The sequence below is a fragment of the Coregonus lavaretus genome, assembly GCF_964263955.1.
Source record: "Coregonus lavaretus genome assembly, chromosome: 26".
Lineage (NCBI taxonomy): Eukaryota > Metazoa > Chordata > Actinopteri > Salmoniformes > Salmonidae > Coregonus > Coregonus lavaretus.
The window spans coordinates 35,908,746-35,980,834 of record NC_140013.1 but is presented as its reverse complement, the minus strand read 5'-3'; the positions used below and the strand labels follow the sequence as shown (position 1 = coordinate 35,980,834).

The following is a 72,089-nucleotide window of genomic DNA, read 5'->3' as shown; positions in this document are numbered from 1 at the left end:
CCCTCTTAGCAGTGAGTCCATAGGTATCAGCTCTCTTTCCCTCCCCATCACTCCCCCCTCCATCTCTCTCTTTCTCTCTTTCTACCTCTCCCTCCCATCTCTTTTCTCTCCCCAATCCATCACCGTCTACAATGAGAGAGAGAGAGAGAGAGAGAGAGAGAGAGAGAGAGAGAGAGAGAGAGAGAGAGAGAGAGAGAGATGGAGCGAGAGGGAGAGATGGCGAGAGAAAGAGATGGAGCGAGAGGGAGAGATGGTGAGAGAGAGATGGAGCGAGAGAGAGAGATGGTGAGAGAGAGATGGAGCGAGAGGGAGAGATGGTGAGAGAGAGATGGAGCGAGAGGGAGAGGGAGAGATGGTGAGAGAGAGATGGAGAGAGAGAGAGAGATGGTGCGAGAGAGATGGAGTGAGAGAGAGAGATGGTGCGAGAGAGATGGAGCGAGAGAGAGATGGTGAGAGAGAGATGGAGCGAGAGAGAGAGATGGTGAGAGAGAGATGGAGTGAGAAGGAGAGATGGTGAGAGAGAGATGGAGCGAGAGGGAGAGATTGTGAGCGAGAGATTGAGCGAGAGAGAGATGGTGAGAGAGAGATGGAGCGAGAGAGAAAGATGGTGAGAGAGAGATGGAGCGAGAGAGAGAGATGGTGAGAGAGAGATGGAGTGAGAGAGAGATGGTGAGAGAGAGATGGAGCGAGAGGGAGAGATGGTGAGAGAGAGCTGGAGCGAGAGGGAGAGATGGTGAGAGAGAGATGGAGCGAGAGAGAAAGATGGTGAGAGAGAGATGGAGCGAGAGGGAGAGATGGTGAGAGAGAGATGGAGCGAGAGGGAGAGATGGTGCGAGAGAGATGGAGCTAGAGAGAGAGAGAGAAAGAAAGAAGAGAGAGTGACAGGATATAATGGAACTTCAGACACTGCTGAACCTGTGTGCTACAAAGCAGGAACAGATCACAACTTTCTACACCACTTTCTCCCCTATCAAATCACAGGCCCTATTGATATAGACATGCGCATGCACAAACACACGCACAAGATCTGGGCTTTCTTCCTCCTCTCAGATCTTCTGAGGAGTATTAACCTATCAATGGAGCTGCTCAGCTGTGACCAAATCAATCCAGAACCAGACAGCTTTGTTACGCTTCAATACTCAGCAATTAATCATACACACACTCACCAATTGAATAGAAAGGCAGTTCAATGTTTACTGATTCATTACCATTGCTTGACGACTTCCTGTTAAATTACTGCTGCAGAGGAAAGAAAGACATCTTCAAGTAGGCCTAACCTATTTTACATTTACGTCATTTAGCAGACGCTCTTATCCAGAGCGACTTACAGTTAGTGAGTGCATACATTTTCATACTGGTCCCCCGTGGGAATCGAACCCACAACCCTGGCATTGCAAGCGCCACGCTCTACCAACTGAGCTACACTCCAGATAACCTCCTTTACTACAACGTCAGAAATATTAACACAGTAGAAGCCTACAACTAGCAGTTATAACTGCCTATTTATTTCTACTGAAGAAACAAAGACCCTCAAGACTGCCTACTGCTTCATTACAACTTACAAACATAGACGTCCCTCAAGACACTTCATCACAAAGACATATCACAAACGATATCAGTATCACAAATGATATCAGTATCACAAACGATATCAGTATCACAAACGATATCAGTATCACAGACGATCACTCAACACTACCTACTTCACCACAGCTTCAGAGACAAGGATATCTACAGTGTCTATTATATATAAAACAAACAGTGACACAATGCCCTGTCAGCATGTCGCAGTAAAAGCTGCCCCCTCCTGTCAACCAGTCATGTGCTGACAGTGTCTCCCGAGTAGCTGTGACAGGGAACAACGTCACACAGACATAAGGGACATTGGAACCTCTCTCTCTCTCCTTTTCCATTCCCTTATTTGTTTTTTCTACATCGGTCTTTGTATTTCTTTCATTAATTCACCATTAACCAAAAGAAACAGTCTTCAAAGAGACGCACCATCAACTCAGTCTATGAGACGGAACTCTCCAGGGTAGAGTTTGTGCGTGTGTGTACACGTGTGTGTGTCTCTTGTGGGATACTAAACATCATTGTGAAGGCCTCTCCAGCAGAGACAGGTCTTAAATATAACATACCCTCCCATTAGACTGAAAAACCTTCATACACAGACGTGCACGTGCAAACTCACACCTGCCTATCCTCAATCCTTTCAATTAGACTGCTACAGTAACACGTTCACAGAAACTCTGAAAAGCTGGTTCACTGCAGTGGTAGAGAGAGAGAGAGAGAGAGAGAGAGAGAGAGAGAGAGAGAGAGAGAGCGAGAGAGAGAGAGAGAGAGGAGAGCAAGAGGAGAGCGAGAGAGAGAGAGAGAGAGGGGAGAGAGACCGAGCACAAGAGACAGAGACAGAGAGGCAGAGACAGAGAGGCAGAGACAGAGGCAGAGACAGAGAGGCAGAGACAGAGAGGCAGAGACAGAGAGGCAGAGAGGCAGAGACAGAGAGACAGAGACAGAGAGGCAGAGACAGAGGCAGAGACAGAGAGGCAGAGACAGAGAGACAGAGACAGAGAGGCAGAGACAGAGAGACAGAGACAGAGAGACAGAGACAGAGAGGCAGAGACAGAGAGGCAGAGACAGAGAGACAGAGACAGAGAGGCAGAGACAGAGAGGCAGAGACAGAGAGACAGAGACAGAGAGACAGAGACAGAGAGACAGAGACAGAGAGGCAGAGACAGAGAGACAGAGACAGAGAGGCAGAGACAGAGAGACAGAGACAGAGAGGCAGGGAGACCAAGACAGAGAGACCAAGACAGGGAGACCGAGACAGGGAGACCGAGGTCTCCGTGACAGGGTGACCGAGACAGAGAGACCGAGACAGGGAGACCGAGACAGGGAGACCGAGACAGGGAGACCGAGGTCTCCGAGACAGGGAGACCGAGACAGAGAAAGGGGAAAGGGTGGGGAGAAGAGAGAGATGGTGAACAGAGTACAGACAATGTTCTGTGAGAAAAGAAAGCAGATCGAAGCCATTTACGTCACCATCATCTACCCTACCCTCACCACTGTAGATGTACCATAGCCCCCAGGCTTAGGGAGAGGATGAGGTCTTCAAAGGCAGAGTGAGTGTCCACATGAGGAGGATAACCTGACAACAAGAACACAAATAAACCATTGGCACTATTAACATGAGTTATCCAAACACCAACCAGTAAAAAGGTCTATAAATTACCTCTGAATAACTGCCATGAGGGTTGTGTTCATTTCCAATTCCACACACTACAGTCTGATTCTACAGCAGCGTTGATACTACCTTCATTGTCCTCTACCTTATGACTGCAGAGCTCTGCTGCCCCTATGTGGTCAAGGAGAGTACTACAGCTGCTGGATGAGATAAGATTACGCTCACCTACTGGTTCACAGTCAGCTGGTCTGGCATGACGTCTTTGTGTCTATCCCTCACACACCTCTCCAGCACAGGGACACACACCTGGGGAAGACCTGGGAACAAGACAACAAACATCAATGTTTAGCATGGGAATCACTGAGAGTATATTCCATACGCTGTAATCGTGATATTAGGGACTGACAGACATACACACCTCCAGGTAACGGTTTGTTTTTGTCCACATTGTTGTTGTCGTAGCGAAACTCGTAACCATAATGCTTCACTCTCCTGTACTTCAGGGCTTTCTGCACTGAAAGACAAACAAGTTAAACAACAACCATCAGCCAGTGACTGAAACCTGCACAGCCACTGACAGTTGGTTGATTGGTTGCCTGGGGACTAGATGGTGAATTTCTAATACACCATCTGGAACACTTTTAGTCATTTAGCAGATGCTCTTATCCAAAGCGACTTACATGAACAATTAGGGTTAAATGCCTTGCTCAAGGGCACGTCGACAGATTTTTCAATTAGTCGGCTCGGGGACTCCAACCAGCGACCTGTTGGTTACTGGCCCAATGGTCTTAACTGCTAGGCTACCAGTACCTGCCGTGTGACAGTGTTTGATTGTGGAAATGGTCCTCTACAAGCCGGAATGTTTAATAAAATTACATTTGAACTTTGCCAATTGTCCATGGTATTGGTCCCTCAGCTGCTCTAAATTTGAGACAAAATACGAAGACTTTTAATAACACTTCTAGCTTTTGGGGGGTTAACTATTTTTTAGCACAGATAGAACACATGGAAATGAATTTCCTTATGCATTAATCATGCAAACACATTTCTTATTTTATTGTGACACGGCATCAGTGAGAGTCGAACTTATAACCATCTGTTCTCTATCCATAGAATATTTTTTATGCAAGTTCATTAAATGTGCTGAGAATGTTCCAAAGCCAAGCAACTATCCTGCACCATTCTCAGAAAGTTGCGGGAAGGTTGTATGCAAAATAAGCATAGGACAACCACACTCTCACCAAGCTCTAAGAAACATATGGTTCTCAGAATGTTATGTGCTAGCAGGGAAGCTTCTGTTCTGTCCAATCACTATCTACAGAGTAATATGGGGAACAGGATATGGACGGATATTGCACTGTCCACACTCATCCATGGTGTGCATTCGGGAGCAGTGATGTGTCTCTCTCTCTCTCTCTCTCTCGTAAATTTATACAGATTCACTATTTGAATTCTCCTTCAGTTAGTGTGTGTCTGAGGTCCACTTGGCTCTGTGCTTCTGACAGCTGCATATGGCTCTAAGAGGAGCCCAAAATAGAGAAAACAGGATTATCCCCATATTGATGAGACATGGGGATGTCAACAGGCTCGACCACCATTCCATGATGAGACATGGGGATGTCAACAGGCCCCGACCACCATTCCAAAATGAGACATGGGGATGTCAACAGGCCCCGACCACCATTCCAGGCATTCTAAAGGGGTCATGGGTGTGTAGTGTGCATAAGTGTAAACACTATGAGATCAAAACTCCAGTTTAGTGTGTGGTTTGTTATTGCTACTGTTGCCCCTATTTGCTCTTTGGGGGATTAAGCCTGTGATGCTGTTGTTTGTGATAAATGCATTTGTAAAAGCTCTGAATAAAAACTGAATTGGTTTAATTTGATGAGATTTGGTAGGGCACCACATAGCCGCAGGAAGTAGTTTGGGGATGGAGGTGATGCAATCTTTATCTTCTACGGGGCGGGGGGGGGGGGGGGGGGGGGGGTTTGCAGGTCCGCTAATACAGGACTATTAAAGGCCCAGTGCACTACTTTGTGAGAAAAAAATACATATAAATAAAATATATATACACTGCTCAAAAAAATAAAGGGAACACTTAAACAACACAATGTAACTCCAAGTCTTCTGTGAAATCAAACTGTCCACTTAGGAAGCAACACTGATTGACAATACATTTCACATGCTGTTGTGCAAATGGAATAGACAACAGGTGGAAATTATAGGCAATTAGCAAGACACCCCCAATAAAGGACTGGTTTTGCAGGTGGTGACCACAGACCACTTCTCAGTTCCTATGCTTCCTGGCTGATGTTTTGGTCACTTTTGAATGCTAGCGGTGCTTTCACTCTAGTGGTAGCATAAGACGGAGTCTACAACCCACACAAGTGGCTCAGGTAGTGCAGCTCATCCAGGATGGCACATCAATGCGAGCTGTGGCAAGAAGGTTTGCTGTGTCTGTCAGTGTAGTGTCCAGAGCATGGAGGCGCTACCAGGAGACAGGCCAGTACATCAGGAGACGTGGAGGAGGCCGTAGGAGGGCAACAACCCAGCAGCAGGACTGCTACCTCCGCCTTTGTGCAAGGAGGAGCAGGAGGAGCACTGCCAGAGCCCTGCAAAATGACCTCCAGCAGGCCACAAATGTGCATGTGCATGTGTTTAGAACGTTCTGCTGCCTGCAACATCTTCCAGCATGACCGGTTTGGCGGTGGGTCAGTCATGGTGTGGGGTGGCATTTCTTTGGGGGGCCGCACAGCCCTCCATGTGCTCGCCAGAGGTAGCCTGACTGCCATTAGGTACCGAGATGAGATCCTCAGACCCCTTGTGAGACCATATGCTGGTGCGGTTGGCCCTGGGTTCCTCCTAATGCAAGACATGCTAGACCTCATGTGGCTGGAGTGTGTCAGCAGTTCCTGCAAGAGGAAGGCATTGATGCTATGGACTGGCCCGCCCGTTCCCCAGACCTGAATCCAATTGAGCACATCTGGGACATCATGTCTCACTCCATCCACCAACGCCACGTTGCACCACAGACTGTCCAGGAGTTGGCGGATGCTTTAGTCCAGGTCTGGGAGGAGATCCCTCAGGAGACCAACCACCTCATCAGGAGCATGCCCAGGCGTTGTAGGGAGGTCATACAGGCATGTGGAGGCCACACACACTACTGAGCCTCATTTTGACTTGTTTTAAGGACATTACATCAAAGTTGGATCAGCCTGTAGTGTGGTTTTCCACTTTAATTTTGAGGATGACTCCAAATCCAGACCTCCATGGGTTGATAAATTTGATTTCCATTGAACATTTTTGTGTGATTTTGTTGTCAGCACATTCAACTATGTAAAGAAAAAAGTATTTAATAAGATTATTTCATTCATTCAGATCTAGGATGTATTATTTTAGTGTTCCCTTTATTTTTTGAGCAGTGTATATAGTCCCAGTCAAAACTTTGGACACACCTACTCATTCAATTATTATTATTATTATTATTTATTTTATTTTTTTAAAACTATTTTCTACATCATAGAATAATAGTGAAGACATCAAAACTATGAAATAACACATACAGTGGGGAAAAAAGTATTTAGTCAGCCACCAATTGTGCAAGTTCTCCCACTTAAAAAGATGAGAGAGGCCTGTAATTTTCATCATGTGTACACGTCAACTATGACAGACAAAATGAGAAAAGAATATCCAGAAAATCACATTGTAGGATTTTTAATGAATTTATTTGCAAATTATGGTGGAAAATAAGTATTTGGTCAATAACAAAAGTTTCTCAATACTTTGTTATACACCCTTTGTTGGCAATGACACAGGGCAAACGTTTTCTGTAAGTCTTCACAAGGTTTTCACACACTGTTGCTGGTGTTTTGGCCCATTCCTCCATGCAGATCTCCTCTAGAGCAGTGATGTTTTGGGGCTGTCGCTGGGCAACACAGACTTTCAACTCCCTCCAAAGATTTTCTATGGGGTTGAGATCTGGAGACTGGCTAGGCCACTCCAGGACCTTGAAATGCTTCTTACGAAGCCACTCCTTCGTTGCCCGGGCGGTGTGTTTGGGATCATTGTCATGCTGAAAGACCCAGCCACGTTTCATCTTCAATGCCCTTGCTGATGGAAGGAGGTTTTCACTCAAAATCTCAAGATACATGGCCCCATTCATTCTTTCCTTTACACGGATCAGTCGTCCTGGTCCCTTTGCAGAAAAACAGCCCCAAAGCATGATGTTTCCACCCCCATGCTTCACAGTAGGTATGGTGTTCTTTGGATGCAACTCAGCATTCTTTGTCCTCCAAACACGACGAGTTGAGTTTTTACCAAAAAGTTATATTTTGGTTTCATTTGACCATATGACATTCTCCCAATCCTCTTCTGGATCATCCACATGCACTCTAGCAAACTTCAGACGGGCCTGGACATGTACTGGCTTAAGCAGGGGGACACGTCTGGCACTGCAGGATTTGAGTCCCTGGCGGCGTAGTGTGTTACTGATGGTAGGCTTTGTTACTTTGGTCCCAGCTCTCTGCAGGTCATTCACTAGGTCCCCCCGTGTGGTTCTGGGATTTTTTCTCACCGTTCTTGTGATCATTTTGACCCCACGGGGTGAGACCTTGCGTGGAGCCCCAGATCGAGGGAGATTATCAGTGGTTTTGTATGTCTTCCATTTCCTAATAATTGCTCCCACAGTTGATTTCTTCAAACCAAGCTGCTTACCTATTGCAGATTCAGTCTTCCCAGCCTGGTGCAGGTCTACAATTTTGTTTCTGGTGTCCTTTGACAGCTCTTTGGTCTTGGCCATAGTGGAGTTTGGAGTGTGACTGTTTGAGGTTGTGGACAGGTGTCTTTTATACTGATAACAAGTTCAAACAGGTGCCATTAATACAGGTAACGACTGGAGGACAGAGGAGCCGCTTAAAGAAGAAGTTACAGGTCTGTGAGAGCCAGAAATCTTGCTTGTTTGTAGGTGACCAAATACTTATTTTCCACCATAATTTGCAAATAAATTCATAAAAAATCCTACAATGTGATTTTCTGGAGAAAAAAATTCTCAATTTGTCTGTCATAGTTGACGTGTACCTATGATGAAAATTACAGGCCTCTCTCATCTTTTTAAGTGGGAGAACTTGTACAATTGGTGGCTGACTAAATACTTTTTTCCCCTTCCAAATAGCTAAATGATCCTTGCTATGACCATCTTAAAACAATTCCATATGTTAGCTTAGAACCTCCCCTCCCTCCCCTGGCTTAGACAGGGCTTAGACTCTAGATGGTTAAGTGCCAAATAAAGAACATTGTTGAACGTAACAGGGTTGACAACTTCATCTTAAAATCAGCCATAATCCCCTTGTGACAATGGGAATTTAAGCTTGTTATGTGCAACAGGGAGGGGCAATTGAATGAAAGCTTCACTAAAAATGTAAATCATTAAAACATTTCTAGCCTGTCTATCTATGAGTCACAGGGTAGACGTGTTATACTCAACCCGCTCAGTTTTCCACCACAAAACACCAGAAAATGGCCAAAAGGAATAGAACCAGCTCACCTGCTTTTACACTATGATTTGACTATTAGATGTTCAATGTTCCTTTTGATTTTTTTAAAGGAATCATTTTACCATAGTTAAACTAGAGTTCAGTTCATGTAAAAGGGTTAACCTTAAAATGAGGTACAGGATTTGAATCACTTATAACATGAAATAATTAATAATCTTCAGAAAATACTTTGTCAAAGCAAGTCTTTATACAGTGGGGAGAACAAGTATTTGATACACTGCCGATTTTGCAGGTTTTCCTACTTATAAAGCATGTAGAGGTCTGTAATTTTTATCATAGGTACACTTCAACTGTGAGAGACGGAATCTAAAACAAAAATCCAGAAAATCACATTGTATGATTTTTAAGTAGTTCATTTGCATTTTATTGCATGTACAATATGAAAGTATGCACTCACTAACTGTAAGTCGCTCTGGATAAGAGCGTCTGCTAAATTACTAAAATGTATATGTCTTTAGAAGTACTGTAATCCAGCTCAGACAATGGGCTTTTATAAATAACACTTGTGTCCCCCTTGCCCTGGATCCTGCCCTCATCAGCAGAGGAGATGTGTGTGAGGGTCTGCGTGTACGTGCATGTCAGGCTCCAGAGGGTTCAGCCCCACCCCACGGCCCAAACATCCAGAGGCTATATCTGAACCGTGGGCAGTCCATTGGCAGTGGGTTACTTTAAGGATGGACCCTGGCCCTCAGGACTGTAGAAGACAGACGGACAACTCGGAGACCCTGACCACAGGACCACAGAGGACCTCTGCCCGTCACACCCACCATCAGACCCAGGCAGGTAAATGCCCAACGGCTTACATTTTACACTGTAGAGATAGACACACTGTAGATTGATAAGGAAGTGTCTGTCAAGTTACTGGACATAATTTTTTTGGAGCATTTCTTATACCAATAGACTATTCGAAGATGGACGCAAGCTCTTTTTTTGCTGAATGTTAAATACAGCAAATTCGATCTCCAGCTGTCCCATAGTAATGAACGTGTTGGGAGTCAGGACGAGACAGACAGGCAGACAAACATATTTTTTCAGCTAGTCGAAATCATGAATAAGCTGGCATCATTTTTATGGATATATACAAAGAAATGTCAATAGAAAACAGGTAAAACGAAACAAAATGCGGCTAGTTTGCGGTCTTTCCAGTTTCAGTTTGAAGTGATTGTGTTAGCTGTGTTGTTGGCTAGCTCCTGTGAACAACAGTGTCCTGATGAGAGAGCACATTTTCTATGCCAGGCGAAATCGCGCATCATTAGCTCATTGTTATGGATGTATCCAAATAAATGTCACTAGAAAACAGCTGAAACAAACACAAATGCAGCTACTTTGCTGTTATTATGGCTGCACTGATTGACATGACTGTAAATTAGCCGTAGTTGGCTAACTAGCAAGCAAGGGATAAGAATGTTCCCAGCCAGTATTGCAATGGAACATTTAGTACTAACGACTGGGTCACATCCATAGATACAGAACAAAAAGACTGAATGACTGGGTCGCGTCTCTGGCAACCGAACCAATAGAACGAACGACCAGCCGGCTTGGGTAGCAACCTTAGACATGTGTCGGGACTATTTATTGTGGAAGGATGAAATAGTATGAATAAATTCATCAAAATAACATTTGTTATGAAAATATGTCAATCATTATTTAAATATGTTGCTAACCCAAGGCCGCCTCAAAACCCTTTCTACCTGCAGTGGTCAGCTGATCATCATTGCCCTCTATATTCTACCCAGGTTCTGTATTTATCTGTCCAGTAATATCGGCATTATATTCAGCACTGATTTACGTATTGTTATTATCATCATGTTGTAAAGCCTGCTCCCTCCCATGATCAATCCAATGATATACTGTTTCAAGACAAAATATATAAAACAGTGCATGCTAGCTTTGTTATAGAAGTATGATCACAGTAGCACTGTTCGATTGTGTTTGAGTCACAGTAAGGAAGAGGATAGGCCCGGATTACAATCATCAATGGACAGGCTTTCGCAACAACCCACGCAGTGACATTGAGTATATGAATAGTGGAGTTGTTGATAACCATTGGGTATCTGATTGACACATATCTGTCTAAAGCCATTATCAATAGGAGAAAGCTAGTTACGGATCCAAAATAGTGAACTAAGTACATTTGCAAAAACCAACCAAAGACGCGTACTGAGTATACGAAGAGGCAGGACGCAGACGCAGGAATTAACAAGGTCAAGGTTTACTAAACAATGAGCAAGAGAAATAACAAAGATAGAGTAAACGGCACGAAGCTAAACAATCACACACAACATCATCCAGAAAAGTCCAGGGCTAAATAAAGGTGGTGATGAGATGATGAGGTGCAGGTGCGCTGGAGGTGATTAGGGTGCGTTGGGTTTCCGCTCAGACCGGTGGCTCAGTAGGACGGCGAATCAGAGTGCCGGAGGGGAGCAATGGGAGGAGACGTGACAGTACCCCCCCTCCCAGTCCACCAGGTAATGGAGCCGTCCCCCACGGAACCTGGAGTCCAGCAGGTCCCTCACCGCATACGCCGGACTCCCGTCAATGTCCAGGGGCGGAGGAGACGTACCCCGGGGGACGGCATCCGCCAGAGGACCAGGAACCACCGGCCTGAGGAGAGACACATGAAAAGTGGGTGAGACACAGTAGTGAGGGTGAAGGAGCAGCCGGTATGATACCTCATTAATCCGCCGGAGGACCTTAAACGGCCCCACAAACCGGGGAACTGGAATACAGGGGCCTCACTGCGGTGGCAGTCGGCTTGGTCCTTCTGCCGACGAATGGCCCTCTGGAGATGGACATGGGCGGCGTCCCAGGCCTGTCCGGCCCTGTGGAACCACTCGTCAACAGCGGGCGCATCGGTCTGGCTGGGTTTCCAAGGGCCAGCGCCGGCTGGTACCCCAGGACGCACTGGAAGGGAGTGAGACCCGTGGAGGAGTGAACGAGGGAGTTCTGGGCACATTCTGCCCAGGGAAGAAACCTTGCCCACTCACCCTGCCGGTCCTGACAGTGGCAACGAAGAAATCTCCCCAGCTCCTGGTTCATGCGCTCCACCTGCCCATTTGACTGAGGCCTATATCCGGAAGTGAGGCTGGCCGTGGCCCCGATCTTCTCCAGGAAAGCCTTCCACACTCGGGAGGTGAATTGTGGGCCACGGTCCGGGACGATGTCCTCCGGAATTCCATAATGCCAGAAGACCTGTTGGAACAGGACCTCAGCGACCTGGAGAGCAGAAGGAAGACAAGTTAGTGGCAAAAAACGGCATGATTTGGAGAACCGATCTACGACCACCATGACTGTGGTGAAGCCGTCAGTACATGGAAGGTCGGTGACAAAGTCTATGGACAGGTGTGACCAAGGTCGCTGAGGCACTGGGAGAGGAACTAGTTTGCCTGCCGGTGCATTCCGAGGTGTCTTCGTTTGGGCACATACGGAACAGGAGTTGACGTAGCGGGAGACATCAGAAGCCAAGGTGGGCCACCAGTATTTTTGGGCTAGACAATGCAGGGTTCGCGTAATACCAGAGTGCCTTGCCGTAAGGGCGGTGTGCGCCCAGATCAGCAGGCGGTCACGGACATTGGTGGGTACATACACAGGCCCCGGAGGGGCGTTGGCAGGCGTTGGGTCCTCCTGAGCCGCCAGGCGGATGCTTTCGTCCACATCCCAAACGACAGGAGCAACAATGAGAGACGAGGGCAGGATAGGACCCCCCAGATCCTTCCTTTCTCCGGTATGGTGCATCCTTGAGAGTGCGTAGGCCTTCACATTCTGGGATCCTGGGCGGTAGGACAGAGTGAATTGGAAGCGAGTGAGAAATTGGGCCCACCTGGCTTGACGAGAGTTCATCCGTTTCGCTGCCCATATGTGCTCCAAATTCCGGTGGTCAGTAAGAATCCGGAATGGATGGACTGCGCCCTACAGCCAGTGTTTCCATTCCTCCAGAGCGAGGACCACCTCCAACAGCTCCCGGTCTCCAACTCCATAGTTCCTCTCTGCGGGAGTAATTCTTTAGAGAAAAAGGCACAGGGATATGTGGTCCTCTGTAGCTCAGCTGGTAGAGCACAGCGCTTGTAACGCCAAGGTAGTGGGTTCGATCCCCGGGACCACCCATACACAAAAATGTATGCACGCATGACTGTAAGTCGCTTTGGATAAAAGCGTCTGCTAAATGGCATATTATTATTATTATTATTATTATTATTATTATTATTATACATCTTCTCTGGCAAACTCTGCCGCTGGGAGAGGACCGCACCCATGCCCTCCTCCGATGCATCCACCTCCAGGATGAAAGGACGAAATGGATCTGGGTGTTTTAGGATGGACGCTGTGGTGGGCGCTGTGGTGAACCTCCCCTTAAGCCTTTTGAAGGCAGCGTCAGCCTCAGGGTTCCAGGCCAGCTTCTGAGGCCCACCCTTAAGGAGAGAGTTGAGCGGGGCGGCTATGGAGCTGAAGGACCTGTTGAAACGCCGGTAGAAATTAGCGAAGCCCAGGAAGCTCTGTAGCCCTTGATGGTGGTGGGAACTGGCCATGACCTGACGGGGTCCATCTTCACTCCTTCCATGAACACCCCCTGAGGACTGATCCGGTATCCCAGGAAGGAGATGGCCTGTGGGTGTAATTCACATTTCTCCCCCTTCACCAACAGGCTGTGTTCCCGGAGGCGGAGTAGGACAGCTTGGACGTCCCTGACGTGCTCCTCAAACGTAGCCGAGTAGATCAGGATATCGTCGATGTATACCACCACCTGTCTACTCAGCATGTCCCGGAACACGTCATTGACGAAGGACTGGAACACAGAAGGTCTCCCGAGTGGCGCAGTGGTCTAAGGCACTGCATTGCAGTGCTAGCTGTGCCACTAGAGATCCTGGTTCGAATCCAGGCACCTCCATGGGTGAGGACTCAGAAGCAGGGTGGCTTCCATAGCTCAAATGGGGTGAGCGTCGAGGCTCCGGGAGGTGTTGGGAACGCTGTCTCTCTGTCATCAAGACGGATGGACGTGGTGATGCGGGTATCAAGGTCCATCTTGTCGTCCCGACATGCGAGTTCCGTCTTGATGTCCTCATGTAAGCCTCTCCTGAAGATCGTGCGCAGAGCACGCTCATTCCAGCCGGAAGACACCGCCACTGTACAAAAGCTCAGAGTGTACTCAGACGGGTGCCCCTCTCTCTGTTGTAGATGGAGGAGACACTCACCCCCGTCCTTTCCCTCGGTGGGATGATTAAACACTGCCCTGAACCGAGAGAGGAAGGTGGGGTAGGGAAGCCCCACTGCCTCCTCTCCTTCCCAGACTGCCGTGGCCCAATCCAGCGTCTTTCATTTAAGAAGCAAAATCACCAGCGCTATCCTGGTTTGTTCAGATGGATGTGCGCCAGATAGTGAAACCTGTAGCAGGAAGCCGCTACATTTAGTAGTTTTACCGTCATAGCGCTCAGGTAGGGTGAGGGTTCCCGCAAGAGTGGGTGATAGCACGGGAACAGGTGGATTGGGGGCACTCACCACTCCCTGAGGTGGAACTGGAGCGCTGGGCAGATTATGCAGAGTTTGGAGCACTTCCTGCATGGCGGCGTTCAACTGGGCAAGCTGCTGCTGGTACTGGTCGAGGCACTGGGAAACTCCTGCTGCATCCATTTTCGTTTGGTGTGTGATTCTGTGACGCGTACTGAGTATACAAAGAGACAGGACGCCGACGCAGGAATTAACAAGGTCAAGGTTTACTTAACAATGATCAAGAGAACTAAGAAAGATAGCATCAACGAATATAATGTATAACCAGGACCTGGAAAGCTATACTAATCATGAACAACAGGCCTTATGCATGGATTTACTAAATGTAGTAGTAAACTAACAAAGCAATAATGTGTGTAAGCAGTTTAAAAGCAGACATTCAAATAGGGTGTTGGCAAATCAAATGAGAAACTAAGTACCATTATCACTGATCATCCATGTTATCACAGTTTGATACATCAAAAATCTAGTCAATGCTGTTAGAAAAATGTCCTTACCTAGATTACAATAAACTCAAATGTAAGTACGAAGACACTTCCTGAGAAGCTCTGTATGCTCACAATGTATCTATTTAGTGACCGAATCATTTATGATAACATTGACAAGTTCTGTAGAGGGCAAAGCCACAAGGGGAAAAACTACCCAGTGAGTTAACACAGTACTCTTTCTAAAACAATAAACTGTACATGCTGTGTCTGTGTCAATCTAACAACATGTGTTCCCTACTGAGCAGGTTACACAGAATCAGGGCCTTGTACAATGCCTTCAGAAGTATACATATCTCTTGACTTATTCCTCATTTATTTGTGTTACATCCTGAATTCAAAATGTATTAAATATTTTTTTTCTCACCCATCTACACACAATACCCCATAATGACAAAGTGAACAGAAGTTACATTTTTTAAAATTTGCATTAGAATTCACACCCGAGTCAATACTTTGTAGAAGCACCTTTGGCAGTGATTACAGCTGTGAGTCTTTCTGGGTAAATCTCTAAGAGCTTTCCACACCTGGATTGTGCAACATTTGCCCATTATTATTTTCAAAATTCTTCAAGCTCTGTCAAATTGATTGTTGATCAGAAACCAGGCTTCCATCCAACCTTTTTCTGCAAGTAAAGTACATGTCGGATAAAAAAATGTCATGACATATGACAGGCCTGGAAACGTAAATATTTTCGGTAAACTTTCCAAAATGCAACAAAACAAAATACGCTAGAAAAGGTGGGATCAGTAAAATGAATTATGCGAGAAATGTCTGTCTAAACGCTTTTATGCGCAAATATTGATATAATAACCATCATGTCTAAGTAAACTTGGAGTCACGCGATGACTTGTTGTTTGGACCTCACACTGCGACGAGTCGGGAAAGCATGCAGTTTATTAGGCTTCAGATTAAATCAATTATGATGAACTTCACAGGGTGGTGAAAGTGCAAGGTGATGAGCTTGATGCTCATTTCCAATAAATATCGTGGCTCTTATTCTGGTGACATGATTGATAATCGATGCTTGGCTGCCGTTTGACATAATCTTGCTCTTTTGTCCATAATAATAATCTCATCATGTAGGCTATACGTGCGCTCTAGCCAACAGCGTGCTGGCTACAGCGCACATGCCAATACCAGAGTGGGCACACTTGCTGTATAACAAAACAGTTTTGTGAGAAAATCATCTGTAGAGTTGAAAATGCCATGGAAACCCATTTAACTTCTATTTTTTTATTTGGTACATGGGAATTTAACTGCAAATTGTATTTTATGGGCACTATGCCATCATGCACAGTCTTTTATCTGCAACAAATGAATTTGATGGAAACATCTCTGTTGGGAAAATGTACATATTGTTTTCATGCTGATTTTAGAATATTCACATGCAACACATTCGCAAATTGGATGGAAACCTAGCTAGTGCGAGACAACCATTTTCAGGTCTTGCCATAGACTTTCAAGGAGTTTTAAGTAAAAACTGTAACACGGCCACTCAGGAACATTCTCTGTCTTCTTGGTAAGCAACTCCAGTGTAGATTTGGCCTTGTGTTTTAGGTTATTGTCCTGCTGAATGGTGAATTCATCGCCCAGTGTCTGGTAGAAAGCATATTGAACCAAGTTTTCCTCTAGGATTTTGCCTGTGCTTAGCACCATTCTGTTTCTTTTAACCTGAAAAACTCCCCAGTCCTTAACGATTACAAGCATACCCATGACATGATGCAGCCACCGTTATGCTTGAAAATATGGAGAGTGGTACTCCGTGGATTTGCCCCAAACATAACACTTTGTATTCAGGACAAAAAGTTAATTGCTTTGCCACAATCTTTTGCAGTATTACTTTAGTGCCTTGTTTCAAAAAGGATGAATGTTTTGGAATATTTGTATTATGTACATGCTTCCTTATTTTCACTCTGTCAATTAGGTTAGTATTGTGGAGTAACTACAATGTTGTTGATCCATCCTCAGTTTTCTCCTATCACAGCCACTAAACTCTGTAACTGTTTTAGTCACCATTGGCCTCATGGTGAAATCCCTGAGTGGTTTCCTTCCTCTCCGGCAACTGAGTTAGGAAGGTTGCCTGTATCTTTGTAGTGACTGGGAGTATTGATACACCATCCAACGTGTAATGAGTAACTTCACCATGCTCAAAGGGATATTTAATGTCAGCATTTTGTTTAACCCATCTACCAATAGGTGCCCTTCTTTGCGACACATTGGAAAACCTCCCTGGTCTTTGTGGTTTAATCTGTGTTTGAAATTCACTATCTGGACTGAGGGACCTTAAAGATAATTGTATGTGTGGGGTACAGAGATTAAGTAGTCATTCAAAAATCATGACAAACACTATTATTGCACACAGAGTGAGTCCATGCAACTTATTATGTAACTTGTTAAGCACATGTTTACTCCTGAACTTATTTAGGCCTGCCATAACAAAGGGTTTGAATACTTATTGAGTCAAGACATTTCAGCTTTTAATTTTTAATTGATTTGTACACATTTCGAAAAACATAAGTCCACTTTGACATTGTGGGGTATGGTGTAGGCCAGTGAAAAAAAATATATTTATCAATATTTAATCATTTTTAAATTCAGGCTGTAACACAACAAAGTGTGGAAAAAGTCAAGGGATGTGGATACTTTAAAAAGGTACTGAATGTCAGTTTTCGATTTCAAGGTAGGATTTGGTAATCAGTTGATATTGTTGTAGGGACTTCTGAACATAATGAAAGAAACAGATTCAAAACAAATTTAATCATTGGCTATAACTGGCAATAATCTTGGGTAATGTGGTGATACTAAAGAGAATATCAGAAACAACTAGATTTGAAATAACTAAATATATAATACTCTTTGTCCAACAATAAACACTACATGCTCCATCTGTGCCAATCTAACAAGGGGATATCTACTGCTACACAGAGTCAGGGCCTTATATGTCAATTTTGGATTTCCATTTAGGATATGGTACTCAGTTGCTATTCTTGTAGGGAAAAGTATTCCTAAACATAATAACAGAACTCAAACTCTGATTAAAAAATCATTTTAAGCATTGGCTTACAGCAAAGACATTCTCCTTTTATGGAGCAGTTGACTTCTTGAATATTTTCATCAAGCTCTGTTTTATATCTTTTGTCTTGAAACAGTATATCAGTGGATTGATCATGGGAGGGAGCAGGCTATACAACATGATAATAACAATACGTAAATCAGTGCTGAATATAATGCCGATATTACTGGACAGATAAATAAAACACCTGGGAAGATAATACAGGGCAATGATGATCAGCTGACCGCTGCAGGTAGAAAGGGTTTTGAGGCGGCCTTGGGTGCTCGCAATCTTAAGCACTGCCACAATAATAGAGCAATATGAGAATATAATAAAGACAAGCGGTCCCAGTAATACCACCATTGCTGAAACAAAAGCAGGAAAACCATAAGGGGCCCTATCAGTGCATGCTAGCTTTGTTATAGAAGTATGATCACAGTAGCACTGTTCGATTGTGTTTGAGTCACAGTAAGGAAGAGGATAGGCCCGGATTACAATCATCAATGGACAGGCTTTCGCAACAACCCACGCAGTGACATTGAGTATATGAATAGTGGAGTTGTTGATAACCATTGGGTATCTGAGCGGGTAACATATTGCTACATATCTGTCTAAAGCCATTATCAATAGGAGAAAGCTAGTTACGGATCCAAAATAGTGCACTAAGTACATTTGCAAAAAACAACTAAAGAAAGAAATTGCCCCTGCCTGAAACCAATACCTGGCAATAATCTTTGGTAAAGTGGTGGTGCTGAATAGTACGTCAGACACAACCAGATTCAAAATGATAAAATACATGGGTTTATGGAGAACGTTATGAGTTGCAAACAAGACAAGAACAACACCATTTCCTATTAAAGTGCAACAATAAACGAGGAATAATACAGCTGAGGCAAGGCCGTAGAACTTTGGGTGAAGTCCAGGGAAACCAACGATGACAAACTCTGTCACAAAGCTGTGATTCCCCTCAGACATGATGATGTGGAGTTCTCTTAGAACCAACACTGGAAAGTAATGGATTAAATACTTTGTTTAAATCCAAATGAAAATGTTATCTGTTTCATCATGAAACATACACGTTTAGCTAATGACTTAAAATGTTATGTTGTATGAAGTTGTAACACATTTTATTTTACCCAGTTTTGTCATCTCAATTAGATTTTCCATAACTTAAGTTACTCTGCTATCTTGCATTTTTAAAACACAGTATATCAACTCAGGAAATCAAGTTGAGTTAACAATACTAGGTAAAAAGTAAGTAAAGAAATTGGTTGCATTATCACAAGTTTATACAACTTCATACATTTTACATCAACGGAGTAAAATCTTTTTCTTGTTTTACAGGGAAAAGTAGTAGGACATCAATGCAATATGTATCATTATAGGTTAATGTACACATCTCTTCTAACGTACCGGTATGTTTTAACATCACATTATCTTATTGATATTACAAGTGACACCAAATTATTATGTCCCACTATATATTAATGTCAAGATATAAAGACATTTAAATAATAATTAAAAAATAACGAATTACTGTTATTCAGCAATCGCACAGAGAACAATCTATTTTCGCCCAATGTGTGGCATGTCAATACAAAAGCTTCACCTCACAATAAGCCTTTCAATGGAGTCTTGTATCATGGACTAAAGTTATCCAATGTTGTATTCTAAAGATTAGAGAACATATTCCATCACATTCAGATAAAAAATATATTCAGAAAACACATTAAGAAGATGCATAAAGTGAGCTATTAAAGACATGCCATGTAAGTCCAGAGCTGATAGTAAATCAGGGCTTACCAAAGTCTGATGTCTGACACGGACACTTGCAGTGCCCAATTTATAGTAACTGCTGACGTAAATATACACCTGACCTTTACTCCCTAAGGAAACGATCCGCACATGTTTTTATTTCATTATACTTAGCAACGAAAAAAGCTAGGTAGTTGGCCATCTTAATATGTTCATCTGTCTTGTAAAGCTAGCTGGCTGCTATGGGAGACCATCGACATGGTGATGACCTCTTTGGCTTTAATTTAATTTTGTCTGCTGAATGTCTCATAGTTTGTTGTCTAAAATAGTGGTTTTACCATAACTTTAGACTACATTTGACATATTACACTTTCCTTTGAGGTTGTTGTCTTTTTACACTACAGAAAATAGACATGAGGCAGAATCTGAGCCCAGTTCGTTTCTCACCCTGCTTCTTGACGTGTGCACTCATTTACTCCCCCCAAGGATTTAAAAGCAGGGGGTTAATAACTACATGGAGTGTCAAATTAAATGAAATAAAATTGTATTGGTCGCGTACATGTCAGTATAAACAATGTAACTAAAATGCAATGTAGAGTAGTAGAAATATTAGAATGAGCAATGTCGAGAATACAGTATTTACATTCACAGTACAACACTACATGACAAAATTGATAGAATTACAGGAAATTTGCTTCCGGAACAGTCCGGAATATAAATATATATTTATGTGAACGGTGTGTATAAATCGTATGAACAGTATGTGAATAGAAAATGTGTGTACTGCAGTAGTTATATAGGATTAGCCATGACTAGAATACAGTATATACATATAAAAGTGGGTAGAACAGTATGTCAACATTATTAAAGTGACCAGTGTTCAATGATGTACATAGGGCAGCAGTCTCTAAGGTGCAGGGTAGAGTACCGGGTAGTAGCCTGCTAGTGACAGTGTCTAAGGTTCAAGGCAGGGTACTGGGAGCAGGCCAGCTAGTGATGACTGTTTAACAGTCTGATGGCCTGGAGATAAACAGATTCTATCAGTCTCTCGGTCCCAGCTTTTATACACCTGTACTGTCTCCGCCTTCTACATTGAACAAAAATATGCAACAATTTCAACGTTTTTACTGAGTTACAGTTCATATACTGAAATCAGTCAATTGAAATAAATAAATTAGGCCTTAATCTATGGATTTCACATGACTGGGAATACAGATATGCATCTGTTGGTCACAGATACCTTTAAAAAAAAGTAGGGGCGTGGATTAGAAAACCAGTCAATATCTGGTGTGACCACCATTTGCCTCATGCAGCGCGACACATCTCCTTCGCATAGAGTTGATCAGGCTGTTGATTGTGGCCTGTGGAATGGTGTCCCACTCTTCAAAGGCTGTGCGAAGTTGCTATGAACACGCTGCCGTACACGTCGATCCAGATCATCCCAAACATGCCGAATGAGTGACATATCAGATGAGTATGCAGGCCATGGAAGAAGTGGGACATTTTCAGCTTCCAGGAATTGTGTACAGATCCTTGCGACATGGGGCCGTACATTATCATGCTGAAACACGAGGTGATGGCGGCGGATGAATGGCACAACAATGGGCCTCAGAATCTCGTCACGGTATCTCTGTGCATTCAATTTGCCATTGATAAAATACAAGTGTGTTCCTTGACCGTAGCTTATGCCTGCCCATACAATAACCCCACCTCCACCATGGGGCACTCTGTTCACAATGTTGACATTAGCAAACCACTCGCCCACACGACGCCACACACGCTGTCTGCCATCTGCCCGGTACAGTTGAAACTGAGATTCATCCATGAAGAGCACACTTCTCCAGCATGCCAGTAGCCATTGAAAGTGAGCATTTGCCCACTGAAGTCTGTTACGACGCCGAACTGCTGTCAGGTCATGACGCTGGTGAGGACAACGAGCATGCAGATGAGCTTCCCTGAGATGGTTTCTGACAGTTTGTGAAGAAATTATTTGGTTGTGCAAACCCACAGATTAATCAGCTGTCCGGGTGGCTGGTCACAGACGATCCTGCAGGTGAAGAAGCCGGATGTGGGCTGGGCTGGCATGGTTACACGTGGTCTGTGGTTGTGAGGCCGGTTGGACGTACTGTCAAATTCTCTCAAATGACGTTGGAGGAGGCGGCTTATGGTAGAAAAATTGACATTTAATTATCTGGCAACAGCTCTGGTGGACATTCCTGCCGTCAGCATGCCAATTGCATGCTCCCTCAAAACTTGAGACATCTGTGGCATTGTGTTGTGTGACAAAACTGCACATTTTAGAGTGGCCTTTTATCGTCCCCAGCACAAGGTGCACCTGTAATGATCATGCTGTTTAATCAGCTTCTTGATATGCCACACCTATCAGGTGGCTGGATTATCTTGGCAAAAGAGAAATGCTCACTAACAGATGGATGTAAACACATTTGTGCACAAAATTTGAGAGAAATACGCTTTTTGTGCGTATGGAACATTTCGGAGATATTTTATTTCAGCTCATTAAACATGGGACCAAAACTTTACATGTTGTGTTTATATTTTTGTTCAGTGTAGATGGTAGCGGGGTGAACAAGCCGTGGCTTGGGTGGCTGAGGTCCTTGATGATCTTCTTCGCCTTCCTGTGAGACTGGGTGCTGTAGATGTCCAGGAGGGCAGGCAGTGTGCCCCTGATGATGCTTTGGGTGGTCCGCACCTGCGGTTGTGGGCGGGGCATTTGCAGTACCAGGCCGTGATACAGCCCGACAGAATGCTCTCTATGGTGCATCTGTAGAAGTTTGTGATGGTCTTAGGGGTCAAGACAAATTTCTTCAGCCTCCTGAGGTTGAAGAGGCACTGTTACGCCTTTTTCACCACTCTGTCGGTGTGAAGGGACCATTTCAGGTCCTCAGTGACATGCACGCTGAAGAACTTTAAGCTTTTGACCCTCTCCACTACGGCCCGTCGATGTGGATGGGGGCATGCTCTCTCTGCTGTCTTCTGTATTCCACGATGAGCTCCTTCGTTTTGTTGACGTTGAGCGAGAGGTACTGTTCCTGGCACCACTCCACCAGGGCACTCACCTCCTCCCTGTAGACTGTCTCGGCATTGTTGTGTCTTCAGCAAACTTGATGATTGAGTTGGAGACATGCGTGGCCACGCATTCATGGGTGAACAGGGAGTACAGGCAGGGGCTGAGCACGCACCTCTGTGGGGCCCCTGTGTTGAGGGTCAGCATGGCAGTGTCAGTACGACGTGTATGCGGTGGGTGAAGTCAAGAGCAGGACACCGAGCTACTGGCACGTACATTACTGTACACAGTAAATACAAAGTAACAAAACAAACCTCCAAACAAAGAGGAACAACTAACCCGCACACAAAATAGCAACAGCCGAAAATGACGAAAAACAATCACACACAATACACAATGAGAGACAGAGGGTTATAAAGGGAATACAATACAACATAATTGGAAACAGGTGTAAACAATAAAGACCAGACAAGACAACCACCGAAACATAGATCGGTAGCAGCTAGTTCTCCAGGGACAACGAACGCCGAAGCCTGCCCGAGCAAGGAAGATGAGCAGCCTCGGCTGAATCCGTGACAGTACCCCCCCCTCGACGTGCGGCTCCAGCCGTGCGCCGACCCCGGCCTCGGGGACGGCCAGGAGGACGCGGAGCAGGGCGAGTCGGATGACTCCGGTGGAAATCCCTCAACATGGAGGGATCTAGGTTGTCCCTCCTAGGGACCCAGCACCGTTCCTCCGGACCGTACCCCTCCCACTCCACGAGATACTGCAGGCCCCCCATCCGACGCCTTTAATCCAAGATGGAACGGACTGAGTACGCCGGAGCCCCCTCGATGTCCAGTGGGGGCGGAGGAGCCTCTCGTACCTCACTCTCCTGGAGTGGACAAGCTACTACCGGCCTGAGGAGACACACATGGAACGAGGGGTTAATGCGGTAATTAATGGGCAGTTGTAACCTATAGCATACCTCGTTCAATCTCCTCAGGACTTTAAATGGCCCCACAAACCGCCGACCCAGCTTCCGGCAGGGCAGGCGAAGGGGCAGGTTTCGGGTCGAGAGCCAGACCCGATCTCCCGGTGCATACACCGGAGCCTCACTGCGGTGGCGATCGGCGCTCGACTTTTGCCGCCTGATAGCCCGCTGCAGATGGACATGCGCAGCGTTCCAGGTTTCTTCCGAGCGCCGAAACCACTCGTCCACCGCAAGGGCTTCGATCTGGCTCTGATGCCAAGGTGCCAGGACCGGCTGATAACCTAGCACACACTGGAAAGGCGTAAGGTTAGTTGAGGAGTGGCGGAGTGAGTTTTGGGCTATCTCTGACCACTCCCCCTGCCGGTCCTGGCAATAGGACTTCAGAAACCTACCCACATCATGGTTCACTCTCTCCACCTGCCCATTACTCTCAGGGTGAAAGCCTGAGGTAAGGCTAATCGAGATCCCCAGACGTTCCATAAACGCCCTCCAGACTCTAGAGGTGAACTGGGGACCCCGATCAGACACTATATCCTCAGGTACCCCGTAGTGCCGGAAGACGTGTGTAAACAGGGTGTCAGCAGTTTGTAGGGCTGTAGGGAGACCAGGCACATGAATGAGACGGCAGGCCTTCGAAAACCGATCCACAACGACCAAGATCGTCATGTTCCCCTGGGAGGGGGGAAGGTCCGTGACAAAATCCACCGATAGGTGAGACACGGCCGTTGTGGTACGGGTAGGGGTTATAATTTCCCTCTGGGCAGGTGTCTAGGCGCCTTACACTGGGCTCACACCGAGCAGGAGGAAACATAAACCCTCACGTCCTTAGCTAAAGTGGGCCACCAGTACTTCCCACTAAGGCAGTGCACTGTCCGACCAATCCCAGGATGACCAGAGGAGGGTGACGTGTGAGCCCAATATATCAATCGATCACGAACCTCGAGCGGCACGTACATACGACCCTCTGGACACTGTGGGGGAGTAGGATCGGTACGTAACGCCCGCTCGATGTCCGCATCAACCTCCCATACCACCGGTGCCACCAGACAAGACTCCGGAAGTATGGGAGTGGGCTCAATGGACCTCTCCTCTGTGTCATATAGTCGGAACAGGGCGTCTGCCTTAGCGCTCTGTGACCCTGGTCTATAGGTGAGCGTAAATACAAATCGGGTAAAAAACATAGCCCACCTTGCCTGGCGAGGGTTCAGCCTCCTCGCCGCCCAGATGTACTCCAGGTTACGATGGTCAGTCAAAATGAGAAAAGTGTGTTTAGCCCCCTCAAGCCAATGTCTCCACACCTTCAGGGTTTGAACCACAGCTAACAGCTCCCTGTCCCCCACATCATAATTGCGCTCCGCCGGACTGAGCTTCTTAGAAAATAAAGCACAGGGTCGGAGTTTAGGTGGCGTACCCGAGCGCTGAGACAGTACTGCACCGATCCCAGCCTCGGACGCATCCACTTCGACTTGGAACGCCAAAGAGGGATCCGGATGTGCCAGCACTGGAGTCGAGGTAAACAGGTCCTTCAGATGCCTAAAAGCTCTGTCCGCCTCAGCCGACCACTGCAGATGCACCGGACCCCCCTTTAGCAGGGAGGTAATGGGAGCTGCTACCTGCCCAAAGCCCCAGATGAACCTCCGGTAGCCAATTGCGCACGGCTGAAACACGGTCAATTTCCATCTCCACCCCTGACGCTGACAACCGGTGTCCCAGGAAGGAGATGGACTTCTGGAAGAACAGACATTTCTCCGCCTTCACATCTAGGTCATGTTCCAACAGTCTACCAAGGACCCGACGAACCAGGGACACATGCTCAGCTCGTGTACCGGAGTATATTAGAATGTCATCAATATACACCACTACACCCTGTCCATGCAAGTCCCGGAAAATCTCATCCACAAACGATTGGAAGACTGAAGGAGCATTCATTAACCCATATAGCATGATGAGGTACTCATAGTGACCCGAGGTGGTTCTGAATGCTGTCTTCCACTCATCTCCCTCCCTAATGCGAACCAGGTTGTACGCGCTCCTGAGATCCAATTTTGTGAAGAATCGCGCCCCGTGTAATGACTCCGTCATACTAGCAATCAGAGGGAGAGGATAGCTGTATTTGATTGTGATCTGGTTGAGACCACGGTAGTCAATACATGGGCGTAAACCCCCATCCTTCTTCTTCACAAAAAAAGAAACGTGATGACGCAGGGGAAGTGGACGGCCGTATGTATCCCTGTCTCAAGAGATTCGGCGACATATGTCTCCATAGCCGCCGTCTCCTCCTGAGACATGACTTCGGGGAAGCGCAGCGCCTACTTGGAGGTTTATCGCACAATCCCCCTGTCAATGGGGTGGTAATTGAGTCGCCTTCTTTTTACAGAAGGCGAGAGCCAAATCGGCATATTCAGGTGGAATGTGCATGGTGGGAACTTGGTTCGGACTTTCCACCGTCGTTGCCCCTACAGAAACACCTACACACCTCCCAAACACTGATTAGACCATCCCTTGAGAGCCCTCTGTTGCCATGAAATGTTGGGGTCATGAGAAGTTAACCAGGGAAGCCCCAACACCAAGGGAAACGCAGGAGAATCAATCATGGCCCTCCTGCGTTTTCATCCTGAGAGGCGCCGTGACCTCCCTAATCAACCCAGACCCCAAAAGGCGGCTATCTAGGTCATGGATAGGGAAGGGCACATCAACTGGAACAATAGGAATCCCTAACTTATAGGTGAAGTGGCGATCGATAAAATTCCCAGCTGCGCCTGAATCTACTAGCGCCTTATGCTGGGAATGAGGAGAAACCTCGGGAAACACAACTTTAATACACATATGCGCAACAGGGAGCTCTGGGTGAGTTGGGTGCCTACTCACCTGGAATGATTCATCAGTGCGCTACCTACTGCCTCGATTCCTAGGAGACCCTCCCCAGTACCGACCAGCAGTGTGTCCTCTGAGGCCACAGTTGTTGCAGGGGATGGCCTCTCTCCTGGTCTCCCTTGTGCCAGCAACTCCGAGCTCCATAGGGGTCAGCTTGGAGGTACTGGGGGATGGAATGGACGGCCCCGAGTCCGGACGTCCGCGGGTAGCCAACAGGGTATCCAGGAGAATCGACATATCCAACAGTTGGTCGAAGCTTAGGTTGGTGTCCCTGCAGGCCAATTCCCGACGCACGTCCTCCCTCAGGCTACATCTGTAGTGGTCGATGAGGACCCTCTCATTCCATCCCGCGTTGGCAGCCAGCGTCCGGAAGTCCAGTGCGAACTCCTGTTTGCTCCTCCTCCCCTGTCTGAGGTGGAATAGACGCTCACCCGCCGCTTTACCCTCTGGTGGATGATCGAATACTGCCCTGAAGCGGCGGGTGAATTCCGCATAGTTCAATCAATTCAATCAATTTTATTTTATATAGCCCTTCTTACATCAGCTAATATCTCGAAGTGCTGTACAGAAACCCAGCCTAAAACCCCAAACAGCTAGTAATGCAGGTGTAGAAGCACCGCCTGGTATAGTTGACAGTAGCGGCGTCTATTCCCCCCCACTCGGCGTTGGCCCACTCCAGCGCCTTGCCGGACAGACAGGAGATGAGGGCGGACACGCTCTCGTATCCCGAGGGCACCAGGTGGATGGTTGCCAGGTAGAGTTCGACCTGGAGCAGGAAACCCTGACACCCGGCAGCTGTGCCATCATAAGCCCTCGGGAGCGAGAGCCGAATCCCACTGGACCCCGGAGGTGAAGCGATGGGCATCGCTGATGGTGGTGGTATCGTCGGAGGAGGTGAAGGCAAACCTCCTCTTTCCCATCGCTCCATGGTGCTCACCACCCATTCCATGGCGGTGCCGAGAGCCTGGATCATGGCCGCTTGTTGTTCTACGCGTTCTTCCATTGATCCAGCTGGCACCGCCGCTCCTGCTGACTCCATGTCTTGGTGTGTGATTCTGTCAGTGCGACGTGTATGCGGTGGGTGAAGTCAAGAGCAGGACACCGAGCTACTGGCACGTACTTTACTGTACAAAGTAAATACAAAGTAACAAAACAAACCTCCAAACAGAGAGGAACAACTAACCCGCACACAAAATAGCAACAGCCGAAAATGACGAAAAACAATCACACACAATACACAATGAGAGACAGAGGGTTATAAAGGGAATACAATACAACATAATTGGAAACAGGTGTAAACAATAAAGACCAGACAAATCAAATCAAATCAAATTTTATTGGTCACATGCGCCGAATACAACAGGTGCAGACATTACAGTGAAATGCTTACTTACAGCCCTTAACCAACAGTGCATTTATTTTAAACAAAAAAAGTAAGAATAAAACAACAACAAAAAAAGTGTTGAGAAAAAAAGAGCAGAAGTAAAATAAAGTGACAGTAGGGAGGCTATATATACAGTAAAATAAAGTGACAGTAGAGAGGCTATATATACAGGGGGGTACCGTTGCAGAGTCAATGTGCGGGGGCACCGGCTAGTTGAGGTAATATGTACATGTGGGTAGAGTTAAAGTGACTATGCATAAATACTTAACAGAGTAGCAGCAGCGTAAAAAGGATGGGGTGGGGGGGCAGTGCAAATAGTCCGGGTAGCCATGATTAGCTATTCAGGAGTCTTATGGCTTGGGGGTAGAAGCTGTTGAGAAGTCTTTTGGACCTAGACTTGGCACTCCGGTACCGCTTGCCGTGCGGTAGCAGAGAGAACAGTCTATGACTAGGGTGGCTGGAGTCTTTGACAATTTTGAGGGCCTTCCTCTGACACCGCCTGGTATAGAGGTCCTGGATGGCAGGGAGCTTTGCCCCAGTGATGTACTGGGCCGTACGCACTACCCTCTGTAGTGCCTTGCGGTCAGAGGCCAAGCAGTTGCCATACCAGGCGGTGATGCAACCAGTCAGGATGCTCTCGATGGTGCAGCTGTAGAATTTTTTGAGGATCTGAGGACCCATGCCAAATCTTTTTAGTCTCCTGAGGGGGAATAGGCTTTGTCGTGCCCTCTTCACGACTGTCTTGGTGTGTTTGGACCATGATAGTTCGTTGGTGATGTGGACACCAAGGAACTTGAAGCTCTCAACCTGTTCCACTACAGCCCCGTCGATGAGAATGGGGGCGTGCTCAGTCCTCTTTTTTTTCCTGTAGTCCACAATCATCTCCTTTGTCTTGGTCACGTTGAGGGAGAGGTTGTTGTCCTGGCACCACACGGCCAGATCTCTGACATCCTCCCTATAGGTTGTCTCATCGTTGTCGGTGATCAGGCCTACCACTGTTGTGTCGTCGGCAAACTTAATGATGGTGTTGGAGTCGTGCCTGGCCATGCAGTCATGGGTGAACAGAGAGTACAGGAGGGGACTGAGCACGCACCCCTGAGGGGCCCCCGTGTTGAGGATCAGTGTGGCAGATGTGTTGTTACCTACCCTTACCACCTGGGGGCGGCCCGTCAGGAAGTCCAGGATCCAGTTGCAGAGGGAGGTGTTTAGTCCCAGGATCCTTAGCTTAGTGATGAGCTTAGAGGGCACTATGGTGTTGAATGCTGAGCTGTAGTCAATGAATAGCATTCTCACGTAGGTGTTCCTCTTGTCCAGGTGGGAAAGGGCAGTGTGGAGTGCGATAGAGATTGCATCATCTGTGGATCTGTTGGGGCGGTATGCAAATTGGAGTGGGTCTAGGGTTTCTGGGATTATGCTGTTGATGTGAGCCATGACCAGTCTTTCAAAGCACTTCATGGCTACAGACGTCAGTGCTACGGGTCGGTAGTCATTTAGGCAGGTTATCTTAGAGTTCTTGGGCACGGGGACTATGGTGGTCTGCTTGAAACATGTTGGTATTACAGACTCAGTCAGGGATATGTTGAAAATGTCAGTGAAGACACTTGCCAGTTGGTCAGCACATGCTCGGAGTACACGTCCTGGTAATCCGTCTGGCCCTGCGGCCTTGTGAATGTTGACCTGCTTAAAAGTCTTACTCACATCGGCTACGGAGAGCGTGATCACATAGTCATCCGGAACAGCTGGTGCTCTCATGCATGCTTCAGTGTTGCTTGCCTCGAAGCGAGCATAGAAGTGGTTTAGCTCGTCTGGTAGGCTTGTGTCACTGGGCAGCTCGCGGCTGTGCTTCCCTTTGTAGTCTGTAATAGTTTTCAAGTCCTGCCACATCCGACGAGCGTCAGAGCCAGTGTAGTATGATTCAATCTTAGACCTGTATTGACTCTTTGCCTGTTTGATGGTTCGTCGGAGGTCATAGCGGGATTTCTTATAAGCGTCCGGGTTAGAGTCCCGTTCCTTGAAAGCGGCAGCTCTACCCTTTAGCTCAGTGCGGATATTTCCTGTAATCCATGGCTTCTGGTTGGGGTATGTACGTACGGTCACTGTGGGGACGACATCATCGATGCACTTATTGATGAAGCCAGTGACTGATGTGGTGTACTCCTCAATGCTGTCTGAAGAATCCCGGAACATGTTCCAGTCTGTGCTAGCAAAACAGTCCTGTAGCTTAGCATCTGCGTCATCTGACCACTTTTTTATTAACCGAATTACTGGTGCTTCCTGCTTCAGTTTTTGCTTATAAGCAGGAATCAGGAGGATAGAGTTATGGTCAGATTTGCCAAATGGAGGGCGAGGGAGAGCTTTGTATGCGTCTCTGTGTGTGGAGTAAAGGTGGTCTAGAGTTTTTTTCCCTCTGGTTGCACATTTAACATGCTGGTAGAAATTAGGTAGAACGGATTTAAGTTTCCCTGCATTAAAGTCCCCGGCCACTAGGAGCGCTGCATCTGGATGAGCGTTTTCCTGTTGATTAATGGCCTTGTACAACTCATTCAGTGCAATCTTAATGCAGTGTAGTTCCTTGTGAGCCGTCGCTGTGTCGGTGTGGCGATGAAGGAGTCAGGCGCAGGAGGGTAAATCACAGAATAACAGGTTTATTCCGTTGACACAGCGGTACGCAGCAACGCGTCAAACCCTCGAGTGCGGAAATATACAGCGTACTGGAAATAACAAGGCACACGGGTGAATATCCCGGCGATACAAAATACACCGAGCTAAACTAACCTCCACAATAAGCAATCACACACAAAGACAAGGGGGCAGAGGGAACACTTATACAGGTACTGATGAGGGGAATTGAAAACCATGTGTGTGTAATAAACAAGACAAAACAAATGGAATGATGAGATGAGTAGCGGCAGTGGCTAGAGGATCGGTGAAGACGAACACCGAAGCCTGCCCGAACAAGGAGAGGAGGCAGCTTCGGAGGAAGTCGTGACAGTCGGCTCGGAGGGAAATATACACGGCAGTGACAATAACCAAATAACATTTTCTCGGGAGGTAATGCTGTCGGCATTTGATGGTGAAGTATTCCAGATTGGAAGAACAAAATGAATTGAGTTCCTGTACGTTACCACAATCACAACATGAGTTGTTAATCATGAGACATACCCCTCCATCTCTGTTTTTCCCAGAGAGTTCTTTCTTCCTGTCCGTGCGAAGAACGGAGACCACCGCTGGCTGTATGGACGGGGACAATATATCCGGAGAGAGCCATGATTTCGGAAAACAGAGCATGTTACAGTCCCTTATGTCTCTCTGAAAGGAGATCCTCTACCATATTACCCAAACCAGTCCTTTCTTTGAAGGTCCATGAGGGAGTGAACAAGTGCACACTTTGGGAAGGATTTAGTGGGAGAAATGGAATTGGCCTCATGTTGCTTGCATGTTTGCTTGCAAGGCCGGAATTCAATCACAGTGTGCATACAACCTTTGTTTCAGATACAATTATGGCACTGCTGCAACAATAAAGAGTATTCTGGGAACCTTATAACAAGACACCTTATAGCTAGAATCCTTAGTAGAAACAAAATCAAAGCGGACACCCTGCCTCTGTTTTGGTAAAAAGCTGAGGGATAGGCCTGGATAAATGTAACCACTCTCAAATTCATAGCCATGGATGCCAGGAATCCATGATATAACATTTTTTGTTGTAACCATGTTTTAAGGCTAAACAGTGTTTGCTTACAATTACATTGTTTACAAATATGGAGTCAAACAAGCTTATATTTTGGGTTATGATGGGGTACGACAGTTGAACTAAGCTCATGAGGCATGTATAAGTTATATTCTTGAAGAAACAATGGGTATATATCAGGGGTATTCAAATCTTACCCTATGAGGTCCGGCGCCTGCTGGTTTTCTGTTCTACCTGATCACTAATATCCCAGGTCAAAATTAGTCCTTGATTAGAGGGGAATATTTTTTTTTAAAGCAGTGGAACTGGCTTCAAGGTCCAGCTTTGAATTTGAGGGGTATATATAATTAATTTATGAGTCCAAAAATTGATGTAGCAACTGCAGATTCTAGCTTTGAAAATTATAATGGCATTGGGTAGTGATGAATGATGTGTTCACCCACTTTCAAAGTAAAACATTTACTAAGCCATTCAATGCTAAATAACAATACATTAGATAGAAATAGATGCTAAATACATTTTTGTTTTGATGCGTTTTTTTATAAACAATACTCATTATTAAGCATCTGTACAACATCATGTATTGCATGATATCAGACAATTGCAAAACTATTTGTGTAGTAGAGTAGCTAAATCATTAAGATACAGCAGAGACACTCTCTTTCTGTGGATCAGTTGATCTTCAGAAATCTTTTCATCAAGCTCTGTTTTATATATTTTGTGTTGAAACAGTATATCAGTGGATTGATCATAGGAGGGAGCAGGCTTTACAACACGATAATAACAATACGTAAATCAGTGCTGAATCTAATGCCGATGTTACTGGACAGATAAATACAGAACCTGGGTAGAATATAGAGGGCAATGATGATCAGCTGACCACTGCAGGTAGAAAAGGTTTTGAGGCGGCCTTGGGTGCTCGCAATCTTAAGAACTGCAACAATAATGCAGTAAGCAGTCGAGGGTGTAGATCAGATCGTATTTGACAGGTAATACTGCAATAATCCAATTGTGATCCGTTACTATATATGCTTTACGCTAACACTTGACATTTTATTAAAAGTGCATTTAACAGTAGATAACATTTCATACGGTTCGAATGGGCTAAAATGTCAGATCAAAAATCAAATTTTGACTGACATTTAATTGAGTTGTCAACAAACATCAAAATAATCTAAATCAGGAATGTCAGTGTCTACTGATTTTTGATATTTCCTTACAATTTGTGTCCTATTAAGACCTAGAGTATCAGGTGAGGGGAGTTCCTAACTAACCAGTGACCTTAAGTGATCAGTCAGGTACAAGGCAGGAGTGAAAACCCGCAGACACTTTGCTCTCCATGGAATGAGTTTGACACCTGTGATCTAAATCAACCAAACCTTGACACTCTATTGATGATTCACAGTTGAAACCTGATGTGTTAAATTGAGATGAAACCGCTGATGACTTTTAGCAAATTCAATCAAAACTCAACATTGATGCAACGTGATTACATTGATGATGAAAAACATGGAAACAATGTTGACTAAACCACTTTTGCTTGGAACAAACAAGAGACAAGAAATGGCTTTGGTAACCCTAACCGTTACATATTTGGAGTAATTTCAGTTCTCTTGAAAATATTTTTCAGGCGCCCTCGGATCTCCTTGGTTTTGAGACAATACACAAATGGGTTCACAAGAGAGGGCCCCAGAGTAGAGCCAATAATTAGGCCATTTCTTTGAGAAAGCGTGAGAACCAAACCAAACCTGGTGATCAATATTAACACCACCTTGGGGATAAAGAAGCAAGCCACCACTATAATGTGAGACACACAGGTGTTAAATGTTTTCCCTCTGTCTTTCGATGAAGACATTTTCATCACTTCATAAACTATCTTCATGTATGAGAAGAATATCAGGGCTAAATTAACCAATAACATAGCAGTCGCCACAGTAGAAGCTACGGTGAAATAATATGTAGGATTAACACATGCTGCTCTTACTAAGGCTGCATATTCACAAAAGCTGTATGGGAGTTTATTTGAGCCACAGAAGGGCAGATTGTTCACCATGCCAGTCCACAAACCGGCAAATAAGCAGCCTACTGCCCAAGTGGCTATTATAAGTAAGCATACACTTGTCTTAGTTAAGATAGTCTGATATCGAAGAGGATGTGAAATTGCAATAAGGCGATCATAAGCCATCAGCGCAATAGTAAAGGGTTCCATAGTGCTTCCTAAATGAAATAGGAAGCACTGTATCATGCAGGGTGCATAGCGGACTCTTCTCTCCTCACCAAGAAGAACGTTAAGCATTGTAACACTAATACCGCTGGTGTAGACTATGTCTACCATTGCCAGCGTGCAAATAAAAAGGTACATGGGGGTGTGCAGAGGCTTGTTGAATGCTACAATACAAATGTTGGTGATGCATCCGATCAGAATGAGAAAGAGGATGAACAGAATGGCTGCTCCAACCAGCTTTGGGTGAGGCACATCATCCATTCCTGTGATGATGAATTCTGTTACCGTATATGTTGTTCTGTTGTTTGGCTCCATGTTCCTGTAAAATAATTACAAAAAAAAGAGGCAAAAGATTGTAAATTGATCTACAGTGAAATGCAGAATCTCTAATGGAGAGTGTGCCAGACATGTTTTAAATGTAGGCCAACATCACCAACTCCCAGCACATGCTTGAATATCCCAGCCATGTACCACTATCAGGACAGTATAACTCTGTGATCACTGATACGATCTGTGAAAATAATTGCACAAAAACAGTCTGCATTGTCAAACTGGTGTATTGATTGTAACATAAATTACATAATGAGAATCATATAATTTAGAAAACATACTTTTGGTTACAAGGTCAAGTTTTGTTAATGGATTGTTTAGTTCTATACTTACCAGTCCAGCCTTGTACGCCAGGCTTCTATGCTCTTTTTAAGTGTCAGACACACAGCTGATAGACAACACTCTGACCAGACTGGCATTGGATGTCTCTGAATGTATTCAATTTCTGACTTTCTTATAGTGAGCCACCTTCTCTCAGCCACTTGAGGAATCCCACGTCATGATTCTCATTAGGCAACTATATACTGACTGGTATCCAAAAACAGGTGTAAAAACTGCACACTAGAACATGCATACATGCTGATTGGCTCAAAGGCCTATAAGACACATAAAGACGGACATATTTTGAGTTTTCCTTTTTTCTGTAATTGGTTGAATTGGGCCCTGCGTCCTTTCATGAGTGAACTGTAATCATTGAGGGCCAAATCCCTAATAAGACAACCCAATCTTTCTCATAAATCTTGCGTTGATGACAATGCTGAATTACATGCACAGATCTCAGGATAGGACCTAGTTCTGTGAGGACGTTCCTTCCTCCTCCACATAATTCAGTCACAACACAAATTATCGGCACCCTTGATAAAGATGAGCAAAACATACTATAAAATAAATAATACAAATACTGAGCTATAATGTATGTAATTTTTTTTAAATTAGATTATTTTATAATAACACAATTGCTCAAAGAAAAATATTTTCTTTAATAAGTAATACAAAAAATCTAAAAAAAAGATAGGGTGTCAAAATTCGTATAAATGTGTTCTTCAATCTAATAAAACATTATTAAAAAAAGGCAACGTGCCGTTATCCCCGCAAGGGGAGGGTGCAAAAAGTATTAAAAACAGGGGTGCCAATAATTTTGACACCTATATATTTTATTTTATTTTGATTTTTTGACTTGTTAAACAACATATTTTTCTCTGAGCTATTGTATTAGTATAAAATAATATATATATATATATTTTTTTTTTTTTTTCAGCATAAAATATACAGTAGCTCAGTATTTATGTGATTTATTTTAGACAGTATTTTCTGCTCATCTTTATCAAGGGTGCCAATAATTTAGGTCGTGACTGTATTATTTTTGATGATGACTTTGGCTGCTACCTTTTAAAAATTGTATTCCCTTGAGCTCCCCTCTCTCTCAACCTTTCATTCTTTGGACAAGGTCATTTTATTCAATAGTGTAGTCACCCTTTCACAGACAGTGCAGTGCCAGGGGATCGCTAAGGGTCAATGGGAAAATATATTGTAATCCCAATGCCCAGCTTGTCTAATGATATTAGTAAACATTTATAAATTCCCTAGGAACAGCAGGCAGCAGCAGTCTGTTAAACCACCCCAGAGGGTTCCAGCATTAATAATTTGTTAAAGTAGGTGACAGCCCCAGAGACTGTTCTGAGGTGTAATGTTCTGAGGTGTAATGTTCTGAGGTGTAATGTTCTGAGGTGTAGTGTTCTGAGGTGTAATGTTCTGAGGTGTAATGTTCTGAGGTGTAGTGTTCTGAGGTGTAATGTTCTGAGGTGTAGTGTTCTGAGGTGTAGTGTTCTGAGGTGTAATGTTCTGAGGTGTAGTGTTCTGAGGTGTAATGTTCTGAGGTGTAATGTTCTGAGGTGTAATGTTCTGAGGTGTAATGTTCTGAGGTGTAGTGTTCTGAGGTGTAATGTTCTGAGGTGTAATGTTCTGAGGTGTAGTGTTCTGAGGTGTAATGTTCTGAGGTGTAATGTTCTGAGGTGTAGTGTTCTGAGGTGTAATGTTCTGAGGTGTAGTGTTCTGAGGTGTAGTGTTCTGAGGTGTAATGTTCTGAGGTGTAATGTTCTGAGGTGTAATGTTCTGAGGTGTAGTGTTCTGAGGTGTAACGTTCTGAGGTGTAATGTTCTGAGGTGTAATGTTCTGAGGTGTAATGTTCTGAGGTGTAGTGTTCTGAGGTGTAATGTTCTGAGGTGTAGTGTTCTGAGGTGTAATGTTCTGAGGTGTAATGTTCTGAGGTGTAATGTTCTGAGGTGTAGTGTTCTGAGGTGTAATGTTCTGAGGTGTAACGTTCTGGGGTGTAACGTTCTGAGGTGTAGTGTTCTGAGGTGTAATGTTCTGAGGTGTAGTGTTCTGAGGTGTAATGTTCTGAGGTGTAACGTTCTGGGGTGTAACGTTCTGAGGTGTAATGTTCTGACGTGTAGTGTTCTGAGGTGTAGTGTTCTGAGGTGTAATGTTCTGAGGTGTAATGTTCTGAGGTGTAATGTTCTGAGATGTAATGTTCTGAGGTGTGAACAGACCAAGAGAACAATGTGTGTGTGGATAAGCTATCATAATTAGCTTTCATTGCCCATTCAGAACCATAATAGTAGCAACCATACAGTGGGGAAAAAAAGTATTTAGTCAGCCACCAATTGTGCAAGTTCACCCACTTAAAAAGATGAGAGAGGCCTGTAATTTTCATCATAGGTACACGTCAACTATGACAGACAAAATGAGATTTTTTTTCTCCAGAAAATCACATTGTAGAATTGTTAATGAATTTATTTGCAAATTATGGTGGAAAATAAGTATTTGGTCAATAACAAAAGTTTCTCAATACTTTGTTATATACCCTTTGTTGGCAATGACACAGGTCAAACGTTTTCTGTAAGTCTTCACAAGGTTTTCACACACTGTTGCTGGTATTTTGGCCCATTCCTCCATGCAGATTTCCTCTAGAGCAGTGATGTTTTGGGGCTGTCGCTGGGCAACACGGACTTTCAACTCCCTCCAAAGATTTTCTATGGGGTTGAGATCTGTAGACTGGCTAGGCCACTCCAGGACCTTGAAATGCTTCTTACGAAGCCACTCCTTCGTTGCCCGGGCGGTGTGTTTGGGATCATTGTCATGCTGAAAGACCCAGCCACGTTTCATCTTCAATGCCCTTGCTGATGGAAGGAGGTTTTCACTCAAAATCTCACGATACATGGCCCCATTCATTCTTTCCTTTACACGGATCAGTCGTCCTGGTCCCTTTGCAGAAAAACAGCCCCAAAGCATGATGTTTCCACCCCCATGCTTCACAGTAGGTATGGTGTTCTTTGGATGCAACTCAGCATTCTTTGTCTCCCAACACGATGAGTTGAGTTTTTACCAAAAAGTTATATTTTGGTTTCATCTGACCATATGACATTCTCCCAATCCTCTTCTGGATCATCCAAATGCACTCTAGCAAACTTCAGACGGGCCTGGACATGTACTGGGGACATGTCTGGCACTGCAGGATTTGAGTCCCTGGCGGCGTAGTGTGTTACTGATGGTAGGCTTTGTTACTTTGGTCCCAGCTCTCTGCAGGTCATTCACTAGGTCCCCCCGTGTGGTTCTGGGATTTTTGCTCAAAAGTGGTTGAAAGTCTGTGGTGTGATTTCAATGAAGACACACACCATTAGAAATACATTTTAGCTAAACAAAAATGGACAACATGCAGAAGAAAAAATAGCTTAGTTATTATGATATGTACATTATATAAATATAATTTGTTGAGAGAAGGCCCAAGACCATTGTTTCTTGCATGCATAGTGAAATCATAACAACAAAACAGAAACACAGACACACACACATGCGCACACACACACACACACTCGCAAACACACAGACACACACACACACACACACACTCGCAAACACACAGACACACACACACACAATCCTCACTAATCACACACAAGGGAACTTAGTGTATGAAAAATACACTAATTAGACAGTAATCCTTCAAGACTTCATTTGTTGTATGTTGTTGAAAGACAGGGGTTCCCTCTGAGAATCATATACACTTCTAACAAACTTCTAAGTCTTGCAAGAACATGAAACAACATGTCAGTCACATCTACCCTTATACAAAGTAGCAACTTAGGTTTTATATACAGTATTTTTACTTGAAATTTATTTTTGTTTGGATAAATCATCAGAGGAAGTTTTAAGGGTTAAGTGACTACTTTTCAACCAGTAGGCCTATAGGTGCCTGACGATCACAAAAACACTAACCTCTTCTGAACAGTAGAGACATACCTCTCAAAGCTGTAGGTTATCCACAATGTGCTCCTTTTGTAGCTTGGTTGGTGCTTGTAATGCCAGGGTAGTGGGTTCAATTCCCAGGACCACCTATATATAAAATGTATGCATGCATGACTGTAAGTTGCTTTGGATAAAAGTGTCTGCTAAATGGCATATATTTCTTTTATTTATGTTCACATGATCAACCTAGTGTCCACGCAAAATTCATGAAATGTGACATGAGAGTACTGACTGGATTGACCTCCTGCCCCCAGAGTGACTGCATTTGGTCACCCCATTCAGTCAGATGCAGAGCCATGTATTAAAAGTTGGGCCAACTTTTCAAATTCAGAAAATGGTTCTAATTCTAGACAAAGTGGAACTGACAGCATTTTAGCAACATTAAATCGTATTAAAATCTGTTCATGTACACCCCCAGGAAGAATGACACTTTTTTTTTTTTTTTTAATTTTCTGACAAGCGAGCACTTAGATATGGCCATTTTCACGTTTTCTTAAATTCATAGAATGTTTGGGAATGACGTATAGTAAGGCAATTGTGAAAATGATATCACATTATAGAGTGGGAAAGCGGCCGTGCGTTTGGACCATTAATAGACACTGCAGTAAATAAAACCGAATAACAGCACAACTTTATATCTTTAGAATGCAGTCGCCAAAAGCCTCAAAATACACTGCAAATGTAAGTCTGCTTACATCTGGAAACTTCTCTCCCTCAGTTGCCTGTGCACATCAACAACAACAAGATCAACAACTACTGCTAGCCAGAGCGAGATAAGCTAACATCTAACCAGGGAACATTAGATAAACCCTCTCAAACTTTTTCAGCTAGTTGGCCATCAAAATAGCAATGATAAATGATGGGGAATAGTCGCCTGCTCGTCCTTCTGCAGCTTGCCTGCCAACGCATGCTTGTCCCAACCCACGTTTTGACAACTGAATGGGAACTTGCCTGCATGCCCACCCATTTGATCGATGCCAAATACATTTGATTGACAACTAAGAGATATGCCAACTGTGGATAACAGTCGTTCAAGTTCAGCATAATTAGCTAGCTAGCAAAGCGATTCACATTACTTGCGAGCTAACCAAATTACACCTGCAGCATCTCTAGCTGTAGCCAACAAAAAACGATATGAGGGGAAAAAGTTGGTCACTCACCCACTCCTTCAATGATATGACATCCTCGCAGCAACTAGCTAGCTAACGTTAGGCTCCGTGTTTTTTAGCTTGCTAAATAAACAGCTAGTTACATAAATAGATACGCTAACCCAAGGCTGTCAAACTCAATCAGTGCACGGGCCATATTGAAAAAAACGCAGGCCAGACATAGCCTATTTGTTTTTACAAAAAAACATGCAACTGTGACCCAAACTGGCCATTGTTTTATTAGAAAAGATATGGCCCTTTATAATGTCCACTTATGTACATATACTGTATATAGCATTTAAACAAAATCGATAAGTAATTTGTCCATCTTTTGCTGCTGTGCTTGTAGATGTGCATAATATGCTGCGACCCTAATCAAAAAGTTTTTAATAACTCCAAATAACAAAAACGTAGCTATACGTTGTTGTAACATTTAAACTTAAAACATGTTTTTCATTGAATGAAATAATCACTTTATGGGGTAAACCCCCTATTCATGGGGTGCATGTTTTGTCACAATATTGTTTTTAACGTTCGTTTTGGACTGAGCATTCTACTCAATGCATCGTCAATGAGCGCTGATTTCATCAAAGGTGCATTACAGTGGATTGGAAATACAATCACTTTCAAAAGGAGGCAAATAATTAGTAGGAAAACCTTTCGTCATCATTATTAATATCACCAGATTGACTTTAGATGCAGTATAAAGTTAGCTAGCTAGCTAAAATTAAGGGGAGGCCACCGGATTTTAGCTAGCTAAAGTTAGCATTGCTAGCTATTTTTGACGAATTTTGCTAGCTAATGATAAAATTGCCATTTGTCTAAAGTACATTTGATGACATGATAATGCTGGCAAAGTTGTTTCCTACTAAATAGTTGACTACTTTAGCAATGTCATCGTATTTCGAGGCACTATAGTGTAATTTAGACTAAACAGTAATTAGCCTCCGTCCAGACTGACTGTGCTTATCACCACTTTAGGGCACCACTATGGCGCTGCCGATAGAGGGCGGCTTGAGAAAGCTCATTACAATAGCATGACGCGACTGAGTGACGGAGGTGGAACCTATGAATAGTTTGTATTGATATTCCCAGCCTTAGTTACAGTCATCTGTTTTTGTTCAAAATATTGTCATTGAAACTGAAACGGTGCATCCCGAATGGGTGGTGGCAGCAAACAATATACTAGACCAGCTGTGATTTACAACCTGATTGCAATATTTTTTTGGACTACCAAGAAATGTGTTGGTGAATTATATTAATCATGCATTGAACTGCATCCATATATGCTGCCAACAATGCCTCACTGTACGTCATGGTATTTTGAGTCAAATAGAACCTATTTTTAAAACCTCTTATGAAGTTGGTTTTGAAGCATAAACTGCGAATTTGATATTGTTTTTAACTGATATTATGATTGTCTGTTTGTTTGATATCTGCAAAGTAGTTAAAACACTGTCAGTTCCACTTGAAGTTACATAGTATTATTTAAATATAAATTGTGTTGCCATATTGTTGCCATATTGGCTCTAATCCTGGTCATTTGACTGGTACGGTACATTCGCAATGGCTGCCTGGTATTGTGATTTGCCAATAATTTCCATGGTATTTTGGAATGATCTGTCAACTGAAGCTGGATTGCCAACGTAATGAAGAATGTTCATTTAAATCATGCTAACTGATGTGGCTTATGCAATGGAATGTATTTTTTGTAATGTCAATTGAGTTGACTCAACAAATCAAAGCACAAATTGAAAGGGACACTTCCTGCTTTTACTTCCTTGCATGGGTCTAGGTCGAAAATATACAGGTTAAGACTACATTGTCACGAAGCTGGGAATGTGCTGTTGCTAGCTAGCATAGCTGTTGTCCCATTGTTGCAAAGAGTTATGGGATATGTCTTAACCTTTGTCATCTTCAATCTAGGCATGGGTACAATCAAAATGTCTGTCAATCCACCCATTATGCCATCATGACTGGAGACACTTTCTATTCATTCTATTTCTATGGGTTGACCAACTCCCTTACCAAAATGGCTGACCTTTATACCGCCAGACGATGGGTCAAGTCCATTCTAGTTTTCTAATTCCTAATTATTTGGCTGAGACCCTTCTCTCTTCGACAGGGACAAGGGGATGAAGATTCCAAAGCTGTGTTTTTCCCGCAATTGCATTTTGAAATGTAATTTCTCTCGAATGCTTGGGGGGAGAGGAGAGTGGCTCGCTCATCACAGCAGCAGGCCCCATCGAGGGCACAGGCACAGGGGCTGGACATACATGTTCATTACAGGAATCATGAGGATAATGCACTTTACTGTTTGACCGTATCATGGTTTTAGCTGCCCCAAAAATAGGAAGTTTTGAGTGAGGTGACCAATGTAGAATGTGCTCTTTCTAAATTTATAGGCACCCTTTCCGTTTTTTACGGTCCATGATCTTGGCTGTCTAATTGATGACAGAGTCGGAGCAGGTCTCTTTGCTGATGCCGCGTTTTACTATAAATATGAGTGTGCGTGAGCTCATTTCAGCCTATCAGAAAAATGGGCCGGCCCAGTATAATCCTTTTATGATAGGGGATTTTGAGCGGTTCTGGTCTGGTTCCGACTGACATTTTTGGTGTACAAAGTGCTCTGTGAATGTCACAGGGTCCAGTGTCTTATTGTGCCAGAAAGCCCCATCTGTCTGCTTCCCGCTACCACTCTGTCAGTGGAGCTGACTTGAAGTGTCAGGTTCCACACCCCACATTTGCATAGGGAGCGACGTGTCACATTTTCTGGCCTATCCAAACAAATAATCAATTTGTTCTACCTCTGATCAATGGAGCCCAGTCGGGGGGATGGCATATGAAAGGGGAGTGTCAAGCGATTTCAGCGATCATGGTCTCATCTCGCTGTGATATTCTCAGCCGGATTTAGTCAGAAAATAATTAGGTAGAATTGAAACACGACCACTTTCTCTTCGTCACTTTGTGCGTAAAGATGAGGTTGTAACGAGTATGAAGTCATTCGAATGGTGTCTCTGAGTTGCTCAGAGTAGGCTTGGCAGAAAATGATCTGTCGTCAGTTACAGTGGGGAAAAAAGTATTTAGTCAGCCACCAATTGTGCAAGTTCTCCCACTTAAAAAGATGAGAGAGGCCTGTAATTTTCATCATAGGTACACGTCAACAATGACAGACAAATTGAGTAAAAAAAATCCAGAAAATAACATTGTAAGATTTTTAATGAATTTATTTGCAAATTATGGTGGAAAATTTGGTCACCTACAAACAAGCAAGATTTATGGCTCTCACAGACCTGTAACTTCTTCTTTAACAGGCTCCTCTGTCCTCCACTCGTTACCTGTATTAATGGCACCTGTTTGAACTTGTTATCAGTAAAAAAGACACCTGTCCACAACCTCAAACAGTCACACTCCAAACTCCACTATGGCCAAGACCAAAGAGCTGTCGAAGGACACCAGAAACAAAATTGTAGACCTGCACCAGGCTGGGAAGACTGAATCTGCAACAGGTGAGCAGCTTGGTTTGAAGAAATCAACTGTGGGAGCAATTATTAGGAAATGGAAGACATACAAGACCACTGATAATCTCCCTCGATCTGGGGCTCCACGCAAGATCTCACCCCGTGGGGTCAAAATGATCACAAGAACGGTGAGCAAAAATCCCAGAACCACACGGGGGGACCTAGTGAATGACCTGCAGAGAGCTGGGACCAAAGTAACAAAGCCTACCATCAGTAACACACTACGCCGCCAGGGACTCAAATCCTGCAGTGCAAGATGTGTCCCCCTGCTTAAGCCAGTACATGTCCAGGCCCGTCTGAAGTTTGCTAGAGTGCATTTGGATGTTCCAGAAGAGGATTGGGAGAATGTCATATGGTCAGATGAAACCAAAATATAACTTTTTGGTAAAAACTCAACTCGTCGTGTTTGGAGGACAAAGAATGCTGAGTTGCATCCAAAGAACACCATACCTACTGTGAAACATGGGGGTGGAAACATCATGCTTTGGGGCTGTTTTTCTGCAAAGGGACCAGGACGACTGATCCGTGTAAAGGAAAGAATGAATGGGGCCATGTATCGTGAGATTTTGAGTGAAAACCTCCTTCCATCAGCAAGGGCATTGAAGATGAAACGTGGCTGGGTCTTTCAGCATGACAATGATCCCAAACACACCGCCCGGGCAACGAAGGAGTGGCTTCGTAAGAAGCATTTCAAGGTCCTGGAGTGGCCTAGCCAGTCTCCAGATCTCAACCCCATAGAAAATCTTTGGAGGGAGTTGAAAGTCCGTGTTGCCCAGCGACAGCCCCAAAACATCACTGCTCTAGAGGAGATCTGCATGGAGGAATGGGCCAAAATACCAGCAACAGTGTGTGAAAACCTTGTGAAGACTTACAGAAAACGTTTGACCTGTGTCATTGCCAACAAAGGGTATATAACAAAGTATTGAGAAACTTTTGTTATTGACCAAATACTTATTTTCCACCATAATTTGCAAATAAATTCATTAAAAATCCTACAATGTGATTTTCTGGATTTTTTTCTCCTCATTTTGTCTGTCATAGTTGAAGTATACCTATGATGAAAATTCGAGGCCTCTCTCATCTTTTTAAGTGGGAGAACTTGCACAATTGGTGGCTGACTAAATACTTTTTTCCCCCACTGTATATGGAATGAGGCCAAGTTTGTACTGTCACTAAATATGATAATATTTATTTTACAGTCACAAGAAAGGTTCAATCTTAAAGTAAGTTGTTTATAATTTTATTCTTACTATATTTAGAAACTTGGCAACCACCCCTTAACTAGACCAGAACTGTGACTTGGAGAAAAAGAAAATCTCTGCTTCAATGGCCCAACTCTCTAAATGCATGGCTCTGGTCAAATGTAACATGTGTAAAAGATTTAGTGACATCATATTCCAATCATTCAGAATAGTTTGATTTAGCAACCACTGAATGCCTAGTATTTTCCTTCTTCATTAGGGACAATATCCATCCATTTTCCTGCTTTGGACGTTAGGGAAATGATTATTATGTAGATGTATTATAATCTCAGTTTGAGATCAAGGATATGGTTGGTTGTTGGGTCTCTACCCAGAAGGTTCTCAGGTGAACCAACCATGTATAAATATCCCATGCCATCATAGAGAGGATAGCCATAGGATCTCCAGATAAGCTCATCCAAAGGAATTATGTAGGTGTCTTAGAGGTCCAGATATATAACTGTATCATCTCACTATGTGCCTATACATGCAGTATCCAAATAGCGTCAGGATTGTTGATATGAAAACATTCAATGAGTAGTATATTAGAACAGGATGATGGTACTTTATGTACATAATTACAAATCATGATTCTGTTTGAAGAGATTAACAGGATTCAATATAATCAATCTTAGTATTATTGTTTGTTTGGTGTACATTGTTTTCTCATTGTTTTGACTATATTTAATTAATGACCACTTTTTCTGATTTGAAAATGAAGAAACATAAGAGAATGAGAATTGAGAATGTGCTTAGTTTTTTGTGCTTAAATGTTGTAAGATTTATTTATAACAGTTATTCGGTAATGCAGCACTCTTAATCACGTAAGAAGTGCCTGTTCAGAAGTCCCATTGAATGACACCTGTTTATTCCCTTGTAGCTGTTTGGACGTTCGAGGGACAGTGGAATATGTCCTTGGGAAATGTCTCTGGCAAAATAATACAACAATTTGTCATAGGTGGTTTTGACACAATTGACAAATCTCTGACAGTAGGGATTGTAATTCTGTGTATCTATGTCCTAGTCATGCTTGCTAATGTGGCAAATATATGTTTTATCCTTCATGATAAGCGTTTGCACAAGCCATTGTACCTTCTGATTTGAAACCTTGCTTTAGTTGATATGCTGTACAGCTCCAGTGTCAGTCCAACTATGATTGGTGTGCTGGTAGCTGGTGCTAAACCATAGCTTATGTGCCCTGCTTCATTCAGAAGTTTGTTTTCCACCTGGGGGGCGTAAAGGAGATGTTTGCTATCTCTGTCATGGCTTTTAATCGTTTGATTGCTATCCATAGTCCACTGAGGTATCAAAGTATCCTCACCAATGTTCGTACTCTGGTTCTGACGGGTGCTCTGTGGGTGGTTGCCTGTGCTTTTGTGGCTGTTATGCCTGTCACCACTGATTCCTCTCCCTTACTGCCACTCAACCCTCAAATACACCTTCTGTGATTATGCTGCTTTAGTGAGAGCCACTTGTGTCAATCCTAGCTACTATTTCAATATGATAACCATCGTCACCTTTCTCCTGTTTGGCACGTTCTGTTTTGTTTGCCTGTCCTACGTATGGATCATATTTGCTATGGTTAAAATGTCCTCCAAGAACGACAAGAGGAAGATGTAGTACTTGCTTTAGTCACTTGATAGTGATAGTGTGCAATTACGTTCCTTTATTTGTACGTATAGTCTTGACCAGGTTAGGTGTGGTACTGACCTTGGAAGAGCGTCATGGCTTGATGATCCAAGATATTCTCGGGCCCTCTCTTGTAAATCCCTTTGTATACTGTTTTAGAACCAAAGAGATCAAAAACTAAATGTTGAAGATGTTTAACAAAGTTGAACCCACTGAATAAAAAAAAAGAAGGTTTTAATTAAGTCATCTCTTTGTTGTGTAGCCTATTGTATGAGTCAATGTGTAAAACCATTTCTGTTACCGTGCTCTGCAGAAGCATGCTAGCCTATGTTTTAGTTTCACGTTCATTATGTTCTCTATTGGCAATGGTAGACGTGAGGTATAAATCAATACAAATCAGGTGTCAATCCCCTGTTAATATATTAAAATGTAAGAAATATATAGATATTATATATAGATGGGATGTGTTAGAGAAACAATACACAGTGTATTGAGTATGGTTTAACCCGTAGGAGACGCATCCCTACAAATCTGGGCACTAGAAACCTATGGACACTGTGCTCTAAGAACAATAGGAACACAACCAAAAGGAGACCAGTCACTTACAACCCAAAGCCACTATTTCACCCACATTATCAGTAGTGGGAGAATAATACTGCATATTAACTCCACATGAAAACTAGGAGCATGTATCCTCTTGACCGGTACAGTATCAGCCCCTTCACTTGCTTTCATGTTTGCGTCAGCCTTCTGTCAGGTGGCCTAACTCGGATGCATGGTATTGCGACATCTGTCTCTTCAGATTACACTCGAAACCGTCAACACTTCATTAACGTAGCTCAATTAGCTGTGGAACACCTGAGCAGTGCGACAGTGCTAGCCATCACTCCTGCCGTATCTGTGCTTTCATTTCAGACTAACTCTCACAAATGAATGATGGATGCAACAGTGCACAATTATTTTGTAGTATACTTTACAACGAGTAAATAAATTGCACATAAGGTTTAATTTATTCAACCTAGGCAATACAAGTAGATTGTGTGATATCTTAGATTTTTCCTGAAAATGTTTTTTTGCAATATAATTTAAGAATGGTGTTATTTTTCTTACAATAAATTACCAGTTTGATTTTGTTTTTATACATCACATTACATCTAAGTCATTTAGCAGACACATCATCCTGAATGACTGGCTAAAATGTAAATCCTCCCTGTCTAGGTCTAGTCCCTGCCCCTGGAGTGATTCAAGGAGTCATTAGTGAGTTAATATTCCATTATCTCATGTGTAATTGAAATCTCAGGATACTTTAATGACATGGGGCTGCTTTTAAGCCTGGCAGCATTAGTTAGTCTAATTATTTATTTTGGGAGGTATTGATGCATATAGTGTCAGCATCAGTGGCGGCTCCTGAAAAAATTCTCAGGGGGGGCAATTTTTCTGATGATTTAGGTGACCTACACACATTTTTAAAAAGATATGTCCAGCAACAACATGAAGACAGGGGCAGCATATAAGTCAATACCAGAAGCATTTATTGACTGATCTCAAAAGTGTTGGCTTACAAAATCAAAATAAGTCATCACAGTAAAAATAATCAAGGGTGTTCTTTCACATTCCTCAACACTGCATAAACAATATGCATTTCCATAAACAAATGAAATATCAGCTGAAAATACAGCATCTTGGTATTTGTTCAGATTGCAGGATCAACAAGAGCTTTTACCACATTTTTTGCCTCATGGTTGAATTGGAAATATGTGCACCTGAGCATAATTCACAACAAGCAAGCAGGAGCTTTTGATAGAGGCTACTGAAAACATTGATGCAAGTTATTGGTAATAAGACATTTTTATAGACTTCCATATTCTGCCCTCTTGTATAGATTTGTGAAAATGAACAGTGATAGACATTTTGCCTGAAAACAGAATTTGAAAGTAATTTCTAGAAAAGGTAAACACAGCTATCTGTATGGCTTTGTAAAAATGAACAACCATATTCTGGCCAATTGTATAGATTTGTAAATATGAACAACCATATTCTGGCCAATTGTATAGATTTGTAAAAATGAACATTGAGAAAGATCGAATGATATTGTTTAATCTTACCTTATGGCCTGCACACTGCTTGTGAAGCTGTCGAGGGCACGTTTGATAAAGACAGCATCGATGTCCTTCTTCTGTAGCTTCTGGTACAGAATGTCGACGTGGGGCATGATTTTGTGAAAAAGCCGCAGGAAAAAAATTAAATCTTCATCATGTAGCATCCTCACGTAGCCAGATGCCTCTCTCACGGTGGGCTGGTCAAATGAACCCAATGAACCCGTCCGAATGGCTTCAAAACATTCTATGAGGTCGTCTCGATTCTCGTAGACAGTTTTCACGACTCTGTTTAGTAGAAACCTGTTGAATTATTAAATTTGGTCTGGGAGGTCCTAATTGTTTCGTTGCCAATTTATCTTGATTTGTTCGCCGACAAAAAGGAACTTCTTTCAAAGAGACAATCGAGTTGCACTGAAGGCTAGCCATTTTGACAGTAATAGTGAATTGATTGATGAGGCTACCCGCTCTTTTCTTAGTTACGTTCATGGTTATGTTACGTATGACGAAAGCGCGTAAGTGCAAGCCCTCAGAAACCCATAGAGATTGTATTGAAAGCTCTGATATTTGAAAAAAATTGATTTTACATTAGAGGCTATGAGAGACTTCTGGGCGATTTTCAACCTGACTGAAATCGCCCCAAAACGGGCGGGGACATTTGAAGCACGACTTTAGCCTGATTGGACATTTAGTGGCAGATCAGACGTCTAGATTAGAACACTGATAACTACTGTTGCCGTGATATAATTGATTAGAAAAAAAATCCCTTCCTTTTCCCGTTTGGCAGTGCGTCGCCCATATCGCCCTAATGAACACACCGCCCCTGGTCAGCATCATATAATGTATTTTGAGAAATACATTTAAAAAAAAGCAGGACTGTTCTTTCTGACCTGCAAACGACTTTATGGTCATGATCCTAACCCCCATATGACATGCACAGTAAAAAAAAATCTTAATCTGGTTGTAATTTGGTTACCTGAAGTCACATTACATTTTTTAAAATCAGAAAATAATGTTATTGTAATGTTGCATACCTTTGTTTCCATGGCAGCTGACTGCAGTGCCACTTTTTGTCCTGGGTTTCACACTCATATAGTTGTACATTAGCTGTCAATGTAAAATGATTAAGATTGGTTCTCTTTCAATTATTTGTTTCGATATCTCACATGGGGGCTCGCTAGGACCGCCTACTCTCGTGGAAGTACCTATCAAAAGCGTCTGTTGGAAACAGACAGTTAGAGTGGCGAATGAGGTGAGACCCTCACTTCCATAAAACGAACCACTCTCCTGCCCTCTGCTTATTCTCGCTTCTCTCCCTCACGAAGAGTGTCACTACTCTAGCTTTCCTCATATCGACTGGATACCTGTTTGCCTGCTAAACTGCTCACAAGGGAACCATGAAGGATATCGCTGCCGAGCGTAGGTGTTCAGACCCTGTTGAGAGGTTGAGAACTAACTGGAAGGTTTTTGTTTTCGTGTAGAAATTCCTTTTCTACTTCTCAGTCTCCATTGGTAGCTAGCATCACCTCTAGCAGTTGAGACTCGGTAAGCCCACACTGCAAGGCTTAAGCTAACTTGGCTAGCTTTCTGACAGGCAAACTAACCTCACTAGCAGTGGTATAAAGTACTTAAGTAAAAATACTTTAAAGTACTACTTAAGTCGTTTCTTGGAGTATCTGTACTTTACTATTTATATTTTGACATCTTTTACTTTTACTTCACTACATTCCAAACAAAATAATGTACTTTTTACACCATACATTTTCCCTGAAACCCAAAAGTACTCGTTACATTTTGAATGCTTAGCAGGACAGAAAAATTGTCCAATTCATGCACATATCAAGAGAACATGCCTGGTCATCCCTACTGCCTCTGATCTGGCGGACTCACTAAACACAAATGCTTAGTTTGTAAATTATGTGTGAGTGTTAGAGTGTGCTCCTGGCTACAGAATCTGTAAATTTAAAAAACACGAAAATCGTGCCATCTGGTTTGTTTAATATAAGGAAATTGAAATGATTAATACTCAAGTAGTATTTTACTAGGTGACTTTCACTTTTACTTGAGTCATATTTTATTAAGGTATCTTTACTTTTACTCAAGTATGGCAATTGGGTACTTTTTCCACCACTGCTCACTAGCATACCCTACCTGCAACAGGGTAACATTGATAGCTCCCTTCTCTCATGCTGTCGGTCGGGGGAGCATCATGGTGCCGTTGGTCGCAGGAGAACTCTTTCTGAAGGCGAACTCGGTCACATGGTATCCTTCAGCCAGCACTGAGCTAGCCATAGCATACCTTCACCACGAGGTCGCTTTCACCACGAGGTCGCTGCTAGCTAGCTAACAACCCACAAGCCTCGCTGTAGTGTTATGGCTATAGTGTTATATGGTGCTCAATATTGCTAGCTGTTAGCCACAAGACTCCTAACTAGCTAGCTTGGTACACCGTTTACACAAGCTGATATTTGCTAGAGACTCTCGTCCCATACAGCCCCGATAAAATAACTACTCCCCGCAGTACCAGCTTTCCTCAGGGAAGCTAAGAGCTCATGGGAAAAAACCCTCACTAGCAGGATTCTTGCTAAGTGTACCCCAAACCTGGACTTATACAATATGGAGGAATCCAGGTTTGGCAACCCTCCCATGGTCGAGCCGTCACTGGCTCACCACCTCAGCCCCTTGCTCCGTGTCACTAACAACACCAGCACCTCACTCCCTGGGAAGGCGGAACGCTTTACTGCCTCTGCTTTTCAAAGAAGACGTACAAGGCCTCAGCCCAAGCAATTAGAGCTCTCAAAGTGACATTTTTATTGTTGTCATATCAGGCTGAGTTACTGGAGGAAGTGGGGAAGCAAGTGGACTTGGACACCCTAGACCCAGATGCTTGGTAGATTACAGACCTGAGCTGCCGTGCCTCCAGTAGTGCCATCCAAGGCTGTGGTCTAGCCTTGAGCCTAGCAGTAGTGGGAGAAAGGGCTGAGCTTATGCAGCTGAACAGACAAAGAAAAAGTGGACCTCCTGGATGCCCCAGTGACACCAAAGGAGTTGATCGGGCCCACTGTCGCCGCCATGCGGCAGAAGTGTGACATGCGCAGGGAAGTAGTCTTACGATGCAGCCGCAGCAAGGATCCGCCCCTCTGTCCCTCCTAAAGGAGGTAAGAAGGGTCGACCATCCTAGGGCGCAGCCCTGGCAGCTGAGGAGGATAGTGTGCAGGGCCTACGGCTCTCTGCCCTACCCTCTCTCTGCGGGTTTAACAGTTGCTACTCCTTTCCCTCTCCGAGTTTCACAGCAGTGGGTAGGCAGGGCTGTTTTAAGACAAAACCCTATTCTCTCTGCAGCAGCTCACTTTTGTGACCGTGCTCATATGAGGAAATGGAGGAGACACACTTTTTGTTCCCCCCCAAGTGCCTCCCTCAGGCTCCCCCCCCCGGGGCTTTCACAGTCAAGCCAGTTATGGTGTGCGCCACTCCGGTTTTCCCACCATATGGCACTGCTACTCTGTATGACAGGCAGGGGAACCCTAACCATTACGCTCCCCCGTTCTACAGGAGGACAGGTTTCCAGGTTTCACTGGTAAACTCTCTCAGCCCTTTTTAGGATTCTGAGGGTGTCACACCCTGATCTGTTTCACCTCTCTTTGTGATTGTCTCCACCCCCCTCCAGGTGTTGCCCATCTTCCCCATTATCCCCAGTGTATTTATACCTGTGTTCTCTGTTTGTCTGTTGCCAGTTCGTTTTGTTTCGTCAAGCCTACCAGCGGTTTACCTCTGCCTGCCCTGACCCTGACCCTGACCCTGAGACTGCCTGCCGTTCTGTTCCTTTTGGACGCTGATCTGGATTACTGACCTCTGCCTGCCCTTGACCTGTCATTTGCCTGCCCCCTGTTTTTGTAATAAACTTTTGTTACTTCAACACTGTCTGCATCTGGGACTTCTCCTGAAACGTGATAGATGGGCATTTCTTTCTCTACTTGGCAAAGACAACTTGTCTCTGTAATGGAGGACACTCTCATATCAAACAGTATAGTTATTCCTTAGTTTACTTTCTGGATCTTAGGGAAAGGGGCGGCACCCTCACAGGCGTCAGAGCCTCAGACAGCTATCTGGTACTCCCGAGTCCACAAAGCTTTGGCTTTACCTCATCCCGTTATTTACTACGATTGGTTCACGCAACAGGGCCACTTCCTGCTCTACCTCCCCATCTTACGGGAGCGAGTGGCTGAGGAACCGTCGTTGCTCTTGACAACCCTCCTCCATGGAGCAGGGCCAAGTCTTACCAGTGATGTAGCTGTCCTACTGCCCACGATTAGGAATACTGTGCTGCAGGTGTTTCCTTCTTCCTTCAAGCTACATTGCCTGATGTCTTACATCATGGTGCTGGCTGCTCTGTCCCGAGAGAGCCCGCTTCCCACATCTATCCAGACTGAATTACTGCAGCCTGGTAGAAGTGACAACCCTATAGGGCCCTGGGTGACCTGATCCCAAAACCCGGTGACCACACCGTTCGGGGTGGAAGAGCTGACACTCCCAGGAGAAGTGGGTGATGCCGTATGCTTTCCCTCCTCATGTTTGAGCGCCTCGATGACCAGTGATTTTCCGGTCGGCAGTTACGACCCTGCTTACGACCAGTCTTGGCAGCTATCTTCATGCAGGGCCTATACCCTTTTGTGACCGTGCAAATGAAGCAATTCTCCATCCTCACCCGGATGCTTTAGCCTTTGGGGCATAGCCGGTAAAGAACAAAACAAGGTAAAGAGAGACCTGCGACTCTTGGAAAAGAGCGCCAGACCCTTATACACGCTCTCTGCTTTCACAGTTGGTGCATTTTTGTCGTGGAGAAGTGGTGTGACTACACAGACCGTTCCTCCCTACACTCCATTGTCCATGGACCTATGCTCCTAGCATGATTTTTTGGATGGAGAGAAGGTTCATATTTGCTAAGGTCCTTTAGCCGCTTTCTCCACTTGCCAAGGCCCCGACAATGATACAGTTTATCCATAACTGTCATGACTTCTTCCGAAGCTGCCTCCTCTCCTTGTTCGGGCAGGCTTCGGCGTTCATCGTCACCGGCCTTCTAGACACTGCCGCTCCTCATCTCATCTTTCCATTTGTTTTGTCTTGTTTATTACACAGACCTGGTTCATATCCCCTCATTAGTATCTTATAAGTGTTCCCTCTGCCCTCCTGTCTTTTTGTGTGATTAGTTATTGTGGAGGTGACTCTAGCTCGGTGGAGCTACTTTGTATTTTGTATCGCCGGGATATTCACCCGTGTGCCTTGCTTTTCTCCAGTGCGCCGTATTTACCGCACTGGAGTGTTTTACGCATTGCTGCGTACCGCTGTGTTCCTGAATAAACCACATTTTCTGTGAATTACCCTCCTGCGCCTGACTCCGTCCAAAATCACCCACTACAGAATCACACACCCGAATCATGGAGTCAGCAGGAGCGGAGATCATGCCTGGAGTTATGGAGTGGGTCCGGGAGCACTCCAACATGCTAGCCAGCTTGGGAGAAGCTATGGATCGGGTTCTCCAGGTCGTCCAATGCCTGAAGAGGAGAGGACCTGATCCTTCGGGACCAGTTGAGCGACCGGATCCAGCCACCGACCGAGGGAGTATGACGGGACAGCGGTCCATTGCCAGGGATTCCTCCTGCAGCTGGACCTCTATTTTTCGACCATCAGCCCGGCTCCATCGGAGCGGGAGAAGGTGTCCGCCCTCGTCTCCTGCCTCTCGTGGAAAGCCCTGGAGTGGGGCAACGCGGTCTGGAGTGAAGGAGGAGACGCGTTGGACAACTACAGGGTGTTCGCTCGCCTATTCCGGGCAGTCTTCAATCACCCCCCCAAAGGAAGAGAGGCGGGCGAGCGGCTAGTCCACCTGAGGCAGGGGATGAGGACCGCCCAGGACTTTGCCCTGGAGTTTCGAACTATAGCGGCTGGGCCGGTTGGAACGAGCGGGCCCTCATCGACCACTTCCGGTGCAGCCTGCGAGAGGACGTCCGAAGGGAGCTAGCCTGCTGGGATACCACATTGACTTTCGACCAGCTGGTGGACATGGCCATCCGGTTGGACAACCTGCTAGCTTCAAGAGGACATCCTGGAAGTGGCCTGCCCGTTTTGTTGTGGAAATGAATCACTATACTTTATTAAAAATCAAAGTTCTTCCAGAGTTTGTGTAGAATCAAGATTTGACTTTATTTCAATTCAACAAAGCCCGTGCTGGTCTGCAGAGTAGGCCCCTTTTCTCTCTCTCTCTCCCCCAGCTATATAGTCCCATTCACATCTCTTCTAGCTCAAAATCCCTCCTTCTTCAGTTTCCCGCTCTTTATCGCTCCACCCACTTACTTTGTCTATGATGGAGGCTAAATTCGACTTTCATTCAGTTCAGAATCAATAGTAATACAATCAATCAATCCCTTATCTTGCAAAAACACTCATGTTTAGTTTAAACTCTGTTCAACCCCGGCTCTCCCTCCACTTTGTTTGAGGAGAGGGGCAAAAGGCCACAGTCTGGTTCCAGTCTCTGATAAGGTAGGACAGCCATGAATTTAAGAAAGAGTGAGCAATTCGACCCTAGGTCAGATTCCCACTTCACACACACACACACAATGAAATAACCCAATTAAGTTCCTGCCTAGCAACAAAAGATTCTAACTATATGTTCGTGATTAACTCAGTTTTATCTCATAGTCCACTAAAAAATCTCCCTCAGTTCCACCCCCCTTCAACCCGGATTCCTTTTCGATGGAGCTGGGTGGTGCAGTGATCCGGGAGAGCAGAGGACGACAGCTCCAGTGTCACTCTTGTGGCAGGAGAGGACATTCTGCTGCACGCTGTCGTCAGGTTTCTTCTGGGTCTGGAGGCGGCAGGCAGGGCACTCTTGCGTAGCGCAAACCCACACTCGTTCAGAGCCCTCTGCTGCACACTGCACCATACATGTCAACTTCCCTGATACCCGGTAGTTCCCCAGTGTAAGGCGCTGGTCGGTTCAGGTGCAGCTGGGAACTTTATGGACAGAACTTTAGCTAATAGTCTCTGTATTACTTTGGTCCCCTACCCATTCCATTACCCATCAAAGCACTTGACAGTCGACCATTAGGGTCAGGTTTTGTTAGGGATGTTACAGCACCAGTCACGATGATCATGCAGGAGACCCATAGGGAGCAAGTCACCTTCTATATTATTGAGTCCCCTGATTTCCCTGTGGTGTTGGGTCTTCCCTGGCTCGCACTACATGACCCCACCTTTTCATGGCTGCAGAGGGTTCTCACGGGGTGGTCGCGAGAGTGTCACGGTAGGTGCCTAGCTGTTTCCGTTGGTGCAACCACGGTGGAAAGTCCAGACACTACCTCCAACGTGCGCATTCCCCCCCGAATACCTCGATTTGGCGTACGCGTTCTCCAAAATGCAGGCGACCAAATTACCACCCCATCGGGTGGGGGATTGCGCGATAAACCTCCAGGTAGACGCTGTGCCTCCCAGGAGTCATGTATATCCCCTGTCGCAGGCTGAAACTGAGGCTATGGAGACATACGTCTCCGAGTCCCTGCGCCAGGGGTTCATACGCCTCTCCACTTCGCCCGCCTCCTCGAGTTTCTTTTTCGTGAAGAAGAGGTCTGCGCCCTTGCATTGGGGCCTCCTGTAGCTCAGTTGGTAGAGCATGGCGCTTGCAATGCCAGGGTTGTGGGTTCGATTCCCACAGGGGGCCAGTATGAAAAATGTATGCACTCACTAACTGTAAGTTGCTCTGGATAAGAGCGTCTGCTAAATGATTAAAATGTAAAAAAAATTACCGGGCACTTAATCAAACCACCATTCGCTATAGCTACCCTCTACCTCTCATCTCCTCTGTTATCGAATCAATGCATGGGGCGTGCTTCTTCACAAAATTAGATCTCTGGAGTGTGTACAACCTGGTGCGTGTTCGGGAAGGGGACGAGTGGAAGACAGCATTCAGTACAGCCACGGGGCATTATGAATACCTGGTGATGCAGGTTGATGAATGCTCCATCAGTCTTCCAGTCCTTTGTGAACGAGGTGTTTCGGGACTGGGTCGTGGTGTGGTGGTCTACATCGATGACATTCTGGTGTATTCCTCTACGCGTGCCGAGCATGTGTCCCTGGTTCGCAAAGTGCTGGGCTGACTGTTGGAGAATGACCTATATGCCAAGGCAGAAAAGTGTCTGTTCTTCCAACAGTCCGTCTCCTTCCTTGGATACCACATCACCACCTCAGGTGTGGAGATGGAGGGAGACTGCATTTCAGCCGTGTATAATTGGCCGACTCCAACCACGGTAAAGGAGGTGCAGCGCTTTATTGGCTTTGCCAACTACTATCGGAGGTTTATCAAGGGCTTTGGCAAGGTCGCAGCTCCCATCCCCTCCCTTTTGAAGGGTGGGCCGTCCTGGCTCTGCTGGTCTGCTGAGGCTGACAAAGCTTTCAGTAACCTGAGGACTCTGTTCACCTCAGCCCAGGTACTGGCTCATCCCGATCCATCATTACCGTTCGTAGTGGAGGTGGATGCATCCGAGGTAGGGATAGGTGCTGTCCTTTCCCAATGCTCGGGCACGCCACCCAAGCTCCGCCCCTGTGCCTTCTTCTCGAAGAAGCTCAGCCCAGCGGAGCAGAACCACGACGTTGGTGATCGGGAGCTGTTGACTGTTGTCAGAGCCCTGACAGCGTGGCGGCACTAGCTCGAGGGGGCGAAACACCCTTTCCTCGTCTGGACTGACTACCGTAACCTGGAGTACATCCGGGCAGCAAGGAGACTGAACCCTCAACAGGCCAGGTGGGCCTTGTTCTTCACCCGGTTTGATTTCACGCTGTCATACATACCAGGCACTAAGACCGTGAAGGCAGACGCACTGTCATGGCTGTACGACACAGAGGAGAGGCCCATAGATAACACCCCCATACTCCTGGCCTCCTGCATTGTGGCGCCAGTAGTGTGGGCGGTGGATGCGGACATAGAGCGGGCGTTACGCACAGAGTCATCTCCACCTCAGTGCCCAGCTGGGCTGTGGTAGGTGCTGTCTCTTGATCGTCTTATCTATTGGGCACACACGTCCCCCTCCTCTGGTCACCCAGGTATCAGCCGTACAGTGCGCTGCCTGACCGGGAAGTACTGGTGGCCCACCATGGCTAAGGACGTGAGGATATATGTCTCCTCCTGCTCGGTGTGCGCCCAGAGTAAGGCACCTAGGCACCTCCCAGTGGGTAAGTTACATCCCTTGCCAGTTCCACAATGGCCATGGTCCCACTTGTCAATTGACTTCCGTACGGATCTTCCCCTCTCTCAGGGTAACACCACCATCCTGGTCGTTTTGGACCACTTTTCTAAAGCCTGCTGCCTCCTTCCTCTGCCCCGGTCTCCCCACGGCCCTGCAAACTGCGGAAGCCCTGTTTACTCATGTCTTCCGACACTACGGGGTGCCAGAGGATATAGTGTCTGTCCGGGGTCCCCAGTTTACATTCTTGGAACGTCTGGGGGTCTCGGTCAGCCTGACCTCTGGGTTCCACCCCGAGTCTAATGGGCAGGTGGAATGCGTGAATCAGGATGTGGGTAGGATCCTGCGGTCCTACTGCCAGGACCAGCCGGGGGAGTGGTTGGCGTTCTTGCCATGGGCCGAATATGCCCAGAACTCTCTCCGCCACTCCTCCACTAACCTAGCTCAATGTGTTTTAGGTTATCAGCCAGTCCTGGCACCGTGGCATCAGAGGGGGGGGGTACTGTCACGACTTCCTCCGATGTTGCCTCCTCTCCTTGTTCGGGCAGGCTTCGGTGTTCGTCGTCACCGGCCTTCTAGACACTGCTGCTCCTCATCTCATCTTTCCATTTGTTTTGTCTTGTTTATTACACAGACCTGGTTCATATCCCCTCATTAGTATCTGTATAGGTGTTCCCTCTGCCCCCCTGTCTTTGTCACAATTATCTAAAGCAGAACCCAGAAGCAGACCAGGACAAGGTGAGTAGAGAGAAGGGGAGTATTTATTTAACGACTCAAATGTGGAAGCAGGATAATCCAGGAGACGGAGCGGGCAGCGGAGGTGAGTTGGTGGAAGTGAATAGGCAGATCCAATGCTGTCACAGAAGCCACCGACGACCAGGCAAGGGTGGAGTGAATGTTACGGGAGAACAACTGTAGACAGAGTAAACGGAGGTAAGTACACGGCAAGCAAAAAGTACAAAACAACAAAACTAACTCTAGTAACTTTGAGGCTGATACGCTGACACAACATACGGTTCATGGCTAACGATCCGGCAGGGAATGGATGTCAGGTCAGAGCTTATGAAGTGGAGAGGTGATGATCAGGACCAGGTGTGCAGATAGCTGATGAGATGCAGGTGCGGGTAATAGAGAGATCTCCTGCCTAGCTTCGTCGCCCGGCAACCAGACAGGGTGCGTTCAGGAACCTCAGGAAACAGACTCCAGGACAGAAAACAGGCAACACAGGCAGAAACAGACTCAGGAAGCGGGATTCATGACAGTCTTTGTGTGTGATTAGCTATTGTGGAGGTGACTTTAGCTTGGTGGAGCTACTTTGTATTTTGTATCGCCGGGATATTCACCCGTGTGCCTTGCTTTTCTCCAGTGCGCCGTATTTACCACACTGGAGTGTTTTACGCATTTGTCACGCCCTGGCCGTTAGAGGCCTGTTGTCTTTAGTTGGTTTGGTCAGGGCGTGAGTTTCTATGTTATATTTTCTATGTTGCAGTTCTAGGTTGTGTGTCTATGTTTGGCCGGGTGTGATTCCCAATCAGAGACAGCTGTCGCTCGTTGTCTCTGATTGGGGATCATACTTAAGTAGCCTGTTTGCCTACCTTAGTTGTGGAATCTTGTTCCGTGTTAGGCTTGTATGTGTATAGCCTGGGGACTTCACGTTACGTTGTTTCTTGTTTTGTTTATGTTTATTGAGTTAAATAAACATGTACGCTTTTCACGCTGCACCTTGGTCTGACCCGTCTCTCAACGATCGTGACAGCATTGCTGCGTACCGCTGTGTTCCTGAAAAAACCTTATATTCTGTGAATTACCCTCCTGCGCCTGACTCCGTCCAAAATCACCCACTACAATAACTGTTGTGTAGTCTCTAAGGGGGGCACGTCGCTTACGCCCAGTAACTAAGCTTTTAGCGGGTCCTGGGACATGTCTATTGTGCTTAAAATCATTTCACAACAGCTATTAGCCGCTGAAAAGTGTGGAGACGCAATATTCCTCCTTCTTTCGCTTTACCACTACCCTTGGCGTCCCTAAGTGTATGTGTGAACTGTGTTCTACTAGCCACTGTTCGCGCCCGCAGTCTGCCAAAGCATTTTTCAGGTTAATGTACCTAACCCTGTCATGAGCCTCTCACTCCACCGGGTTACCACCTTATTTTCTTCCACTCTGCTCACCACTCTCTCTACTCAGCCTAACTAGCTCCACCTGTCCCTGCTCTGCTCTGCTCTAATTACTCTGCCAGCTGCGCTGCATTACCCACTACCTCTCCCAGTATTTAAGGCCCTGTCTTTCAGCTCTCCGGTGTCAGATCGTCTGCAAAGCTCACACCCGGAACCTGTTTGCTCGCGCTTCTGGCTCACCCTGGTTTTGTGACCCCGGACCTGCCTGATTTTTGGATACTCGTCTGCCCCAGGAGATCCAGACCTGCTTCTGCCATTACGACTCCTGACTACTCTTCAATCCCGGTAACTCTGACCAGCCTTCTGCCTTGCTACTACGTATTTTGGATTTCCCTTGAACTGTACTGCTGCCTTGTTTCATTCCGCCCTGTTGTGTCTGTGTCTCCCCCCCCCCCAGGACTTCTGGACCACCCACCACCGGCTTCATAGGACGCATCGCTGCCACTGGGGGGGGCACAGACCCAGCACATTGGACGGGATCCCTGTTACCCCTGGAGCCTTCATTCACTCCCTACTTCCCTTTTCCCTTAAGTTTAATAAACTTTCTGGTGTGACGCAATTGTGGTCCTCTGGTCGTCTGTCTGAACCGTGACAGTACGATCTGACCATTATGGACTCAGCGCACACTTTCCCCGACATGGAAACCGATGAGCATGAGCAGCAGTTCCAGCAGCAGCAACAACAACTCGCCATGATCATTCAACTCCTCACCAACCTGACCCCAGCCAGTCTGCCCACCAGCCCTGCCCCCGAGTTACCTGCCCCGGTCATTGCAGCCGCTGCTCCGGAACCCAAGATTGGAGACCCCGAGCGGTTCAACGGCGATTCAACCCAGGTCCGGCCATTCCTGACTAGCTGCCGACTTCAGTTCTCCTTGCAGCCAAGGACCTTCGCCACGGAGGGGGCTAAAGTTGGGTATGCCATCACTCACCTGACGGGCCGAGCTCGACTCTGGGGAACAGCAGAGTTCGAACGTCAAACCCCCGCATGTGCAACCTTCGACCTGTTTGCTGAGGAGATGCTGAAGGTGTTTGACCTGGATTCACCAACCGCAGAGGCGTCTCGTGAACTGTTCAGTATTCGACAAGGCAGACGTACAGTCGCAGACCATTCCATCGACTTCCGAACCCTGGCTAGACGAAGTTCTTGGAACACACCATCGTTGGTGGACGCGTTCTTCCATAGTTTGGCTGACTATATCAAGGACGAGTTGGTCTCCCATGAACTGCCTTCCACTCTTGATGAAGCCATCGCACTGACTGTCAGGATCGACAGAAGGATACAGACCCGTCGTCGTGAGAGGGGGCGCCAAGGTCCACCTACTACCGGCATTCGGAGAGATCCGACTGGGCTCCTGTCATCTACTGCCACTCACCCAGGTCAGCTTGATCAGTCTGAGCCTATGGAGATTGGGCGAGCCTCTCTCACTCCTGCAGAGCGCCAGCGACGCTTCACCTCAAACCTCTGCCTCTATTGTGGAGGTGATGGACATCGTGTGGTAACCTGCCCTTTAAAGGGCCGAAGCTCACCGGGCATAGGGGGAGTCCGGTTGAGTTCAATGACCATCCAGTCCTCCGACCGCAAACCCCTGCTGCAAGTTCACCTCCGCCTCTCTGACTCTACTCACACCCTGGCTGCTCTGGTGGATTCTGGCGCCGAAGCCAACATAATGGACATCAAGCTGGCACGCCAACTGGGACTGGAGAACCTCCGTTTGACACCTCCTATTCCTGCCCGGGCACTGGACGGACACTTACTCGGATCGGTCACTCATGTCACGGCCCCGGTCTCGATGGGTCTGTCCGGAAACCATCAAGAAACTATCCAGTTTCACCTGCTCCCCTCTCCAGGCCAACCCCTCATCCTGGGTTACCCATGGCTCCGCCGGCACAACCCTCAGCTCGACTGGGTGACCGGGGTGATCAGGGAGTGGGGAGAGGACTGCCACCGAACCTGCCTGCTTGCGGCCGCACTACCCCCTCGGCCAGTACCTACTAACTCCGCTCCTGACCTCTCCAATGTCCCAGAATGCTACCATGGTCTCAGAGAGGTGTTTAACAAAGCAAGAGCCACATCTCTGCCCCCTCACCGACCGTACGACTGTGCCATCGACCTCCTCCCTGGAACAGCCCCTCCAAAGGGTCGTCTTTATTCGTTGTCTGCTCCTGAAAGAAAGTCCATGGAGGACTACATCAATGGCTCTCTGTCCGCAGGATTAATCCGTTCATCTTCATCTCCTGCTGGTGCTGGCTTCTTCTTTGTGGGGAAGAAGGACGGATCTCTTCGCCCCTGCATCGACTACAGGGGACTCAACGACATCACAGTGAAAAACCGTTACCCTCTGCCTCTGCTCACCTCTGCTTTTGAGTTGCTCCAGGGAGCCACTGTTTTTACCAAGTTGGATCTCAGAAACGCTTACCACCTAGTGCGGATCCGGGAGGGAGATGAATGGAAAACCGCATTCAATACACCAACAGGCCACTACGAGTATCTGGTTATGCCTTTTGGCCTCACCAATGCTCCTGCTGTGTTCCAGGCTCTAGTGAATGATGTACTGCGGGACATGTTAAACAAGTTTGTCTTCGTTTACCTGGATGACATCTTAATCTACTCCAGAGACCTGTCTGAACACACCCGCCATGTCCAGCAAGTCCTTCATCGTCTTCTGGAGAATTCCCTCTACGCCAAGGCAGAGAAATGTGAGTTTCACGTCAAGACAGTGGCCTTCCTGGGGTACATAGTGGCAGAGGGAAGTATCCAAATGGATCCTGCCAAAGTATCAGCAGTCACTTCATGGCCAGTTCCGGAGAACAGAAAGAAGCTGCAACAGTTTCTGGGGTTTGCTAACTTCTATAGAAAGTTTATCCGGAACTACAGTACCGTTGCTGCCCCTCTCACTGCTCTAACCAGCACCAAGCAACCCTTCACCTGGACCCCAGCAGCCGACAAAGCCTTCAGTACCCTCAAGGTGAGGTTCACCTCCGCTCCCATCCTCCAGATGCCTGATGTGGACCGGCAATTCATTGTGGAGGTGGACGCCTCGGATGTGGGAGTTGGTGCTGTGATTTCTCAGTGGGCTGCGGAGGATAGGAAGCTCCATCCCTGTGCCTTTTTCTCACGTCGGTTGTCCCCCTCTGAGTGCAATTACGACATAGGGAACCGTGAGCTGCTGGCTGTGAAGCTTGCCTTGGAGGAGTGGCGTCACTGGCTGGAGGGGTCCACCATTCCATTTCTCGTTTGGACCGATCATAAGAACTTGGAGTACATCCGCACGGCCAAACGGTTGAACTCCAGGCAGTCCCGCTGGGCCCTGTTCTTCACCAGGTTTAATTTCACTCTGTCATACCGGCCTGGATCACGCAACACCAAGCCAGACGCCCTCTCCCGTCAATTCCAGAAGGATGACACCCCCTCCAAGGACCCTGTGTCGATTCTGCCAAGTCCCTGCATCGTTGCAGCTCTGACCTGGGCTGTTGAGGAACAGGTGCTGGAGGCTCTCCGTAACCAGCCAGGTCCCAGCACTTGCCCAGCTGACCGCCTTTTTGTCCCCGAAGACCTGAGGTCCCAGGTCGTTCAGTGGGGACATGACTCCCGCCTAGCTTGTCACCCTGGCTCCACCCGCACTTACAACCTGCTCGCCCAGAGGTTCTGGTGGCCCTCTCTGAGGAAGGATGTACGGGAATTCGTCCAAGCCTGCCCCATCTGCAACCAACACAAGTCGTCCTGCCAGCCCCCAGCCGGATTGCTGCAGCCCCTGCCTGTGCCCAGACGTCCCTGGTCTCACATCGCCCTTGACTTTGTCACGGGGCTGCCCCCTTCAAGTGGCATGACCGTCATTCTCACTATAGTTGACCGTTTCAGCAAGATGGCACACTTCATTCCCCTCCCCAAGCTCCCAACCGCCAAGGAGACCGCCCAGGTGGTCCTGGAACACGTCTTCCGGATCCACGGACTGCCAAAGGATGTAGTTTCTGACCGTGGTCCACAATTCTCCTCCGCTTTTTGGAAGGAGTTCTGTCACCTGCTGGGAGCCACAGTCAGTCTGACTTCCGGATTCCATCCCCAATCCAATGGGCAGTCAGAGCGGGCTAATCAGGAGCTCGAGAAGGCACTGCGATGCATGACTTCACGCAACCCCCACTCCTGGTCGCAGCAATTGACATGGGTGGAGTACGCACACAATTCTCTGACCTGCTCTGCCATCGGTATGTCCCCTTTCCAATGTGTTTATGGATACCAGCCTCCTCTATTTGCCAGCCAGGAAGAGGAGGTTACTTGCCCATCTGCACTTGCTTTTGCCCGTCGATGCCGCCGCACCTGGTCACAAGCCCGAGCCACACTCCTCAGATCCGTTGCCAGCTACACTACCGGGGCCAACCGTCGGAGAATTCCTGCTCCCACCTACCATGTTGGTCAAAGGGTGTGGTTGTCATCGAAGAACCTGCCACTCAGGGTGGAGTCGCAGAAGCTGGCACCTCGGTTCATTGGCCCATTCCCTATCATAAGAGTGATTAGCCCAACTGCTGTCCGGCTCCAACTGCCTAATTCCCTGAGGGTGCACCCCACTTTCCATGTGTCTAAGATTAAGCCCATCCATGAGAGTCCGCTGGTCCCTGCTGCGCCTTGTCCTCCTCCTCCACGGCTCGTCGATGGTGGTCTGGTTTACACCGTCCGCCGCCTGCTTCGGTCCAGACGGAGGGGTAGGGGTCTCCAGTACCTCATTGACTGGGAGGGCTATGGACCTGAGGAAAGGACCTGGGTGCCAGCTAGTCGGATTGTGGATAGGACTCTCATCACCGCTTTCCACCAACGGCATCCTGATCAACCTGCAATCCGTAGGGGCCGCCCCAGAGGGGTCCCTAACCGTCCTGCCCGCTCGGCTTCCTGTCCTGTGCCTGATCCTGTCTCGGGACCTGTCCCATCTCCCGACCACGGCCCTCCGGCTTCCTCCGAGGATGAGGACGTTCACTCGGACCGTTCGGAGGAGTTCTAGCCCTCCTCCGGCTCCCCTCCTCCCGCCCGGCGTGGTGTTGCTCTTGGGACTTCTGGGGCCGTCCCTTGGGGGGGGGGTTCTGTCATGAGCCTCTCACTCCACCGGGTTACCACCTTATTTTCTTCCACTCTGCTCACCACTCTCTCTACTCAGCCTAACTAGCTCCACCTGTCCCTGCTCTGCTCTGCTCTAATTACTCTGCCAGCTGCGCTGCATTACCCACTACCTCTCCCAGTATTTAAGGCCCTGTCTTTCAGCTCTCCGGTGTCAGATCGTCTGCAAAGCTCACACCCGGAACCTGTTTGCTCGCGCTTCTGGCTCACCCTGGTTTTGTGACCCCGGACCTGCCTGATTTTTGGATACTCGTCTGCCCCAGGAGATCCAGACCTGCTTCTGCCATTACGACTCCTGACTACTCTTCAATCCCGGTAACTCTGACCAGCCTTCTGCCTTGCTACTACGTATTTTGGATTTCCCTTGAACTGTACTGCTGCCTTGTTTCATTCCGCCCTGTTGTGTCTGTGTCTCCCCCCCCCCCAGGACTTCTGGACCACCCACCACCGGCTTCATAGGACGCATCGCTGCCACTGGGGGGGGCACAGACCCAGCACATTGGACGGGATCCCTGTTACCCCTGGAGCCTTCATTCACTCCCTACTTCCCTTTTCCCTTAAGTTTAATAAACTTTCTGGTGTGACGCAATTGTGGTCCTCTGGTCGTCTGTCTGAACCGTGACAAACCCTATCTTTGGCCCTGGTCGACATTTTACCATTGTCACAACTTGGAGCCTACGGCTTTTCGTCTGTCGCCTTCCCTAGAAAGGCTTCCTCATTGTTGTCCAGTACGTGTGGTTAGCATCTACTTGGATTGTAGGATAGCTCGGGCAAGGGTGTCATGCTCTACGCTCGTTGGGCAACCACCCTCGGAAGAGCTTCCTTCTATTTTCGACGATATCCTGCCGGATCAAAGGGACCATTATATAATTTTTTTATGGTGAGGGTGATAGCCTTCGGAGGGGCCCGGAAGGGCCCTCTCCTACAGAGGAGTTGACCTCTCGGGCACTGTTTTCTGGGTCATATCTCATTAAACTGAGATGGTATGCTCTTGTTTTGGGCTTCCCCTCACTTTGTTTTGAGGTTTTTCCCATTGGGTTGTCTCTGCACCTTTTTCTGTGCATACTCCCTTAGTTTTGGGACCTCTGAAGGTTGCTGATGTTGGAACCTCCCTGGCTTCGGAGAGCATTTTTGCGATACGGGAGTTGGCTTAAGTTTAGTTGTGTAATCCCTGTTCTCTGATATTATGAGTGAGATATCTCACCACATTCCCCTGCTCGCAAGAACGTGAAGAAGAGAAGGATGCTTGAGACCAGAGGGCGGGAGAGGGGCTCCTTTTATGTAAGTGAGGGTCTCACCTCATTCGCCGCTCGCCACTCTACCTGTCTGTCTCTAACAGATGCTTTTGATAGGTACTTCAGAAAGAGTAGCAAACTCCCACGTGAGATATCTCACTCATAATATCAGAGAACCGGGGTTACGCAAGTAACCTTACGTTTTGTTCCAAATCAATGTCCTAGTCATGCTTGCTAATGTGGCAAATATATGTTTTATCATTCATGATAAGCGTTTGCACAAGCCAATGTACCTTCTGATTTGCAACCTTGCTTTAGTTGATACGCTGTACAGCTCCAGTGCCAGTTCAACTATGATTACGTCATTCTCCTGGGTGTTTTCAATATCCTATGACAGACATTTACAGCAAAGGACACATACATATAAAATGACACATGGCATAGACTTTTAACCACAGTTAAGTGGCTCGCCTGCAAACAACAGACCTTCACCTGCAATTACAGTGAATGCTTGGCTCAATTTCTTGCCACTGACTCCATCTGTTGGTAAGTTTGAATCAGTAACATTTACTGTGATTTGATCAAATGGCTAGTTTGTAATATTTAGCCTACTCTGGTTTAGACAATACATCATATATCTGAGAAGGCCCCTGTATCTCAACATGTTAGACGTAGAACAAGACTATAATTTAGTTAAGTAATTAATGAACATTGCATTCTATTATACGGTTACAACGTGTGTGAAATGACTAATAAAATGAGTGCAGGCCTAATGTACTTCTTAATGAAATTATTTAATTTATGTATTTTTAAATTACAGGTTGATGCAAACAATACCTGATGACCTGCGCTGCAATGAGCTCCATGATAAACATCATCAAGCAAAACAGCTCTTTTGTGCGTCCTCAATATTTCATCATCAATGGCTTCCATGATATTCCTCATGCCAAATTTTACTATATGTTCTTGTGCTTTGCCTATATAGTTGCTGTTTGTGGGAACTCCATTGTAATGTTCATAATATTCACTCAACGCAGTCTTCACATCCCAAAGTACATTGCCATTTTAAATTTAGCGGTAGCTGACTTAGGTGAGAGCAGTGCACTAATTCCAAACCTGATTAAGACCTTTCTTTTTGATTCACAATACATCACCTATGAATCATGTCTGGCCAATATGTTTTTTGTGTTCTTCTTTATTGCTTTGCAGTCTATAACCCTTGTTGTTCTGGCATGTGATAGGTTTGTTGCCATATGCTTGCCTCTGAGATACCACACTCTGCTCACTAACACCACCATGTCTGTCATGATTACAGGGATGTGGGTCGTCGATGTGGTCATCACTGGCACAACCACGATGCTGATCACTAGACTGTCTTACTGTAAAACCATAGTCATTGACAGTTATTTCTGTGATCATGGGCCTTTGTACAGAATGGCCTGCAATGACAATTCAGCCAATTCCATCATGGCAAAAGTGAATACAGTACTATTCCTTCATGTACCGTTAGTTTTCATAGTCCTGTCTTATGTGTGTATTTTACTTGCCCTGTTTAGAATTACTACCTGGGAGGGCCGTTTGAAGGCTCTGAAGACTTGTATATCACACCTTCTAATAGTAGCACTTTTCTTTCTTCCATATATATCCACATACATTGCTGCGGTGACCTACTCTCTTCACCCCAACGCCAGGATCATCTGTTTGTCTCTTGCTTCGGCTCTCCCTCCCATGCTCAATCCAATCATTTATGTTTTGAATACTGAGGAAATCAAAGGGTTTTTGAAGAAAATGGTCAAACAAAACACCTCTAGCATAATACCAATAAATTGATCAGGTACTGGTGCTCTACACGGTATGTTTATATGTGACGCTATTCACTGGTAATTGTACATGTTAGCATTCATCACTGTCATAACAGAGTTGCATGTTATGTAACCAAAAACGAATAAGTGAATCAGAGGCTGATAGTGTATGTTTGGGATGTATGATAATGTACGATAATGTATGTTTCGGATGTGTGATAGTGTATGTTTGGGATGTATGATAATGTATGATAATGTATGTTTTGATGTATGATAATGTATGTTTTGGATGTACAGCTCTGAAAATGTATGGTGTACCATGGGATGCCTTTCCAGGCTCTCGCCTTATTGCAAAGTTGATCTTGTCTACCAGAATAACTGGGCTTGTATCCTTAATTTATAATAAATTATCCTCACATAATGTCAACACCCTCCCTATCACAAAGAAGTGGGAAAGAGACCTAGAGAACCTTGGGCTCAATTCGGACTGGCCAATGGTAACATTTCTTCTTCATCTAAAACCCTTTCCCATCAGCTGGACCTATTTCACGCCTGAGCATAGATTTAAAATATAGCTTGTAGATAATAATCAATGTTACAAATGATCTTGTTCTGAAATAGGAAACGTTCTGCAAATGTTTTGGCACTGTTTAACTGTGGATCTCTTTGGAAACATGTCTTTGACGTTTTAGGAAAAATTCTAAATAAGATCCTTCCAATATGCCCTGTTCTATGCCCTGTTCTATGCCCTGCTCTATGCCCTGCTCTATGCCCTGCTCTATGCCCTGCTCTATGCCCTGCTCTATGCCCTGCTCTATGCCCTGCTCTTATGCTGTGTCCCAAACGTGTAACTACACTGCTCCTTGTAATAGCTATGTTTATTCACCACAGAATAGAAGAACTGTGACTCTGTGTGTTTTTAGATCCTTTAATAGATTTATTCCTCATGTTGTCTCTCTTTTATTTCGATGTTTCTCCCCCTGCATACTGCTTGTATTAACTGCTTGTATGTTACCTTATACTGAATATATTAAAAATAAATACATAATTGTTCACAGAAATGCTTACGAAAATGATTATAATGCTTATACATGCTTACGAATGCTTACACATGTTTACAAATATGTATTTATTACAGGTTTATAAATAATTTATTAATCCTTATTCATGAAATGTATTATAAAGTGTTACCCATTTTACCTGTGAACAGAGCCCTACATTATGGCTCTGCCAGTGAATGTGTTTTAGTTCCATCTAGTGGAACTAATTAATGTATGCTATTTAATTTAATTAGAGTTGAACTCTTTCAACATAAATACTGTATATCTAGATACTTTGCATTTAAACTCTACTCTTTATACCATAATTGTATGTGATGATCACTATATGTGACAGATACCTGTACTCACTTATCATGCCCTGTGCTGTCAGTTATCACACTGTCAGTTATCAGAATGATTTTACCTCAACATGTTGTACTGTACCTTTCTGTTAATACAGTAGCTTTATGATGTTTGCAACATTAATCCATCCAATAATTGATGTTATTATAATATATAAACACTCCACAATTACAGCTGTGGCATAAAAATGTCTCTCTGAAATAGAGATTTAATCGTATTTACCCCAATAAAGTATGTTAAATCTATTATCTGCAAATATTGTGTTCAACAGAAGCATCGACAGAAATAGTTTTGTTGCAATTATCTTAAGAGTTAGTGTGTTTATAAAACAGTATCAACAGAAAAATGCTGAAATGAAGGATATACAAAGGAGAAAGTTGCCTTGGAAACATTTCTTATATCTTGACTTGAGTTTTTGCTGCAGAATTGAACCCAAACTAAAGATCTGAAAACATAAGATCAACAACTCTCCTCATTTGTGAGGAGTAACTTTTGTCTTTACAAAATTTTTTATCCCGCAGTTCCTCTGTCTTTAGGCTGTGGATGATAGGGTTGAGCATGGGTGGCAGGGTAACAGACACAGTGAGGAGGTCTGAGGACTGCACCACGCGCAGGTTACCTAGGAGGGAAGGGACAAACATACACACATCCAGTGGCTTTGAGACGATGATTGATAATATTAACAGTAAATGATCATATTCTGCAAAAATAAGAAGGAAATTGTGCACTGCGAAATGCTGTATGCTCCCGAGTCTGTTACCTTTTCTTTATTGCATTATTCCCACGCACCTGCAACGGGTTAACTCAAATGTGCCTAGTGGTTAAGAGTGTTGGGCCAGTAACCGAAAGGTTGCTGGTTTGAATACCCGAACCGACTAGTTGAAAAATCTGTTTATGTGCACTTGAGCAAGGCATTTAACCCTAGTTGCTCATGTAAGTCGCACTGGATAAGAGTGTCTGCTAAATGACTAAAATGTAATGTGTGACTGCTATTTTGAATGACAGTTTCTACAGTACAATATATACACACTTGGGGCAAATGTGTCAGAGTCCTCCTTTATTCCTGACCTACACTTAGGGAGCATGCAGTTTACAGCAGGGATAAAAGGTGTGGTGATAAACGCATGAGCATTTCACTAAACCTTTTATGCCTGCTGTAAACTGTGAATGTGACGAATACATTCGATTTGATTTTGAAGTGTACAGTCATCCCTGTGTTTACCTAGGACGTAGGCCACGATGACAGGGAGGTAGTACACCAGGACCAGCAGCAGGTGGGTGAGACAGGTGTGGAAGGCTTTGCCCCGCTGGGTGGTCGAGGCGATCTTCATCACCGCCACCACAGGTGAAGATGATGAAGAACAGCCAGAGTTTTCGCTGTCGCTAGTTTCCTGTTGAAAGAGATGTCAGAGCAGGCCAGTCTGTGTACAGGGCCGTGCTCACAGCAGCAGCTCTGCACCACCCCGGAGGCACAGTAAGACAGCCTAGAGGCCAGGGCGACAGGGTAGACCTCCAGGAGGAAGGCCAGGGTCCAGATCCCTACCAGGATGAGCAGCATCCTCAGGTTGGTGTTGATAGTGAGGTAATGCAGAGGGAAACAGATGGCTATCACACGGTCATCCGCTAGGAGAGCAAGGGAGAAGGACTCCATGTCACCAAATAAATGCATGAAGAACATCTGAGATAAACACGTCCCAAAGGAGACGTAGTTCAGATTGAACACAAATACCGGCACCATCTGGGGGATGACAACACTGTTCAAAGAGATGTCCACCACGGCTAAATTGCACACTGCAACATATTTTGGATTTTGAAGGCTTGGGTTCATAATGAAGACTGCTAACAGATCAAAGTTACCCATTAGAGTGATGATGTATATTATAGATAGAGCTAGGATAAGGTAGTTCTTATTGCCCGTTGTGTGGAAGGCTGTGATGTAGAATCCATCATCTGATGATTCCGTTCCATTGTAAAGGCGCACAGAAAAACCCATTTGAGCCTCTGTGTGTCTGGAGGAGAAAACATACAGATTACTGAAATGGAAAATTTATATAAAATCCATAAGTTATCCGAAGATACAAAATTAAGTTGTAAACCAAACATTGACCAAGGCAAGACCATCTCAAACTAAACAACTTTCCTGGTCATTTTATACCTCCCTGACGATAATTTACAATAATACTGAAGACCCACTGTACCAACATCAATAATACTGAACACCCACTGTACCAACATCAATAATACTGAACACCCACTGTACCAACATCAATGATACTGAACACCCACTGTACCAACATCGATAATACTGAACACCCACTGTACCAACATCGATAATACTGAACACCCACTGTACCAACATCGATAATACTGAACACCCACTGTACCAACATCAATAATACTGAACACCCACTGTACCAACATCAATAATACTGAACACCCACTGTACCAACATCAATAATACTGAACACCCACTGTACCAACATCGATAACACCAAACACCAATTGTACCTCTGCTTTTAACAACGTTTTATAAGCAGTCTGTGTGTGAACTGAAGGACAATTAGACAAATCCACCATTATAAAGAGTTGTGGTAAAGAATATAATTTTCATTTGGATTTAATTAAAGTGAGAAAATAAGTACATATTTATATATTAACAACTCATTAAAGGTAATGTTGTTAATAGATGAGGACTTAATTATCGGCATCTTATTTTATCATATCAGGGCCTAATGATCTCTTTTGACTATAATGTTTACACTCATTAGCCTCTCTGTTTAATTATGACAACAACAACTAAGGATAATCTAGCGGAAACCGCTTAGTTTTGCCTCAAGGGAAAGATTCATGACAATAAACGCCAACTGCGCCTTTAGCTCTTCCCATTTGCCTTTTGTAACTCTTGCTCTGGCCTCCATGCAAGAAAATGTCAAAACCCTAACCCCTGCCTTATCTTGACCTGTCTTCTAAACCCATACCCTATCCTTGACCATTGGAAGCGAGTTTGCTCAATGTAAAATGTATTTATAAATTGATCAAACAACCAGTTTAGATGGCTGAGAACCACAACTTCAAATACTGTGTTGGCTTAAAATAGATATGTTCTCCATAACATACAGTGGGGAGAACAAGTATTTGATACACTGCCGATTTTGCAGGTTTTCCTAC

The 72,089-nt window shown here is 45.4% G+C and overlaps 3 protein-coding genes and 3 pseudogenes across 6 annotated transcripts in view; 2 read left to right on the top strand and 4 right to left on the bottom strand.

Annotated features, from left to right (window-relative positions):
- LOC311102014 (tRNA (carboxymethyluridine(34)-5-O)-methyltransferase alkbh8-like) overlaps window positions 1-4,559 on the bottom strand; it is a 7,474-nt pseudogene extending 2,915 nt beyond the window's left edge. Inside the window, exons 1-5 of the transcript in view lie at window positions 4,550-4,559; window positions 3,603-3,698; window positions 3,414-3,501; window positions 3,314-3,381; window positions 3,064-3,148 (exon numbers count right to left, since the gene is read on the bottom strand). The product of the transcript in view is annotated as a tRNA (carboxymethyluridine(34)-5-O)-methyltransferase alkbh8-like (transcript). The remainder of the gene's footprint in view (window positions 1-3,063; window positions 3,149-3,313; window positions 3,382-3,413; window positions 3,502-3,602; window positions 3,699-4,549) is intronic.
- Window positions 4,560-17,808: 13,249 nt separating this feature from the next.
- Window positions 17,809-18,753, bottom strand: LOC311101368 (olfactory receptor 2AT4-like; the record flags this gene model as incomplete). The annotated part of the gene is made up of 1 exon (XM_084142502.1): window positions 17,809-18,753. The coding sequence occupies one exon, from the start codon at window positions 18,751-18,753 to the stop codon at window positions 17,809-17,811; it is 945 nt and encodes a 314-aa protein (XP_083998628.1).
- A 14,309-nt stretch (window positions 18,754-33,062) lies between these two features.
- LOC311102012 (olfactory receptor 1M1-like) lies at window positions 33,063-34,016 on the bottom strand (the record flags this gene model as incomplete). Its single annotated transcript, XM_084143231.1, has 1 exon — window positions 33,063-34,016. One exon carries the CDS (start codon window positions 34,014-34,016, stop codon window positions 33,063-33,065), a length of 954 nt encoding a protein of 317 aa, XP_083999357.1.
- Window positions 34,017-45,155: 11,139 nt separating this feature from the next.
- Window positions 45,156-46,095, top strand: LOC311102011 (olfactory receptor 4D11-like; annotated as a pseudogene). Its single transcript has one exon. The product of its transcript is annotated as an olfactory receptor 4D11-like (transcript).
- A 20,476-nt stretch (window positions 46,096-66,571) lies between these two features.
- On the top strand, window positions 66,572-67,546 carry LOC311102010 (olfactory receptor 51L1-like; the record flags this gene model as incomplete). The annotated part of the gene is made up of 1 exon (XM_084143230.1): window positions 66,572-67,546. One exon carries the CDS (start codon window positions 66,572-66,574, stop codon window positions 67,544-67,546), a length of 975 nt encoding a protein of 324 aa, XP_083999356.1.
- Window positions 67,547-69,393: 1,847 nt separating this feature from the next.
- Window positions 69,394-70,914, bottom strand: LOC311101927 (olfactory receptor 1L4-like; annotated as a pseudogene). Its single transcript has 2 exons — window positions 70,144-70,914; window positions 69,394-69,540 (listed from the first exon to the last, which is right to left on the bottom strand). The product of its transcript is annotated as an olfactory receptor 1L4-like (transcript).
- Between the last annotated feature and the right edge of the window lie 1,175 nt (window positions 70,915-72,089).